We start from the raw sequence: 72,089 nt of genomic DNA, 5'->3' as shown, positions 1-72,089 counted from the left end.
TTCCATTGTCATCCACCTAAGCACAGCCAAACGGCTACAAAGGGAAGCTCATCGGCTAAGATACTTCCTATTTTAAGAATACTTCGTCCTAGTCCGGGGCTACAACAAAACTTGACCTAACGAATTTTTCATTGCACTGAACTACAGTTTAGAGCAGTAAACTCTATTCAACAATCAAAAGGTTTAGGTTGTTTTTTTATTGTTCTTTCTATGGGCCTAGTTCGCCACGGCAAGCGAGAGCATCGTCCACAGGCTCAGAAGACGTCCCCAGTTTCAACAAAAATGAGCGGTGAACACACGCACCTGGTAACCCACTCGTCATCCACCATGTGCTGGTAGGCGAGGTCACGTGACACAGCGTACCTCTTCTCGTCGGGTACGCTCACAGATAAGCCGAGCCAGATGCGCTCCCTCTGGCCTGTGGCACTGCTGACGACCAGGACGAGTGCGACATCGGATACGGACAGTTTAACCCAGGAGTCGTATAGAACATGTAGTGGAGGGCTAGCGTCCCTAGCGGCAAGTCGTAGCCGAACAGCCTGCGGAGAAAAGACGCGTGATTAGCCCTTTAAGCCGCTGCGTACAAAGTTTTGTACAAAAGGAAACACACAGCTTATTCTGAGTGTGTGTGGCACCAAGCAGTGATTTGTACGTTTCAGGTTGATTTTGCATCCTTCATGTCGCAAATGGTTTGTTATGCAGTAAGCGAAGGAAATAAATATTTACCCAAACAGTGACTCAGCCCGACGTCCTAAGTTTTTACGCAGACACATTTTGCCAAAAGTAATTATATCAGTTTCTTTTTTCGCAGTTTTGGGAACAATGTACAGCCCCCGTAGAAAGGATACAACCTGAGGGCTTGCTTCTAAGCTGTTTCGCGGGGCTTAAAAGGATTTCGAGATGTAACGTCCACTGGTGTGAATGAATGTCAAGGAAATCTAAATATTGGAAATTAATCCGGACCTATCCCACTGCAACGTCTCTCATACGTGCAACCCACTCATAATACCAAAATTGTAAGGCGTAGTACCAATGTTGTAAGACTAAGCAGCAACCGAAGACGATGTCTCTGTCAACTGCGGAAGGACAGAGAACACAAGTCGAAGTCTGACCCGTAATGCGTGACGGTGAAAATGAGGTGGTCGCTGAAATACGTGACATCGATAGAACGCTTTCATCGAGTCTACATGCTGGTGCACACCCGTCTGTCGCCGGCAAATGATACATGAACGAGGAAATTCAAAAGGGAACGGCATTAATGTCGTTATAGTTGCCAGAGATTGAGTACTTGGATCTATGATTATCATTTCCAACGAGCTGCTCAAGCTAGGAAGCAAACCATAAAGGATCCTTTCTTATGATTACTCTGTGTGAAACCAACCTTGATTTGAGGAGCTAAGAGCACCATATCTCACGGCATTGTTTGCTTTTTGTATTATGTCAGTTTCCATCACTCCTTTTTTTGACACCTTCTGCCTGCGCCAGGGCAGTAAATAAGCTGTGAAGAGTGATCAGCGTCATCATCAGCATGACTACGCCCACTGCAGGCAAAGGCCTCTCCCAACTCTCTCCAAGTGACCCTGTCCTTAGCCAGCTGCGCCCACCTTATGCCCGCGAACTTCTTAGTCACATCCGCCCTCCTAACTTTATGCGGCCCCCAGTATTCTTGCCGTCACTTGGAATCCACTCTGTTACCTTTAAGGACCAGCGGAAATCTTCCCTTCGCATTACATGCCCTGCCCAAGCCCATTTACATAACTGGCAACTTATTTTTACCTTACTTTTTCTGTGCTGTCTCCTCCTCAATGCCTAGATACGGAGAATTTAACCTCTCAGAAAGAAAGAACAAATATTAAATATAAAGGCAAGCCCGCTCCATCTACATTGAATTGAACGCCAATCAGACAAAAAATGTAAATCGTAAATTGTGGGGTTTAACTTCCCGAAGCGACATATATCCTATCAGGAACGCTGTAATGGAGGCCTGAGAATTAATTTAGACCACCTGGGATTCTTTACCGTGAGCTGACCTCGCACAGCACACGATGGCTTTGCATTTGGCCTCCATCGAAATGTGGCTGCCGCGGCCGGGATCGACTCTGTCGACTTGGGATCAGTAGCCGAACGTCAAACAAAATCAAAGCGATTGAGTGTTCGAAAGGAACAGTCGAACCTCGTTATAACGAAAAATTGATAACGAAACAATGGGTATAACGAAGGAATGACGATTCCCCTTTCTTTTTGACGAGGTTCAACTTTAATGAAAAACAATTAGTACAACTATAAATAAACGAAAGGGGCGAGGTTGTTGGGAGACCCCAAAGAGCAAACACTCGTGACTTACTGAATAAGGAAGCAAGTTTTAAAACGTAAAAAAAATGGGATGATGAAGGACCAATAAAAATTAGTCCAAAGCAGTGACCCTTAGGAATTAAAATATACCGTTCGGCTCACTGTCCAGCGCTGAAGCCTATGCACACGACGACCATTCTGGAGTTTCGCGTTGATGAAAATACAGCCACCGCACGCTGGCATCGAACTCGCCAACTTACGCTGAGAACCCGACGCTGAAGTCGATGAGGCATCGCGGCGGGTCTTCCGGAGCCAAAAAACACAACGATATCTCTACATTCCCAAAGTGTGTTCACTCCTTGGTAATAAAGGCCGGTCTACCTAAACACTCTTTAGCACCAATTGGACACTTTTCCATGCCCTCCGGACACCCTATGGAAGCTTTTAAACATTTTCTGACACTCTATGACATTTCTCGAACAGTCTTTAGACACTCTCAGACCCTCTTTCGACACTTGTAGGCACTCTTGTAGGATTACCTGAACCTCTTTGACTCTGCTTCATACTTTTGGATAGTCTTCAGCACGTTTTGGTGAGTCCGCAGATGTGACCAGTTTTTGTCATCTAAGATCCCCACGCAATATTTAAAAAAATGCATACTGTGGAGAATGGGCAAAATGGACACCACAATCAACTATCTTCATTACGCCTTGCCTGTTGAAGCTTTTTTTTTTCGAAAGGCAATACACACTAGCTCAACTGCCTATGTGACCTTGCAAGTCTCTTGTGTTATTTTTTGCCCCACGTGCTACGGCCTACGCCGTTTATATCGCAGGAAATCCTCTCTGTAATTATACCTTCCATTCACACGGCCAGAGTCTCACCGGAAGTAAGGATTGTCCTCGGACGGCTGATCCCCGGGCGTGAACCCTAGGCGCAGGCATCCGCCCCCGTTGTAAGCCATTGCCGTGCACACCGTGGAAGTTGCAAAGCCTTTAGCGCATGGCCACGTGCCCTGGTCCCGAGGCTGCAGCTGCTGCTTGCACAGGTTGAACCAGGGTAATCCTGACACCACCTGCGCAGTACCCACGTGGCAGCCTTGCAGAGCTGTCTTCCAACGCTACCTGCACCGCCACTAGGGCAGAGGGTATACAAGCAATTGGGTGTGATGAGACCCCGTCTTTTATGGCTCATTGTGCGAGAGCTCTTTATTATATGAAATCTTAAATCCTTTGCTTGTACTAGCGGAAATGGTTCAGCGTAAGTTAAGGAAAACACAGCGAGCCATGGAAAGGAAAACGATAGGTGTAACGTTAAGAGACCGGAAGCGGGCAGAGTGGGTGAGGGAACAAACGCGTGTTAATGACATCCCAGTTGAAGTCAATAGGAAGAAATGGGCTTGGGCAGGGCATGTACTGTGGAGGCAAGATAACCGCTGGTCTTTAAGGGTAACGGAGTGGATTCCAAGAGAGGGCAAGCGTAGCAGGAGGCGGCAGAAAGATGGGTGGGCGGATGAGATTAAGAAGTTTGTGGGGATATGGTATGTTAATTAGAGAGACATTGGAGAGGTCTTTGCCCTGCAGTGGGCGTAATCAGGCAAATGATGATGCTCTGTTTTTGCTGCTGCTGTTATTAAATTTGTTAAACTTTAGTTAAATGTGAACTCTCATGTTCACCTTTATTGATGATTGCGCCATATTAAGAGAAATAACCAGCGTTAACGATATTGCTTTACTTCTATTAGACCTTATCACTACAGGGAACTGGCGTGCAAGGAATGATTAATGCACCTAAATATTTAAAAATGCAAACTCATGCGTGCATTTAGAAAAACTTCCGCCCCACCTCCCTGCTATAAATAGATACCATTATGTTTGAATTAGTTTCGTCAAATAACTACATCGGCGTTCACCTTAGCCCTAACGTTAACTGGTCACTTCATACGGTGCATATAATTAAAAACGCTAATCGCATGCTGGGCTACTTACGTCATCATCATCATCGCCGTCGTCAGCCTGACTACATTCACTGCAGAGCAAAGGCCACTCCCACGTCTCTACAATTAACCCTTTCCTTTCCCAGCGGCATCCACCCTTTGCCTGCAAACTTCCTAATCTCGTCCGCCCGCCTAGCATTCTGCCGCCCCCTGCTACGCTTACTTTCTCTTGGAATCCATTCTGTTACCCTTAAGGACCAGCGGTTATCATGCCTTCACATTACATGCACTGCCCAAGCCCATTTCTTCCTCTTGATTTCGACTAGGATGACATTAACCCGCGTTTGTTCCCTCACCCACTCTGCCCGCTTCCAGTCTCTTAACGTTATACCTATGATTTTTCTTTCCACGGCTCGCTGCGTTGTCATTAACTTAACTGAACTCTTTCCGTTAGCCTCCACGTTTCTGCCCCGTAGGTGAGTACCGCTAAAATACAGCTGTTGCACACCTTCCTCTTGAGGGATATTGGTAAACTGCCACTTATGATCTGGGAGAACCTGCCATATGCGCTCCACCCCATTCTTATCCTTCTAGTTATTTCCCTCTCATGATCCGGATCAGCCGTCAGTACCTGCCCTAAGTAGACGTATTCCTTTAACACTTCCAGTCGCTCACTGCCGATTACTGCTGCTGCTTTTAAGCAGCTGCAATCACATTAACGTCACGGGTAGCGTCTCGTGAATTCTTTTTGCTCGCAGAGTTAGCAGGCGTGCGCAGAGGGCGTCACTAGGCGGAGGGGGCGGGGGGGGGGGGGGGGATTTGTGCTAAATGGGGTGCAGAAGTTCGCCATGCGTAGGCGACGTCGTCGACGAATACGACGTGCGCCAAACCTGCCATATACAACTTTCGTTGTATGTATAGATAGATGGAACCCTACTAAAAAAAAAAACTGTATGATGCAAAAAACCGCATACAGGCTTTGTCATACAAATGCACAATTTGAATGATGTTGGATGGCATTTGTATGACAAATTCATAATTTTGTAAAAACGATGACATTTGTAAAGCTCTAGGATAACTGTATGGTATTTGTATGACAATTAATAGGAGGTTATTGCATCATGAAGCTGTTTTCACTAGGGAATATCTTTGTTGTTCAACATATTGGAGGCGGGGGGCTTTAGATTTCCCACCTTGAGGACGGCTAGGAATCCTTAGATCCCAGCGGCGTCTTCGACCAGTCGGACGATCCATAGTTGAGCCGCTGGGTCAGAGGTGAGTAGTACGGCCTCCCTTTTTTCAGGCGTCCTAATATTACGGCCTTCAGGTGGCGCCTGTGGCATCCCCATATAATAAGGATGAGATCAGCCCTGTCCTTAAAAGACTTCAAAAAATTCCCCAGCTTCTTTCACCGTTTCCAAAGTGAAAAAACTTACGGCATTACATCTGGTTTCTCTAACGACGGTCCTACTCCGTGAGAGGTGTCACTCAGTCGCCGAAGTTATTTGTTAAAGTAGTATTCTCTCCCTGCCATATTATTCCTACGGTAACAGCATTTAGTAAATGTAACGACAAATAAAAAGGCTGCATAATATTTCTTTTTTACTTCCTGAAACCATTGAAAAGCTCAGAACTGCATGTCTATTGGACTCCTCCAGTGACTGTCTATTCATTTTAGATCCTAATCTTGGTTCGTTCCTCAAGCACTAAGAAATCCCCCGATATCCCAACATTCATTGCTCTGTCGGTCAACCGGGAGCTGTGAATCAAACCGACGCTACTTCTTTTCATGTTTGTCAGAGAAACGTTGCTACGCTATGTATATGACATTAGGGATTAATTGTGACCGCCTTTCCGTTAGTCTGCTGAAGTTTGCATCAAGTGCTCATGAAGCAACAACCCAAATTATGTTACGCAACAGGGGAAAGCTAAAAAGAGATTCGTCAAGCGCTCAAATTTCCCATCCACTTTTCGCATGTACACCAGCATATCGCGTCTTGCAGAATATTTCAAACAGAAATATCGACTGCCAACTTCGAAGCTTACTGACACTGGTTTTCTGCAAACTTCGTCTTGCCTTGGAACACGGGAGAGTTTTGCAACCTCCGCCTCAAGGCACTGGATCCTGAACTGCGCCTTCGTCTTCCACGTAACTTAGAACGTCGCGACGCAACACTGTTATGCCGCTTATGGATCGGTGTTGCATTTACTAATTACTATGCTTTCCGGATGGGGATGGCCGACAGCCCTGCCTGTGAGAGCTGTGGTTGTGAGGAGACCATCGCTCATCTTCTCTGTGAGTGCCCTGCATTTGCGAGTGCAAGACATGCACTGTGTTGTGCCCTGGACCGCCTCGATCCTCGCCCATTAACAGAGCAAAAGATCCTCGGTCCGTGGCCACAGCAGTCGACTGCCCTCAAGGCATACAAGGCACTCTGCCTACTTGAGAGCGACTGGATTGAGTGACAAATTGTGACAGAGTTGTGCGTGTGTGTGTTATGCCTTTTTTTCCCTTCTCTCTTCCTCCTTTTAGTCCCCTAATCTCTCTTCCCCAGTGCAGGGTAGCCAACCGGAACCACTTTATGGTTAACATCACTGCCTTTCCCTCCTCCTCTTTATCTATCTATCTATCGTATTGCCTTCACTCTTGTAGACCCAACCAGCGGCAAATATTCCAGCGGAAATGCCGTGTTTACGAGCAACTTCAACAGCCTTAAACAAAATCATGGGCGCTTTCGTTTTCCAAGCATACAAAGTGCATCACCTAAGACTTTACGCAATTTTTAAAAATAGTCTTTCTGAGTTAGAAGAGTGTTTTTTTTCGGCTTACAATTGTTAGCGCTGTAGAAAATCAGAATACAGCTAAGTGCTATGTTGCAGGCTGGTTAACTAATATTGAGTAATTAAAATTTTAACTATTACTGTTAGGAGGGACACTTAAGCTCCGCCTTAAGACTATAAAAGCGACATCGTTAATGAGTCAGTGCTCATATATGCGGAAATAGTCATTCTTAACTTTACATTCATATTCGCGTTTCTTGAATGAGCGCGGCGGTTAGGCAAGCCTCGCCTCATTAAACAGCTGTGCTTCCTACGTCCTGCTACGTTTGTCCGTGACAATATCTTGGGTCCATATGGGACCCCTGTCATATATTAAATCAGATATTCTATTATTGAAGTGAAGAGGAGTTGGGCGAGCTTATGGGCGGTGCCCTCATTGCAGGGCTCCACTGGCTTGAGCTGCCCTGCGGGCCTGTTGTATTAAGGCCCGTTGGTCCACCAGGTCATCGCTGGTCAGCAGCGCCTCCCACCGTTGCAAAGACGTGTTTTCCGTCTGCAGAATGTTTGGTTTGTCCCCACATCCCCACGAAATATTGAAGAGTGTAGGGCGGGCCAGGCTCCAGAGACAGATGTCGGAGTATAATGTTAAGTGTATGAGATGTAGTCAATGCAGGTTTGGAAATGTGTTCGCCCGTATCTGCCGCCAAGAGACGGCAACTAAGGTGTATAATTTCCTATGAGGTGGAGGGAAGCGTCTCGTATGAAGACACAAACTCGAGGCATTCGTTATACCTACAAGGTAGAGGGGTGAAAGCGTGCACGGCTTGTGGCCCCGCTCGGTATCTAGTGAAGTGGTGTGTGTGTGTGTGTGTGTGTGTGTGTGTGTGTGTGTGTGTGTGTGTGTGTGTGTGTGTGTGTGTGTGTGTGTGTGTGTGTGTGTGTGTGTGTGTGTGTGTGTGTGTGTGTGTGTGTGTGTGTGTGTGTGTGTGTGTGTGTGTGTGTGCGCGCGCGCGTGTGTGCGTGTGCGTGTGTGTGTGCGTGTGTGCGTGCATGCGTGCGTGCGTGCATGCGTGCGTGCGTGCATGCGTGCGTGCGTGCGTGTGTGCGTGTGCGTGTGTGTTATAGTAACGCGTATTTGAAATGTTTTGTTTATGGGGTTTAGCGTCCCGAAGCGAGTCTTGCTATGAGGGACGCCGTAGTGAAGGGCTCCGGAAATTTCGACCACCTGGGGTTCTTAACGTGCACTGACCACAGTACACAGGCCTCTAGAATTTCGCCTTCATCGATTGATGACCGATAATCGTAATCAATAATGCGAATTGCTACTTGGTAATTAAATGCGGTTTAGGATTTGTAATTGATTGGTGATTTGTAATTGATAACTGTGAATTCGAAAAGCGTCTCGCGGCGACCGCTCGGAGGAGCAGGCTGGTGACGTGTGTGGAAAAAGAAAAAAAAGGAAAATAAAAGGAGGAGAAGGCGCCATCGCGTCTACTTTTTAGGCGAACTCAAGCGCCCTTGATACCATCGGCGCTATTTTTTCTCAAAACAAAAGGAAGAGCAAAAAGTTGTTGACAGGTGTCACCACATTAACCAATAGGATGGAAGCATATCGAGCCTTAAATGTGCAATTATACAACTTCAGGTTAGGTAAAAAGCCGCACAGTAATTAAACTTTTAACTAAAGGCAGGAGTGATGGCTGAAGTACATTTAATTATACCTTCATTTGCGTGTTTCTGGGTAGAAAACTGACTTATAAAAGATTCTTCCCTGCAACAGTATGGCGGTCGAATTTAATGGGTACGCAAAGCCAAGCGTATGTGTGGCATACTTACCTGGTGCCGGGGCATCCTTGGTCAGGATGGAAGAGCCTCCAGGGTGAGATGTGGTCATTGCACTGCGGCCACGTTGACCCCTGCCACTTCCTCTAATGAGGCAGATGGGGCATGTAATTTTTGGTATTGGGGGACTGCGTACGCGCATCCCCCGTCAGTAAAATCAAAAATGAGAAACAGTTACCCGATGTCACCTTTAGGCTTACAACGCCACAGTACTTCGTCAGGCCTGGTTGCAGCTGATCGGTAAGCCAGCATCTTGCAAGTGCCTTTTCGTTTGTGGATGCGTTTGACCTGCAGAAGCATGTATTAATAACCAGATTAGGCCACTGTGAAGGACAGTCCTCAAAATAAGCTGTGCCGCTGATGAGCGAATTTGTGTAGCTAACATCTACAGTCAAAGCAGTGCATCGGCAACCTGCAAATTACAGGTCCCCATGGTCTGAGGGACGCCGCACAGGTAGTGGAAAATCGACTCCGGATACGCGCGCGTTGAAAAAACACAGGCGGCGTCAGTTAATAATAATAATAATTAGTTTGGGGGAAAGGAAATGGCGAAGTATCTCTCTCATATATCGTTGGACACCTGAACCGCGCCGTAAGGGAAGGGATAAAAGAGGGAGTGAAAGAAGAAAGGAAGAGAGGTGCCGTAGTGGGGGGCTCCGGAATAATTTCGACCACCTGACGCTACAGCCGGTATCGAACCCGCAAGCATCGCCAATCTTTAGGGATGGCGAAATGGCGAGGGCTGAGCGGGCCAGTCCCTTGATAATTTCTGATGGAGGAGAACTCAGGCCATGGGAACGGGCATATACATCTAAAAATGAAAATGGGGGAGAACATGCGACGCTGAGCTCTGTCCCGTGCCAGTCTGTGTGTCGTGAAATATAGCTCTAAATGCATACAGGCAACTGGAGCAAAATTTAAAATACAGTAGTGCAAGCCTGTTTCACCAGTTTAATTCCTCGTGTCATTAATACAGGCTTTGAAACAGAAAGACTCTTCGAAGAAAAACGTTGCTAAATTGCGAAGTCCGAAGGGCATTCGAAGGTCATACGAACGCACGGACTGAAACTAGAGTTTTGCATTGAGTAGAGCTGTCGCTCTAAAAAACGAATGCACGGCTCAAGCGCCTGATCCAGCTCGTGAGACCGCCTAAGACATGGTGTTCATTCTTCCGTCAGCTTGAGACCGCCATGCAATGTGAGAGGAAACCACAAGCGCTTTCGTTCGTTCAAAAACTGCCCCTACATAAATGCAGTCACATTCGTCGCTTCGCAATGAGACGCCTTTGGAGTCGCCCCGATGTGACGAGCGCTGGCTCACGTCTTTACACCAGCTGCCCGGAGTAAAGAAAGGTTTGCCCATGTCATGTGGTATGTCTGTCACAAAATTCGGCGCTTCTTCGAAAAAACCCGGCGCTGCGCGTAAGCAATCGCGCCGGCGCGCGGTAAAATAAAACAAAAAAACAGCGGGCAAGGAACCCCGGGGGTTGCGTAACTTTCCACCACGGTGGAAGAACACCGTGCTTTCCACTCAGCTCGCCGGCGCGGCGCCGCGGGAGGCAGGGCCGCGCGCGGCGTCTATTTTTCTCGAATGTCGGAGAAGTTTTAGCTCGTTGTCGACGGAAAGGGGGTAACCTTGTGCGCGCCAAAATGATACCCTCTTCCTTCGCTCCTGCGCCGATGGCTCAGCGTGCCGCGAATGACCTAGATTGTTCTAGAAGGTGGTTTCCGCGCTCGACCAATGGGGTCGCGCGCCCGGCGCAAGAAGGAGAAGAGTTTCTGAGGTCAGTAGTTCCTGCCTACAGCGCGGGTGTTCCCATGCGAGCAGACACAAGCCACACGCTCACTGACAAGCGTTGAAACAAACTTGAGAGACGCCAGCGAACGGCACAGCGGACACAAGCACAACTCTAAACCACACGCCATTCGTGCTTAGGGCGTCAGCGACTGACTTTGGGTGTGCTGCCTTTTCTAATACTCGCCGCAGCTAGAACTCTCTGCTCCCTCTCTCGGCTATTTAGCCCATATTTGGTGTGTGTGCTACGTTTCTGCTAAGTCGCCCGTAATGTCATTATTTTTATGTCTCCTTTCAAAGTCACTTGCGGACGCGGGGTGCTTTGTCAGCTTAGCCTTCAATCAGCAGCTCCAGTCGATAAAAATTTGCAGCGTAGCTATACGCAAAATCTTTCTATACTTATTCGTTCGGCAATCATTTCTTTTAAATAGAAACTTAGACATTGAGTGCCAGTATTTCTTGCGCGTCACTGTACCGAAGTGAGGCTATATGGGCGGCTGGGCTACCAGGCCCGGCTGCGCGTTTGCGTTGATCAGCAGCATCGTTTTTGTAGCGATAGCTACACTACTTTTTGGTTTGAATAACGCGCTACACACTAACAAAACGACACCGGAACGAAGGACACAGGACCAGTGCGCACTAACAACTAAAATTTATTCTGGCACGAGGGTACATAAATACATTCCACGAACGTGCTGAAACAATCAATTCATTGCCAACGGCTGTGTCGCACGCTTCTTCGTTTTTTGATTAGATGCACCTCCTCACTTGATAACAACACCGAGGGTGTGCTTACGCACTCTTCTCCGGCCTCCAATATCTCAAAGGCTTCTTTTATTTCCCTTTCTTTCTTTTCCTTTGCCCTACCTAAAATTGCTGTCTGATCAAAGTACGGTGAACATTTGCGCAATGGGGGGCGAGATTTCCTTAGGCGAAAAACAAGAGCTGCTTCAGCGAGCGGCAGACACGGTAAACGCATACGCCCGACACTGTGGACTTGCATGCTCCCCTGAAAAATCCGAGGTGCTCAGAGTCTACAGAAAAGGGTATGACCTGCAAAACTCCATAGATATCTACATAGGGGCAACGAAGGTTCCAGAAGTATCGAAAGTTAGGATCCTCGGCATGTGGGTCCAAAGCAACCGTCGTATTGATCACACGATCAGACAGCTAGCAAATACCACAGCACAGATCACCAGGATGATTGCAAGAATGTGCTCTCGGACTGCCGGTCAGCACTTCGACGGAGAAATTCCTTAAACTGGGCATAAACAACACAGTACAAGAACATATCGAGGCCCACCTTATCGCGCAGAAAACAAGACTGCTGCTGTCCGCAACAGGCAGAAACACGCTGCGGTTGCTGGGCATGAGGGACGCTTTGAAAGAAATCAATAGCACAGCGAGCGTTCCAAATGAAATCAGGAGGATCATTGAGATCAGTCCGATTCCAAAAAACATGCATCCAGATATACATAAGGCGAGAAGAAAGGCAAGATCTGAATTCCATGAAAGAAGCTTCGCCGGGTCAAAAGACGTATTATATGTTGACGCAACAACATACAGACACCGATATGGCTCGGTAGCCAGCGTGGTGGATCACCAGCTCAGGGAAATCAACTGCGCTTCGATAAAAACCAACAACATACTCGAGGCTGAGGAAGCAGCAATTGCACTCGCCATCACCCAGCAGAGTGACGAGCCCCATGCACACATCATTACAGACTCGCAAGAGGCGTGCAGAAGATACAGCAGTGGACGCATATCCACTGCAGCCATTCACATACTCAAGGCGAGGACAATCACTTTTACGAGATGCTTCATCACGTGGACACCAGGCCATGAGGCTGTCAAAGGGAACCAATGTGCGGACGCCAATGCCCGAGCATACGCCAACCGGGAGGCGCGCACCGAAGGGGAACTGGACGCAGTCACTAGACGGTATGGAGCCATCTTAGAACACCAACGAGCCCTCCGGAGGACCTACCCGCCTCCCCACAAAGACCTTAGTAAACAGCAGTCGGTTGCCTGGAGACAACTACAGACTAATACATACCCCAATCTGAGTTTACTCAGCAAAATCTATCCATCCACTTATGAAAACAAATACCCGCTATGCGGTGAACACGCAACGCTTTACCACGTTACATGGGCCTGTCAGAAAATGCAGGCAGCGCCGATAAACAACACACCTACATCGGAGCAGTGGGAGGCTGCGCTGTCCAGCTCGAAGCCTGAAGAGCAGCTCAAGCTGATCGACAGGGCTCGCAAGACTGCAAAGGCCGCTGGGGCCCTGGACTGAGGGCTCCACCTACGCTGCGAGAAATAACCCTTATACAATAAAGTTTTTCATTCATTCATTCATTTCCAGGATTCGTTATTTTTCCTAAGTTATTACTGTGCTCTTTCAACCTGGTGTTTAGACATCTGCCTGATTGACCTATGTAGCTCATGCCACATGACAGGGGAATTTTGTACACTATACCGGTGGCACATTCTGCGAACTTTTCTTGGTGTGCGATACCACAAGTGTTAGTCAATTTTTTCTTCGACTTATTCCTTTCTTGACAAAGGCTCACTAATTTTCTGGGTGCGGTAAACACCACGGGAACACCATATCTGTCTGCTACTTTCTTTAAGCCGTGCGAAACGTTATGTACATAAGGGATGACCACAACACCAGCACCCTGCTCTGCATGCTTTTTCTGTGGCATTTTTCTCTTCAGTAGCTTTTGTACATTGTTTTCAGCCACTGACGTAATTAGCGCGTCAGGGTGCCCACTCGTCCTTAGCCTACCAATCTGCCACTTGATGCTATGCTCTACCTGATGGGAACATGACTTCTTAAGACACTGCGCCAAACTGTTACTTGCTACACTTCTTTTCACCAATTTAGAGTGCGCGGAATGATAACTTAAGAAGCTTTTTCCCGTTTTCGTCAGGTACGTCCAACACGTGTGCTTACCACCTTCTTTAATCTTCATGTCCAAGAATCTAATCACAGAGTTCTGTGGCAGCTCGAACGTGAATTCCAGCCCTGCGAAAACCTCTCGGAAAACATCTAATGTGCTGCTTACTGACAATCGGTTCGCAATCGCAAAAGGGAAACAAAGCAGAAAATCATCAATAAAACGAAAAGCCTTTAGTAATTCAAACTGTGCCAATCTTGATTTCAAGGCCCGGTTTCTCTTTGCCATGTAGATATCCGAAATGACCGGAACAATGCACGACCCAATGCTAATACTACTTTTTTGAACATACAATCATGGCTGTGCGCTGTCATCATGGCTGCGCGCTGAGCCGTGGCACCACCGCTCCGCCAGCTGTGCGCATGCGCGGAATGACGTCATAGCCCGCAACTGGTGTGCGTGCCGCGCGCCTCGCCGCTGCGCCGATGGCGGAGCAGACGCCGCCACCTCGTCAGTTGTGCGCGTGCGCGGAGTGACGTCACATCACGCAGCTGGTGTGCGCGCCTACATTACGGAAGCATTTCGAGCCTTCAGAGTGGCGGAGCCGTGGCGGCGCCGTGGCCACCAATGCACCATGGCGCGGCGCGCCGGCGAAATAGAGTGGGGGAAGAGTGTAGATGAAGAGAGGGGGTAGAGAGTGAATCCAGGTCCAGGGAAGAAGATGAAGAAGGAACGCCCAGCGAAACGTAACGGCGAAAGAACGACTTTGCGATTCGACTGATCGAGTTCCACTCGGCCACCTGTAGCTATCGCGTCACTCCAAGTTTAACCAGAGCTAAACCACAACCATTTTTCAATGTCTGTGACCACAAAAGTGTTCTCGTCATCAAATGGTGAGTACGTGTCATATAATAGAATTCAAGTAACACTTGTTGCTGGGCTAGTTGGTGCATAGTTCTATGTACAAACGTTAGCGCAAAATAAGACACATTCACAAGAAAGGTGCACAAGACCACCTTGTCCACCTTTCTTGTGAATGTGTCTTATTTTGCGCTAACGTTTTTACATAGATATAATAGAATCTCAGCATTTTTTCATATACGGTATCTTTTTCTCAGAAGACAGAGTGATGCTGCGCAGGAATGTGCAGTACATCACAGCGACAGTTTAAGATAACAGTTGCGTATACAATCCAGAGAGCCCAACCGTTAATGCATTTGCGGCCGTCCTAGCGTTTAGTAGCGGGAGCTACACTAGGCTACCAGTCTAGCATTTCGCGCTACATGCGAGAGGCCAGTTGTGAGCACGCGCCGTTACCATGACAACCGAAGAGGAGTAATGGGTGCGCCGCGCGTTTTCCGGTACATGGGAGAGGAAAATTGTGCCCATGCGCCGTTACAATGGCAGCCGGAGAGGAGAGGAGGTGCGCTGCGCGCTTCGTCACCGCCGCGGCCGCGCGCCCGCTCCACCGTCGAAGGTGAATGTGAGGTCACGCGGATGAGCAGTTGTGCGCATGCGCCGATACTATCGTAACCAGAGAGACCCCACAGCTGGCCGCATGCGTCATCACCGCCTCGCCGCACCCCGCTCTATCACCCGAACCGCGCGTCGTCGCATGTGCAGCATTGCGTATAAAAGGCGGAGATGTAATCGACGGCTGTATCGCAACGCTTGATATGGATGCGCAGAAGGAGAATTCAGCCGCTGCTAAACGGCGGTATGGACAAGAGAACAATAACGCTTTCGATCCTGAAGTTGTCGCCTAACAGTTGGCTACTCAACAAACAGAGAATGAGCGTCAGAAGGCGAAGAGAGCAGCGGAGACGCTCGAACAGAGAGAGGAACGCCTTGCCAAACGGAGACGCCAAACTGCCGAGCGTAATAGACGCCGCATAGCCGCCAAGATGGAGCCTGTGGAAGGCGTCAGTCAACGGGGACGAACCGAAGAGGATGTGAAGGCCCGTCGTGTGACTGATCACACCACTCGGGTTTCCGAAAGTGCATCTGCGACCCGGACATATTTGAAGCAGACTTTGTGAACAATCCGTTTGGACACATGTGTGTGCGACCGACTGCGGCACCAAAAGGGCTTGACACCAGTGAGCAATCCAAGGTATGACACTTTGCGTTTGGCATTACCAGAACAACAAGCTCAGCCGGGGAAACGTGCCTCCCGCTACGTATATCCCGGCATAGCGGAGCTAAGCCACTGGCAATTTTTTTCAGTTAACGAATTTGGTTTATTAACGCGACAGCGTTAAGGAGCTCGTGTCGCAGAAAAGCCGGTGTCGTCGGCGTCTTTGGCCGTGAGCGAGAAATGGCGCATCTCGGTCGACACCTCAACCGCGCCGTAAGGGAAGAGATTTTAACGTGACATGGTTAAAGATGGATTGATTGATTGATTCATTGATTGCTGTTTCCTTCCCTTACGGCGCGATCCGGGTGTCCAGCGAGAAATGTGAGACAGGCGCCATTTCCTTTCCTTAAAAGCAATCGTTCGATTCATTTTCCTTCCCTTACGGCCCGGTTCGGGTGTCCGCCGAGATATCTGAGACAGGCGCCTTTTCTTTAAACTTCCAACGGGCCACGCGTCGCGCCGAACGGGCGATGGCGTTCCGTGTACTCCTCCGCAACGCTGCGACACGCTGTCGCGTCTTATACCCCTGTCACGCGGGCACTTGTAAGGCCTTAGAAATTAAGGTCCTTTGCCCCATATGCGCGTGACGCGCATCTACACGGCAAAGCGTCGAGACCTTTGCGATAAAGGCCCGTAGCAATAAAGGCGGCCGTCAGCGGCCTTAAAGTTGCTTAAAGGAGCAACCCAGACGGCAGCGCCCACTAGCGAGCTCAAAGAATAAAAAAATGACGCAATTTTTAGTTTTGAAACTGTAAAAAAATATCTAATTTATCTTATTCAATGGTTAATTTTGCGTTACAGTGCACTTAACCGTAGAGGAGGCTATGACTAAAGACATCCACACTGCTAAGAAAGGACTTGAACGCTTTTCAGCAGCCGCATCGACACGCACGTGCTTGCGCATCTCGCTTTGCTGTTTTTTCTTCGTTTGCTCTTTGTTGAGTGCGTGTTTTGAGTTTGCTTGTGTGCACAAAGACAAAAGCAACAAAGCACGCTTCTCGAACACGACGCGGAGCCGAACGGAAAAGTGCGCCTACCGTGGTCGGACCGAGAACGATGAAAAAAAAGAGAAACTTTGCTTCAAAATATCCGTTTCTCACTGTCAGAACGCTCGTTTATTATCGTGATAGCTACTTTTTCCAACATAAACGAAAGCTGAAGTGCTACCGTCTGCTTCAATTTCATAATGTTACTAGCGCCGCTGCACACACAGCGGTGACTTTTGGCATTCACGGAGGCCGCGTTCTAGCTCCTTTGGATTTGCCGTGTAGCAGCGTCGCTGCTCCTTTTCGGTTTTCCTCCTTTAGTGCAATAAGACAACTTTACGGCAAAGGCCGAGAAGAAGTCCCGTGTGACAGGGGTATTACTCTTAAAGACGAAGCTTCAGCGTCCTCCAATTTTTTGAGCTCACATCCAGCGTACTGTGCTAGCAATTCAATGAAAAAAGCCAAGAAACCTTCATGCCTCCTGTATAGCTTTTTTAGCAGCACATAATTTTTTATGCGTGGTTACTCGGCATGCCATGTGCCATGCATGGCACATGGCATGGCATGCAGGATTTAACGTCCCCCCGGGCCACGAAAGACGCCGTACTGAGCCCTCTGGATTAATCTTGACCACCTGAGGTTCCTTACCGTGCACTGAAATCTCACGGTTCATGTGCACTTCTTCGTTCCACCTTCATCGAACGGTGTAGCCACAAGGGTGGGTTCTCCAGCTCTAATCGCATTTTTTTTTTGCATTTCGGTGTTCCCTAGGCCGCATATGATGTCCGAGCTGTGGCTCTGGCGTTCGGCTGCTGATACAAAGGGCACGGGTTCGATTCCAGCTGCGGCGGCAGTATTTAGACGGAGGATAAATGCGTAAACAACCGTGTTCTTTGTGATGCAAACCCACACTGCAAACGGAAAAACACTCAGAAAGGAGTTAATGGCTCATCACCTAGCGCACGCCCGAAATGGTGTTTCACTGACTCCTCATGTAAGGAGCATTTTGCTATACTCTCACGTACAAAGAAGTATATTTGGTGTTCCCTGAGGAATAAAACTTTTACTCCTCTCCGGAAGGGGGTTCTTTTTGGAGTAAATGTTCTGATCATCAAGGAGTATTAGTGCTCCTTTTAGTGCCTGCTTTACTCTCACATACGAATACGCATCTTTAGTGTTCAAATGAGTACGAATTTCACTCCTCTTAGGACATGGGTTCTTTTTGGAGTAAATGCTTTGATCATCAAGGCGTATTAATGCTCCTTTTAGTGCCTGCCTTACAATCAGGTACAGAGAGGTATCGATCGTTGGTGCCCAGACGAGTATATTTCATTTGATGACGAAGGCCGTTTTAAATGCAGTACTCCTATGGAAGCCTTGTTTTAGAGCTTTGTGTTACACAATAAATGCGGCAATGAAATTACAGTGACTGATTTCAAATATTTTTATGGAGTACAAAATATTCGATCCAAGTGTCCCGGAGCTTGCTTTCGATGTTTGCAGAAAACCAGCGTCATATCCCCAGTAGAGAATAAGAGGAATGTCTTGATTCACGCTCTCTTTGAGTAATCAGTTTGAAATACCCAAAAGAATGAAAATAGGGATGTCACACTTGCAAGCAAGCAGATCACGTTTAAATGCTTTCCTGTCAACATACAGGCATGTCATGCTATCTCTGTTTAAAAGGCACGACGTCAAAGGAGCCTTCTTCTGAAAGAAAGATTAAGAAAAAATAAGCGCATGAAGGCAATTACACCTCTAAGCTTGAAGTATGAGGTGCTTCAGGTGCTGTTTAAGTCAACCTCACACAAGAAATTCAGAGTACAATTTTCGATAAGTTAGATATTGTTAAAGTTTAAACGTTTTTCATGGCAGGATTAGCTGGTAGGGCATAGTAGCTAATCTAGAACCTAGTACATATCTGTACCCTGTCGGATGACAGCGGCTACCAGGGTGTCACGAGTTGCAGAGAGCCGCTAGCGCAGCCGTTAAAGGTGCACTAAAAAGGAATCTGAACTCGTCTTTTTACCGCGGGAACTCTATCTACACATTCCGGGCATTCTTAGAGACTTCTAATTATGTCCTGTGTGGCTGATTGGCCTAATTAAATTGAATTAAGCGTCCCGGCTCCCGCCTTTTTTATTTTTTTAACTCGACGCGGTAGGTAGGAGGAGTCAGTGAACGCGTCAGCCAGTCCAGCAGCAGCTTGCCGCTCTGCCATCGGCGAAGTGATACGTAAATAAAAAAGTCCTCGTGTATTTTTATTTCCGTGGGCATAATTTGCGGCTATAGGCCTCGTGCGCTACAGTTTTCGTCGTACATGTGGCGCCATCTGGGGGCACATCGGGAAAAAAGCGGCTGTCCCGATCGGACGTCGCCACTGCCGCCGACACTGTGCTCCTTTGACCTCTAAAGTCCCATTCTGACCTCATCGTGGCTCTTCGCAAGAACAAGCTGGAAATTCCTACTAAAACACACACCTCTGTTAACTGTTGCCTTCATGACCATCTCGCACCTGAATTCATGTATAGTGCTTTTCAGTTGGGCTCCGCATTTGACATGTTTTTTTTCCGAGACTGCGAAGTAACAGCACGCCCTATCGTTTGAATCCAGCACAGGGGAAACAGAACCGCGGAGCTGGTGGACCCAGATAGAGCTTTTAGAGTCAGTGCTATGCACGCATGCCTGACTCGACGCCTCAGGGCGAGTCTTCAGGCATGACCCGTGTTGATGAGCGAACGCCACGTCTGTCCGGCCTGCAGAAACACCTTCCTGTGACGGTTTCCTGCTGCTCTCAGCCTTTGCTTCTGGTCAGTCTATACAGCCGTAGACGAATGCCACAGGGAGCACAGCCCATGGCAGCAGTGCGTTCTTGCTTGCTTGCCAGGCGTTCGATATGGCTTTCCCCAAGAACCAAGAGAAAATGCCCTTTAAAGCAACTTAAGCAAGTCGATCTACTGTTGCCTTTATGAGTGTCATAAGAGCTGCAAAAATACCGCCGGGAAGCAGTAAAAGATTACGTTTTATCGTTTACCCTGGAAATCATACGAGAGCAAAACGACACAGCACTGCCGAGAACAGTACGGCATGCAGAATGAACAGGCCAGCGTAGAGAGAAAAGCGATAAAAGCTTGTCAGGTGAGATCTGTGTGCACACAATACACAAAAAGTAAACAAATCTGCGCCACACGCGCGAGCGTCAGGTAGTGTCCGAGAACAAACTGCGCAAACAAGTACCACAGGCCGTATTTACAAGGCATAAAAAGTACTGTATATATAAAGCTGCTTGCACGAAGCCTCGTGCCACTAATTAATTAATAACGAAAGCGGCACACTGCAAGCGGCCTGGGTGCTGCACCCGGCCGCATATCATCCGAAGTAGCGCAAGCACGAACCGTTCAGGTGACTTCGCGCACTACCTGGCGATGAGCAAGCGAGATGTCAAGCCCGCCTGCTCGATGCATGCACAGAGCGCTCGAAATCGACACAGGGTAAAAAAATTGACCGTGGTTTAGCTGTGGTTAAACCTGGAGTGACGCGATAGCTACAGCTGGCCGAGTGGAACTTGCTCAGTTGAACTGTAAAGTCAGTCTTTCGCCGCTCCGTTTCGCTGGGCGTTCCTTCATCTTCGTCCCACTTGACACGGCACATGCGCACAGCTGTTGCAGCTCGGTTTCGCCGGCGCGCGTGCCGCTGGCAGCAGCAGCTGCTCGGCATCCACATTCTCACAGCCGGTTTTTCGCTTCCTCCGTCGCCGCCGGAGCCGACGGAGGGGGACGAATTTGGACCGGTTTCCCCCCCCCCCCGCCCCCAAATCGGGCGGCCGGTGCCGCTGGGCCCTGCTCTACGTTTCCGTCGAGCGGCGGCGACGGAACCGAGACCTACCCTCAACTCTGCGAACTCGCGTGTATGTAGCTCCACTCCCGAAGAACATGCACTCGGACTCACAAAAGGGACGACGAAAGGCGCGAGTGGACTATCTGCGCCGCACACACCGACAGGCACGAAATGCTGTATACGTCGACGCAGCCACGTACCCCGATTCAACAAACGCGGTGGCGGTCGTCTTGGACACCAATTTCAAGGAAATCGCCAGCGCCTTCCTACGAAACTGCTCTCCCACAGTAGAAACTGCTGCAATTGCCCTCGCCATCCAGCACGGCGATGCCACGGGAAATCAGTTAAAAATTATTACCGGCTCCCAGTCCGCGTGTCGCCTCTTCCTCTCTGGCAGACTTCCACACTCCGTCGCTCCCATTCTGACTGCCCCACAAGTTCAAAATTCCACATGCAAGCACCAAATCACTTGGACTCCTGGGCACGAGGGAAACGAGGCCGCGGACAGTCTAGCTCGAGGATATACTAACCGAGCGACTAACCTCCCCGACCTCACCCCTCTCCCCTCTACGTAGGGCGAGCGCCTCCTCCTTCTCCGAACACAGACAAGTCTATCCCCACCACACCGTAAGCTAACGGCGGCAGAGGCGAGGGAATGGCGACAACTACAGACGAACACCTTTCCTAACCTACACAAGTACCACATCATCTTCCCCGACAGATATGACAGCATCTGCCCCTGGTGTGGCGGAATTCCAACAACATATCATGTAACATGGGGCTGCTCCGGTCCCAAGCCCCCCGAACTAGACAAACATCACTCCGAGGAACAGTGGGAGTCTGCCCTGCTCAGCTCTTGACTTGGCGACGCAGCGAAAGCTAATATCCCAAGCAAGAGCAACTGCGGTGGACATTGGGGTCCTGAAATAAGGACTCCACCCAAAATTTGTATTTTCGCCTCTCTATCCTACCTTTTTGGTATAAATGTTTTCTACTACTACTACTACCCCCCAAATCGGGCGGCCGGTGCCGCTGGGCCCTGCTCTACGTTTCCGTCGAGCGGCGGCGACGGAGCCCCGTCCCACAAAAAACGTGCCAGTCACAGCGCGAGCTCGCCTCACGTGACCCTCGGCTTGCTTGCTGCGAGCGAGAGATGGCGCTGGCGAGCGTCGCGGCTTCGGCCGGTGCGTGGTTGCGCGGGCTCCCAGGACTCGGCCAAGCAAGCCATCGCCACAGGCCGGGCTGCCAGCGTCATGTCCTCCGGGACATGAACGTTTGAGTGCAGTGGGGCCGTGCGGGGCCCAAGGACCTGCGCGTCCTTAACTCCCCTGTGTCTAATAAATTTTCCACCACCACCGGGCACAAAAAAAAAAGCCCCCCCCCCCTTTTTTTTCTTTTCTCCGTCGTTAGATGCACGTGTCTTGCGCCCCGAAAAGCGCCCGCTGCCAAGGAACAGAAAGCGAATGATGGTTTTATTTCATTTGGCAATATACGAGGCGTTCCAGGTAAACGAGCCTCCGATGAGTTGTGTTTGCATTGGGCGCGGGATATACGATAAGCGAATTTGCGTCTGTTGCGCTCAAGTAGCAGCACTGTTGTGTATTTAGATTTCTCGCGCTATCTTTTATTAGAGCTTGAAGAAAAAATGACTCGCACGGTACCTTGCTGCGAACAAGAAGTTAATATTTAAAAAGCTAGCTACTCAGTCTAAACTAATTTATCGACTGTGCCGTGCGAAAAAGAAAGGCAGGGTTTAATCATTGTTATAGCAAAGGTCGAGCGAAAGCATTTTGGCAATGGCCCGGACCAGATTTGGAGGTCGTCATCGTGTTGAGCACGCTCACTTACTCAAGCAGCACAGGTCATCGGCCAAATATTGCTACAGGATGGTCCATCCTGGTCCTTTGCAGGGCCGGGCTGGTATGGTGGCGCCAGCAGCGACCACATCGCCAGCGCCGCCTCGTGGCACTCGCCGCGTTAACCGGACGCTCAGTCACGGCCGGTCTCTCGAAGGGAGAGCGCGCGCGCGCCCCTCTCGAGACTGGCCGTGGTGGCCCTGCGCCTTCCTCCATGCTCGATGCGTTCGCACCAGCCCGGCCGCATAGCAGACGAGCACTGACCGCGATGCCATTCTGAGCCAACGCCTGCTTCTCTGCGGATTTCAAAGCATTGAAAGCCTTGACGCCACCACTGCTGCATTTCGTTTCAATTGCTTTCAGGTTGGGCTGATCACGGATTCCGAGCAGCCATGATTGTGATGCTGTCCCGACGGCACTGCAATATCTGGCAGCGCAGTTGAGCTTATTGAGATTAATTAAGTACATTTACAGTTTGAGAAACAAGGCTCTGACCCAAATAATGAAATCAGCTATGTAATTTACATCCACTGTGACATCGACTATGTGAATGGTCGGCTAGAAATGCCAAAAACGCAAACTTACTACACATATATATCAGATGATAGTGCTCTACATCCTGCAGGATCAACACTTCTTTACTTTGTGTATTCCTCTCAGAGAAGCATAGCTCTAAGCATACAAAAAGACGATGGGTTTCTTGCTAAGTATCTTCCACAGGACTTTCATTTCAGGAATTTCATGAAGACACCAATTACTTGAATTATTTTGGTCGTATTGCTCTTTTGGTAAATACTTAACTATAGAAAGGCCACCGCGGTGGCTCAGTGGTTATGGTGCTCAGCTGCTGACCTAAATACGCAAGTGCTAGCGTACCCAAAGAGCTACGGCGCTGCGTGCGTTACGCTGTCCGCTCCGAAGTATAGTTTTAGCTGACCGTGCCGTAGCGTCCCTCGGGCGCACGTGGCGCCATCTAGTGACAAGAAGTCAAACCACATCAACGCTCGGTTGAAGAAAATTTCATCCGTGATTACTGATAACTACTGTGAGTGCATTGGGAGCCTTTTTTGTTCCAAGAAGAAAAACTATGCAAACCGAAGAAAATGCAAGATCTGGCTAAAAGTTAGAAAACTGCTTCGCCAGGTGTCGCTGCTACGAGGAAAACACACTGAATATAGTTAGGCCTAGGAGCTTGAAGATCGCCAAATTATCTGAAAAACAGGGGCTAGTTATCGCTTATACCACTACGTGTGGGCAAGATTAGGCGAAATAAAAGCGAACCGCTACCATTTGAGCGAGCTATTGCGTCGAAGAATCCAGCGGCGACATGTATTTATTCCGAAGCGGGCGAGCAGGGCGCCGCCATCTTGTCAAAGTTAGCGTACGCAAGCCACCCAAGCGCCGCAACGCAAACTCCGCTGGCTACCGTACGCAAGGCTACCGTACGCAAGACGCAAGGCTTGCGCTTGCGTTCTGCGCATGCGCACTACCGTCCCCGCAAACTCTTCGCGTACGCTAACTCTTTGCGTACGCTCAGCTAAAACTGTCTATCGTGTTCGATCCTGGTTGCGGCGGTCGCATTTCGGTGAAGGCAAAATTCTAGAGGCCCGCGTACTGCGCGATGTCAGTGCACGTTAAAGAACTCCAAGTGGTTGCAATTATCTGGAACCTCCTACAATGGCGCCCCTTATAGTCTTCGTTGCATTGTGACGATAAACCTAATTAAAATCAAAAGATTAATTCCCGAAATTAAGGGTTTAGTGATGTGAAATCCAAGAAATATATATATAGAGAAATTTGAACCACTCTCTATTTTTCTTTTTATTCGTCTAGAACAGGATTTGAGATCTCATAAATGCAACAAATAAAGATACAAAATTTTAAACCACTGAAGGAAATAAAATGATGCAAATAAATACGCAAAAGCTTAGGTGAAACAATGTGAAAAACGACATAAGCACTCTCAGAAGTACGACATCATACCACTGCATACACACACGCACGAAAAAAAAACTAGAAACAAAATTGACACGCTGAGCCACAGATGAGCATAACAAACGAAGACTTAAACTTCAGATGCTAGCTCCAAGAACTTCACCGTAGACCATTTCCTGTGACTGACTGAACGCATTCCTTCGCTCTACATAAAGACATAAAGCAGCTCCTACCTATGATGTCACGTTCGAAACACCCCAGTCAATGTAAACCCTTTCCCAGTTCACTCTAATGAATTTAATTCCACAGTGCACTCATTTCCAGCATACCCTCTGTGCATGAGCTAGCATGCACGATGTCCAAGAAAAGCGTTTATATATATTTGGTACCTTGACTGCAGTGTGTTTATAGCTGTTATGACATTGGGTAAACACAGCAGTAGGTAGAGCACCCATAATTATCCAAGTTTGTTTTCGCCTTCGGACGAAACACCTCGCCGCTCGCCTCGCTCACTGCAAACTGCACCAGAGAGCTGTGTTGGCTGCGTCCGCCTTTCGCCACCGCTGTTAACCAGGTGGCGCCACTCGCGCGCGCCAAACTGCAGCGCACGGAGCCCATACGGCTACAATGTTGGGCCAATTACTTGTGCTGCTTGGGTTATGGTTGCACGCTCAATATGGTTGGACGCTCAGTTATGGTTGGTCCAAATCGGCCGAGGTCAAAATTCGGGGCTGGCCCGGGTCAAGTTTAGAGACTGTCATCGTATCGTGCACATTGAAATTAGCCTGAAAATAGATTTTGGTCCAAATCAATGAAGGTCAAATTTCGGGTGTGGGATGGGCAACATTTCGGAAACGACCCGGGTCTAATCTGGAGACACCATCGCATTGTCCATGGTCAAAATATGCTTGCCATCCGACTTAAAGCTGTTGCTATGAGAGCAGAAAGTTGGGCTAGTTGGTTGCTATGCATACTGAAGAAGTTGGCGCGGAAAAACGAGGACAAGCGAGACAAACGTCTTTGTTTGTATCGCTTGTCCTCGTTTTTCCGCGCCAACTTCTTCAGTCTGTTGCTATGAGATCGCTAAGTGCGAAGGTCACTTCAATGTCATATACGCACACCGGACTGAAACTCAAGTTTTGCCTTGAATAGATTCTGCAGAGTAGGCCACACGACCCTCAGCAGTACTGAACCCAATTTACGCGCCCAGGACGCTCCTTCAATTGTTAAAAACGTGGCTACATTTAGCTGGACACCTGTTCTATTTACATGAAGGGAGAGAGAGAAACGTAGGGCAAAAATTCATACCTTTACTCAACAAAACTTTGGCTAGTTCGAGCACATACAATAAACACACGACTGTACAAACAAGCATTTGCGATAGACATGGTTGTACACACAGAGGCATATCAGAATGAAATGTATTAAAACGAACAGGAATGAAAGCAAAACGATCCGGTATGGTATGCTCCTACTAGCAAGACGAATTTATCTCTTTCAGGCACTCATTGATTTCTTCTATCAAGAAAAATCTGAAAATTTGCATGAGTATATTAGCCGATACTGGTAAAATATTCTGCAAAATGTTTTGCTAGCCTAATTCTCGAACGTTAGTATAAAGACCAGTCTAGCCAGCCCCTGACAAACCATTCCTGTATTAATAGCAGAATTCATTACCCCCTACATTTATTCGATTTCGTTCATATTGGCCAGAATAATGTGACTGCAGTGCGCGCAGCGCTTTAATAGTAGCTTTCTATATTCGTATAAATATGTTTTGGTGCTGTACGAGTGGTGTTTCTCTGTAAAAACTGTGGAGTTGCGCAAAGTTATTCAACTAACTTCAAACTTTTGCCATCGCTTGCGAAATCGCATTGTTTTTTCTGCGATAACAGTCAAGCAAAGCAACGCAAGCAGACGACAGACGACTTTCACCACACCTTTGGCATCTCCTTCGGACCCCGCCGCCGCTTTTTTTCCACGCGCGAGAAAGAAAGAAAAAAGGCACTGGCGTAGAGTCACGTGGGAGAAGCGAGCGCCCGGCGCAACTGGTTTGCCGGTGTTCGGCGCCTATTTCGATTAGAACACCGCGCCGCTCCGTTGCTGCCGCGCCGTAGAGGAGGCAACACCTTCTCGACTTTACAAGGCCTGGTCACGTCCTCCTCTCCCCGGCAGTCTACGTCACGCTAGTGGTCCTGTTCTCCGACGGGCCAACACCGTCTTCGACGAGCGCCCCCGCACATTCCGAACATTCCGGAGCGACAGGTTCCAGCCAAAAAAAAAAAAAAAATTTTGAGCAAGTCCAAGCTTTTCAGTCGTCCCTGTCTACTCTGTCGGTTAGGTTTGGTGCTGCATCTCTCTTCGCTGACGTTATTTTCGGGGTTTTTCTTGCCGTGCTCAAGGGTGCTTGCATTCGTGTGCATACGTTTGTGTGTGTGTGTATGTGTACGTGCAAAATATTGAAGTGTGACAGCATCACCAGTGCTTGAAACAAGAATGTGGCGTTAAGCAGACGCAAACGCTTCACGTGGCGCAACATGGGACGGTGTTGTGTCCCTGGATGTCGCGGAAACTATGACACTGGTCCCAAGGTGCGTGTTTTCGCGTTTCCCAAGGATGCAAGTCGAAGAGAGTCGTGGATTAGAGCCATCCCACGGAAGGATTTCACACCCAGCGTACATTCTAAGGTGAGTAACTGAAGTTTATGCCGTATCCTGCATGTCCCGCGTGCTCGATCAATAGGTCAGAAAAATCTTAAATAATGTTTGATGAGAAAATACTGGTAGTTTTATTGCAATTTGGCTAGGGCAGGGCAAGAATAATGAACAGAAATATGCAGTACTGAGCTGAACTGCTTAATACTAGGCTAATTATGAAATAGTGTGTCCATATACCGACAATAAGCGACTACATATTTTTCATACATTGCGCAGGTTTGTGAACTTCACTTTCAAGAGAATGACCTCATCAGGAAGCTATCACACTTCGATGCAGCATCAGGAAAGACTCTGACAGTTGAGATTGAGAGGGTTCATCTAGTGTCCGATGCAGTACCATCTATTTTTCCGAACTGCCCTGCTTACTTGAGCACGAACCACACTCGACGCGAATCTCCAGCCTCGAAAAGAGCTCGAATGGAAGACGAGGCCTTGGGCAAAGCCATCAAGAGCTCGATGGAGACAAAGAAAGACGAAGAGCAAAGAATTGCGATAGCATCATTTCAAGACCTCAAACACAAACTTTCTGGTATTGGCAACAGTGATTTCTGGACCATCAGTGTCAACAGTCGCTGTGTGATGTTTCTACGCATCGAGGAAAATCCTTCACCACATGTTAGATTTTCCGTCACCGTATTTGCTGACCTCTCACTTTCAGTGTCAGCAGGCGTGATCAAGCTGAATTCCTTACCCTGTGGAGGGGCAATTCCAGAAGCCGTGCGTGACACTAGTACGTTGTCGGTACTGCTTGAGCAGCTAGAAAAGCACATGACTGAAACATCAGAAGAAACTACTGCATCTAAAACTACGACAGTGTTGCAGCATATCGGCTCCTTGCTGAATGAACTAACCGAAGAGAGTGACGCAACGAAAGAACTAAGTGCCTTGATTCGGTTGCTACATGAGCAAATCACTCTCACTCTCGCTGGACCCATTCGTCGCTACAGTGCTGATACTTTAGTTTTTTCCAGCATTCTGCACTCAACTTCTCCCCATGCTTATAACTTCGCGAGATCAGCGTCAATGTTGACATTGCCTCATCCTTCTACTTTGCGCCGCGTTTGCTCGAAACATGGAGGTGACCCAATGAAAGAACAAAACGAAGCCCACTTTCTGTCCTACATCCGCGAAAGAGTGAAGTTCATGGAGTCGCACGAAAAGACAATGACTCTAATGATTGATGAAATCCACATCAAGCCATACTTTTATTATAAAGGAGGCAGCATAGTAGGATCGTCAGCGAATTCACAAGAAGCAGCCACAACTGCCCACGTTTTCATGATACAGTCGCTCCTGTCAGCTAACAAGGACGTTATTCATTTTCTTCCAGTGGCTAAAATGAACTCTGAAATCCTGCATGATTATTGCAAGAGGATAATATTAGAAATGGAATCATTGGGCCTTAAGGTGATAGCTGTAATCACCGACAACAACTCACTAAATCGAAAGATGATGTCGCTTTTCTCTGAGAACCGAGAAGTAAGCATTGTGTATCCCCACCCAGCCGACAAAAGCCGCCCCCTTTTTTATGTCGTTGACACTGTGCACGTACTTAAATGCATCCGGAACAATTGGATAAATCAGAAGAACCAAGGAACATGTTTATACTTTCCTGAAATGAGTCTTTCTGGAGTACTGCCCGATGGGCCTCCCAGAATGAAAGCTGCATCATTTGGTGCCGTGCGGCAGCTATATGCATTGGAAAAGACATCGCTTCTAAAGCTCGGCTACAAGTTAAATTCCAAAGCCGTTTATCCAACTCCCATGGAGAGACAGAATGTAAAGTTGGCGTTAGACGTCATTAACCCATTTGTCTCAAACGCACTTGAAATGCGGGGCGAGGCTCTGAAAATTATGAATTCCAGCTCAACAGCTCTCTTCATTAACATCATAGCAACATGGTGGAAAATAGTGAACGTAAAGATACCTTCCAAAGGTCGCCGTCTGAATGACCCCCTTCAATATCCAATCAGTTCAATCTCTGATCAACAGATAATATTCTTGAATGGTATCGTAGACTGGCTGGACGCTTGGCGCAGTGTTAATATGACCAGTGGCTGCATGACAAAAGAAACCCACTCTGCTTTGAGACTGACGTGCTACTCGCTTATTGAGCTTTCGCGGTACTGCCTAGAGGAACTAAAATTGAAGTATGTTCTGCTAGGAAAGTTCCAAACGGACACCCTTGAAGACCGTTTCGGTCGCTACCGGCAGCTTGCTGGGGCGCAGTACCATGTTTCTGTGCGGCAGCTTTTGGAGTCCGAAAAAAAAATTCGATTACAAAAGCTGCTGATGCTTGCCGAGCCAGACAACAACAGCGAGAGCGACGAAGAAATGCCACCGCACAACTTTTCAGTGTTGATTTCCGAGGAAGAAATCTCAAGCCCAAAGCATGACATGGAAGTTGTTACCTACATAGCTGGCTACTGTGCCTATGCAGCCCTAAAGAAACTTCCCTGTGCATTTTGCCGCAGCGCACTCATTCTGGAAGATATGAATATAGAAGTTGAATCTTGCAAAATGATTGCAAACCTCTCCAGAGGCGGGTTGAAGTTCCCACAGCCATGCACTGTGCACATGGTGCTGGTTACGACGCTTGTTGTTGAAAAGCTCACCACGGGCGAAAATGGAAACGCATTCCTTGCATCTAGCAACCAACATGCAATTGTTAGCTCCACTGCCATTTCATTTCTGCGAGATGTTGCCTTGGAAACCTGCGAGAATGGTCACACACCAGAGACACTCGTGCGGCATGTAGTGCGTGCCGCAACAAACGTTGCTTTGAACAACTTTTGCAGAATGCGAAATGATCAAATTCAAAGTGCCGCGCAAAAAAAAGCTGCGGACAGAAAAATGAAGACGTTAAGCAAGAAATGAAATAGGTCGCTTCCAACCCTTCCTGTCAATAAACCCATTTGTACAAATGCATTTGCGACTTTTTCAGAACGCTGCTAACAAGTCTAAAAAGCCGCCTTAGATCGTTGCGGTGCATGCCTCAATGGAGCGAAAAAAAAAATACCCGAGTGCATTAGTCAAACTCGCTAAATATTTACCGAATGCAAAAACCTTGCAACAGACGCGCACCTGGGTGTCATTCTAACAAGCAGCCACGACAGATTCAACGCGAACGACAAGCGACCGAAAGCAGCGGCCGGGGTGCCGGGGACCACTGGCGTGACGTCACGGTCCCCATGGAAGGGCCTTGAATAGTCCAGAGGGTGTTGGAGGAGGCCGGCTGTGAGAATGTGGCCTAACGTGGCTGGTCACGTGACCAACCACGTGGCGGTGGCGGCGTCGCCACCTTCACGTGCCACCGCAACGCTGAAGTCTCGAAATGCTACCGCAATGTGACTATCGCTACAAGACTAGCCCTAAAAGAATGAAACACGCCTCCAACCTGAGCCTGCACATATCCTGTAGGTGTCCGAGGGCACTGCTGCACTGAAAGGTTCTTCGCACACATCATACACAGGCTTGGCGTTGCAGAATATACGACCGCGCACCAAACCGTTGTTTTTAAAAAACGCGTCAACATTTCGAGTCGTCCGGAAGCTATGACATCACGCGCTGAAGAACTTAAGCCGGTCATGCCTGCTTTTCTTTCCGGAGACTGAGCTCAAGCATGACCCGGCCGTCGTTCGGACCGACCGAGCGAGAAAGCAAAAGAGCAGTGGTGGTGATCGACCCTGCTGGTGGATACCGGCGAAGCTCTCTCAGCAATATTCTACATATGCGTGTTCCGGCGCCTGAGGGCAGACCTTCAGATACGACCCGTGTTACTGAGGGACTGCGTGGGCTGCCCGCGCCGCGAAAGTTTTTTTTTGCAACGCCTTCGCAGTGACTGTTTGGGTGCCGAATAAACTCCTGAAACGAAGCGCCGCCAGCAGAAGCGCTCGCTCCAGGAGACGCACCCAAGGAGTCGGCGGAGAAAAAAAAAATGTTGGTGGTTTAGCTCTGGTTAAACTTGGAGTGACGCGATAGCTACAGCTAGCTGGCCGAGTGGAACTTGCTCGGTTGAATTGCAGTCAGTCTTTCGCCGCTCCGTTTCGTTGGGCGTTCCTTCTTCATCTTCGTCCCACTTGACACGGCGCATGCGCACAGCTGTTGCAGCTCTGTTTCGCCTCCGCACCACGTGACTGGTCACGTGCCGCCGCCACGGTCACGTGTAACCGCCAAGCTGAAGGCTCAAATGCTACTGTAATGTAGCTATCGCTACAAAAGCACGCCCGGCCGAGAACGAGGTTATTTTGCAACACAAACACGGTGCAAGCCAGTGTGCATGCGACGCAGAGCACAAAAGTGGCCGAAAGAAGAATGTCTCGCACGACAGCAGACAGCCGCTTTCTGCGCGCGCCGCGCGTGAGGTGGCGCCACTTGTTCTGGAGCAGAGGCGCCACCACACCAGTTTATTCACTGAAAGCTAAAAACACAATAAAAGCGAAAGCGAAGCTGTCACTGGACCGGACTGGCTGAACGGCACTCCACGCGTTGGTTGACTCCGCCTACCTACCGCGTTCAGTTCAAAATAAGGCAGGAGTCGGGACGTTTAATTCGATTTAATTGGGGCAATCGGCCGCACAGGACAATAATTCGAAGTTTCTAAGATTGCCCGGAACGTGTAGATAGAGTTCCCGCAGTAAAAAGACGAGTTCATATTCCTCTGTAGTGCACCTTAAGGCAATATGGCGACTGGAAAGCAGCGTCTATCGGGAACCTTTCCCCCATAAAGCATAAAACTGACAGAAATAAAATTTTCTTACTGAAGCACTTGCGCATTCCCATCGCCTTTGGCTGCTTTTTAGCGCTATATTTTTTTTACTTGTGAAAATGTTTCTCACTCGTCCGCTTTGCACACATGCAGTGGAAGCTTGCATGCAATTTCCTCGAGGTAGAACCAGCAGCCGCGTATTGAGGGCGTCGTCATTCTGTGTGCAGGGCAAATGCAAGGCAAGGGTGACTAATACAGCAGGAGGAGGGAAACATTATTGTAATTTCTTCGTCATTGTTAGGAATAGAAAGCCACAACCTGACCCCTCCCTCCCACCCCCACCTGTCTCCTGTTCTGCTCTGCCCTCACATTCCTGGCCAGAGTTCAAAAGAAAACATTCGACACAGGTCTGCCTGGTTGTGAAAGGAATTTTTTCAGAAAAAACGCCAACTAAAAAAACGAGAAAAAACAGCGTTCCGGAAACTACTCGGTTCCTTCATCAGGTGTAACCGCCGGCCAGTTGCTGCTAGCCTTTTTTTCAGCCGTCGGTTATTCATCCACCCGGTCACTGACTTGGCACGTAGATGTGAGAGGAGGGGGGGGGGGGGGGTTCTGGGGAGCGGTTAACATTGCCCCGCGTCTGCTGAATATTCCATGACTCAAGAGTCTTCTGCGCGGGCGCGGCTCAGTGTCCAGCACAATAGTTCCCCCACGTCAGTCTTGTCAACTCGCGCTCCGTTCCCTGTTCATTTGTTTGACATCCGCTACGTGCTAGCTACTGCATTTTTTCGGCGAAGTGCTTGGTTTCGCCACTGTGGGGCGCCAAGCACTTCGAGCTCGGGATCTTGTATACCTCGTATTCTTTTTCTTTCGCTGCCTTCCCGAGATCGGCAGTTTAAACCGGAACTGTAGAAGCGTAGCAGACTGGGCGAGTTGGTGCTCCATGGTAACAACACAATTTCAAACAGCGCTAGACAACAGGACCAGAAAGAGGAGGAGACAAACACGTTTGCCTCCACGAGTTTCGCATAAACGGAAGGTGTTTGGAAACTGGAAGCGAAGAGAAAACTTCTTTCCACATTTTTTTCAAATGCGAAGAGCTTACAAGATACTACATTTTGGAACTGGAGGTATCCCGAACGAGAAAGGCAGCGCTCACCCCATGTCTGACCCCACCCCATGTCCGCTGCCGAAAGTCCACCGACCCGGAAAATTTAACAATTTAAGCAATCTTCTTGGGTGCTAAGGCATCGCCATGTTGTGTGCTATGATTACAAAGAATAAAATCGCTTGCTGCTTACCGATTAACCGATGAGGACGTGATCTAACTAATGGAATATTTGTAACGGGCTCGATGAGTAGATTTTTGGTTTTAGTGGGGTTTAACGTCCCAAAGCGACTCAGGCTTTGAGGGACGCCGTAGTGAAAGGCTCCGGAAACTTTGACCACCTGGGGTTCTTTAACGTGCCCTGACGTCACACAGCTAGCACACGGGCCTCTAGAATTTCGCCTTCATAGAAATTCTGCCGCCGCGGCCGGGATCGAATCCGCGTCTTTTGGGTCAGCGCCGTAAGTACTGAGCCACCACGGCGGGCCTCGACGAGTAGAACATGTTAGACGCCAATATCGCCTAATTAAGTTAATATTTAGTTATGGTTAGGCGGTAGGCGCCCGCTCGCCGTGAGGTATGGAAAAGTAGCCTAATCACGTGGTAACACATCGCATGGACGATAGATTGCGCTACCAAACCCCTAACGCTCGTTACTTCAACGTCTTCCAGACGGTGGCGGTATCATTTTTTTCTTTCCCACTGGTGTGTTGCCCCGCCGCGGTGGCTCAGTGGTTAGGGCGCTCGACTACTGATCCGGAGTTCCCGGGTTCGAACCCGACCGCGGCGGCTGCGTTTTTATAAAGGAAAAACGCTAAGGCGCCCGTGTGCTGTGCGATGTCAGTGCACGTTAAAGATCCCCAGGTGGTCGAAATTATTCCGGAGCCCTCCACTACGGCACCTCTCTCTTCCTTTCTTCTTTCACTCCCTCCTTTACCCTTCCCTTACGGCGTGGTTCAGGTGTCCAACGATATATGAGACAGATACTGCGCCATTTCCATTCGACCAAAAACCAATTATTATTATTATTATTATTATTATTTCCACTGGTGCGTTATGTTCACATTCTCACAAAGGACAATCAGATTCGCCGAAAGAACCTCTGTGAGAAAGAACATGTGACGTCAGTTTACGTGACGTCAGTTTAACGGAAGAGCAGGAAGTGTTCTTTTCTCTGAGTCATGGTTGTAATATAAGATGCTTCCTTAGCTGTACTACAGTGTCGTTTCAAATAGAGTGCCTAGATACGCGCACCCCCATCCGCCGCTCCGTGGAGGGTGGGGACAACCGCGTCGTCTGCTACGGCGTCTGACATCTTTGTGCCCACTCTTTGATCGCACTTCGGGAGCGCGCATGGGGCCGAACGCTCTTCCTTGAAAATAAGCTCTTTTGCTCACGGAGCGACACGTATCAATATAAATAGAAAGCGGATGGCTCAAATGATAAAATTTTATACTTTTGGCGAAGTCAAAGACCTCTGTGGCTGCCTATCATAAGGCAGTTATTCTTCGGGAGCGCGCACACAAAAACGATGCTAATGTCCAGGTACTTTGAATGTATTTGTGACATTAAATATTATATCACATCTTGCGAAGTCTTTTCATGTAAAGTAGGCATTTTATCAGGCCCTGAAAATAATAATTGTCGTTATAGGAAAAGAAAGGCGCCGTAACTGTCGCTCCCTTTTAGGAGGACATCTCAACCACGCCGTGAGCGAAGCAGTAGACTATAGGGAGAGAGAGAGAAGTGCCGTAGTGAAGGGTTTCGGAATAATTTCGACCACCTGGGGATATTTAACGTTAACTGATATCGTACAGTGCACAGCCGCATTTTGCGTTTTGCCTCCATCGAAACGTTGCCGCCGCAGTCGGGTCGGAACCCGGGTACTCCTGTTTAGCAGTCGGGCGCCTTAACCACTGAGCCACTGCAGTGGGACGGCGTTGAGCAGCATTTTCTTAACCTGCAAAGAAAGTTCACTGGAAGCGTAGTCGTTAAAAACTCCCGATGAAACGAACAAATATCCAGCCTATTTCTCTTACTTTTGCAAAAAGTTCGCGTCTCGTTAAGTGAATATTTATTTTTCTGTTACAGCAAATCACTTATGTGGAAATCACTTAAAGGAACACTGAAGAGGACTCTATCATTTTTTTCTTGTTAGCAAAATCTGATACTTCGGCATTTCATGGCTTTGTTGCCGCTTGTCTGGGCGCGAAAGATGCATTTATTTCAAAGAAATTTGGATTCGAAGTTGAGAAAGTTTTTCCCGCCGCTCTGATTCAAACTCGAGAACTCTTATGACGACACGGAGAACTCTTATGACGTCACAGAACGGAGTGACGTGATACGTGACGTAAACGCAGACTCCGTGATTTCTGACGGCTAGCGGTGCGGTGCGCAACCTTCCTTTGCCAGCCTCAGAGATTCGTGGCCCCCATGAAGTAAGGAAAATTCCTCCAAGGTGCCGCCTCTTGTCCTAGGAAGTCATCACGCTTGTACTTGCGAGATTGGCCTGTGGCGGCGACACCTGTATTTTGGTTCTTGATATTTTCTACATTACAAGAGCTTTGTCTTCAGTAAGAGTGGCGTTTTTGTGATCAGGAGCTGCTATTCTATCGATACAAGCCAACTTCAATTTCTCCTCAGTGTCCCTTTAACGAATGCACAAAAGGTATAGTGTAGTAATAAGAAAGCTTTGCGACGCCACTACATCAATTTATTAGAACAATATGCGGAAAATATCCGAATGCTATAGAAAAAAGTTCTATAGTTGACTCCAGAACACGTTTTGCTTCCGTTGCCATTGACCTTTTTTTTTTTCAGGCTGACGCAGGTGAAGGCGTAACCTAATTCAGGCACATATGTAGAGATGAGAAGCTTCTGAGCGGTTACATTGTACTTGACAAGCCCCCACATTGAACTTCACCATTTTACTCAAGTACGTTACAACAGCCTGCAAAGGAGGTTGTAGAGTGAGAAGGCTCTCAGTCTATTCCCTGATCTTGAAAAGTTCCTCGCACGACTTTAGCATACTCATTACTTGAGCACTGGGGTAATGTAGGCTGCCGCCGTTCCGGATGTATTCCTTTAGCCTTGTAAGGTATGAATGCTGACTGCCTGTCGAACCTAGCAGAGCAGCTTTGTACTGCTCGCAACTGTTTATCTCTTTGATAATGTCTTTCACGAGGAATCCGCGAATATGAAACAGCATGCTACATTCTGTAGTTGTCAGCTTTTCATGAAGAGTATCTCGAAGTCTTCTATTTCATATCGGTCTGGCTCAGCTAGCTCGTGCTTGCCATGAGTTAGAAGATCGACCAGATACTCCGAATCACCGACAACATAGCTGGTTGTCCTCGGCGTTTTGCCACTTGTCACATTTCACGTTTACAGTCCACGGAAGCCTTCTTTTCGGATCTCTCAGAAATGCAAACGTTCTCCAGCTATTTCAAGAGTGATATGTGCACACAGGCACGCAACACCCCGGCATGTCTTCCTCGTCTTGCGGCCAAGAAAAATTGCAGTCGACGGGAAACAGGCCGCCGCACGTGCAACTGACGCAGGCGGGACAGGGAGTGGGGACCAATACAGCACGCGCCCTCGCTGAGGCGGCACTGATCGTTTGTAACAAGAAAATTCAAACAGCGCTAGACAACAGGACCAGACAGAGGAGGACACAAACACGGCACTGAACTTACAACTTATTTATTTTAAGAAGTCAATTTATATGAATGAAATTGGGCACACATGCACACGGTCATACATCGATGATGAGATAAAAAATCCAAAATGTCAACACACACACGTGATGTAACTGCCTTCCAATCTACCCTTATGCTGGTACGGTGTATGTTGGCATTTTGGAATTTTTATCTCATCATCGATGTATGACCGTGCGCGTTTGTGCCCAGTTTTGTACGAATAAATTGACTTCTTACTTCAAATAAATCAGTTGTAAGTTCAGCCACGGCCGGACTCGAGCCGCAGCGGCGCGCGTTAATGCGCGCCGCTGCCGAGTCCGGCCGTGGTTCAGCGCAGTGCTTGTCTCCTCCTCTTTCTGGTCCTGTTTGAATTTTCTTGTTACCATGGGACACCAGCTCGCCCAATCTGCAGTCCTTCTACTGATCCTTTCAAAGGATGTCTCCACCTTCCACGGAGCGGCGGAGGGGGGCGCGCGCATCGAGGCACCCTAGTTTCAAACGATGTCACTGCCACTGCGGTCGCTATTTTTGCAAGCCATGCAGATTTCACTACATATTTTTTTACATTAAGTAGTCTACTGACTATTTTGGAGGTTTTCAAGATTATTTAGCCTGATTTTTGAGGATTTTTGAAGCTCTTTTGGCGAAACTCAGAATCAAGGTGGTTAGCGAAACTGAGGATCAAGGTGGCAACACTGATCCTACGCTTTTTCCCGCGATCAGTTGGTTTCAGGCATTCCTGTGCGTGCATTTTTTACGATAAAAACTGGTGTGTCGGGTTGTGCCAGCCGCAATGGGAAAAATATTCTGTCTCATCATACTTGAAAGCGGATTAAGACGGAAGCTCAAGCTTAATAATGGAACTTACGACGAGCTAATGGCAGGCCTGGCTGGTATCGTCGAAGTCGACTCCGATAACACCGAGGTAATCACTTTTGCACGCCTTTTGTTTGCATGTGCAATGTCAGCGCATGTTAAAGAACTCCAGGTGCTCGAATAATCCGGAGCCCTCCGCTGCGGCGTCCCTCATAGCCGGAGTCGCACTGAGACGTTAAAACTCGTAAACCATCCTTTGTTTGTATTCCCCGTGCACGTGCTGTTGAACTCTCGTGACAGGGCAGGGACTTGGGAACTTTTTTTTTTTGAGTAGTGACCGAAGCATCGACTTTTGTTACTTAGTCATCTGTTTATTCTATGCGTTATTTATGCATTTAATTTTATATTTATATTTTTCATTCGCACTGTTATGCTAGGGTTATGCAACTCCGCTGCACGCCACCTTGTTTATTGTCAAAATTACGGATAGTCTTGGCTTGGCTTGGCTTTTCTTTTTCTTCTATTTCTATTTTTTCGTTAGAAATCGCTTAAGGTCTTTTTTTTTTGCGCTGTCATGTCAAACAGGCAATTTTTAAGTGTTTTCTTTCTTTTTCGTCGACGTCTTCGAAAATTCCGCTTATTTCGTGGCGCCATTTTTTTTTTTACTTCGAGTGCACTTTGCCTTTTCGTTAATGTGGAAACTTATTCCCCTTAAGTGCACTTAACTTGTGCGCTTTACTGCTGTATTAACCAGTTTTTTGCTGGGTACAACACGAAAGAAAGAAAGAAGCCATTTCTTTCTTTTTAGGTGTGGATTTAGTAGTGCTTTTAAGCAACTGATTTGTTACAAAAAGTGATGAGAAAGATTGCTTGTTGGCAGACAATGATAGCCCTGCACTTATTTTCATGCCCTGCATGGGCAAGAAAGTAAAGGGACTCATTTTTGCGACATATTTGACCTGCAGCAAAAGGTGCCCTATGTAATAGGCCTAACATTACGTTTAGGGGGACATATTTTGTGAGTTGTAAGAAGATAGCTACACACTGCAGCCACCAATGTTTCTATAACCTAAATATACACGGGCCCTGCATAACGCTCTTATGTCCCATGAATGCTCTGCCATGCATATATAGGGCACTGAGTGAATTCTCTGGTAGTAGTCTTGTATTCTTTCTGTTACAGGTTCAAATGTATGACACTGATTTGGATGACCTTGTGGACCTTCTGCCAGGCGACACGGTGCCAAACAAGGCAAAGATATATGTCAGTCAGAAAACTGCCACAAATTTGCGCACTCCAGATGATAATGCTCTGCCTCAGTCTACGTAAGTAATGATCCATCACAGATTGCCTCTATGAATGTTTTTGATGAAGGAGGTTGTACTGGTTGAGGTTTGTGCATGGATGTTGTCTTCAGGCGAAAATTTCTGATGGTAATACTCATGTAGCTTTGGAATAATTTTTCACATGTATCTGGTGGCAATAAACTTGTGGGAGTACTCATTCAAGACCATGTAAACCTCAAAGGCAAATTTACAATTGTCAAGTTGTTTTGCTGGGTGGCAATAAACTTGTGGGAGTACTCATTCAAGACCATGTAAACCTCAAAGGCAAATTTACAGTTGTAAAGTTGTTTTGCTGGGATATATGTATACCCATGGTACTCCCTCAAAAGTGTCTTCATGTAGCATCTTTCCTATAGTGCAGCTTTGTAGTTAATGAGTAATTTAGTCATAGTTTTGCTTCTGACCTTTATTCTGCAAAGTGGTTCTCTTGATGTCAGCCTAACAGAGGGACCATTTCTTTCAGTATCCCAGTACCCTTGAATAATACTAGTTTTTTTGTTGAGACGTGTGTCCATGAAAACACTGATTTTTTTCTCCAGCTCTTCCTTTCAAGTACAGTACTGCAGGAGCTGCATTTGTGGCCAGGAATCTAGTTTGCTTATCGATTCGATGGGCTGGGGAGCATCCTGTTTTCACTGTGTTTATCTTGATCTTTCTTTGTCAAATAAATGAGAGCGAATGCGATCTTCCTGCATTAAATTTCTCTCCCAAGGTGGTGGGCTTGCCCCTTGTCCCCCTCCCCTAAAATTCACCCTTGTATGTGGTGCGAGAATTACAGAAAAATCTGCTTCTATGCCATGTGACTGCTCACTTCCTCACCTCTCATGCCCTTTCTTCGAGTTTCGTCTATCATCTTTCGCAGAAGTTTCGTAATGTTTGTGATTTTAGTGAGTGCATGGTGATACGATGATGCAGTGATCAGTACCACTTAATATTTTTGCAGCTAAGGAGGTCTGGGAGGAATTCCACTATTGCTTACAAGCTTGTGCAAACAAATTAAAAGACCCATAGAAAAGAACTTTTTGGATGCTTTTTAGCAGCGAGTAAAGAAGTTGTCTTTGTAAGGGACACCAGCTTTACAACATACAGTAGTTCGCAACTGAACAGTAATCCGCATTTAATCTTTGGGAGTGTGGTCGCAAGCTTTATTTTATGTCACGCAACTTCAGAACGATCCTTGATTCCCCCCCCCCCCCCCCAAGGAAAGAAATGCATGACAAAACAGTCATGGTGCCCGATATGGTAGCTTCCTCCGGTCTTTGTGAATGCAAGGGCACAGCCTGTATAACATTTTTAGAATGTACGGAACTAGCCTGTACATCTGCTGCTCCGAGTTCCAATTCCCATGGTGCATTAGGGGCAGGCAGTTCTCAAGCAGTTTGTCTTTGCACTGCCCACTTGTAGAGACATAGAAACTGGTAGAAAGTTTGGCTCAGTGCAATTGCCATTATTCTGCGTTCCAGCTTTTTATGTTCTTTTTTCTGAATACCGCATCACCTTGCATGCTTACATTAAAGGACTGAGGGCAATACGATCCAATTCTTAATCTTAGTAAAAATCATTCCTCTGGTTTTCTTTGGATATCTTGATGTTTGCCCAACAGCAACAATGCACTTGTGGTTGAGAAAATTGCATTCAAAGATTTTCCCGCCTCTTGATTGTAACTCTTGACTTCTATGCTAAAAAGGACTCCGTGGTCACCGTTTTGAAGGGAATGGCAGGGCAGTCCGTTTTTCATTTTATACAGAGAAGTCAACACTGCAAAAGCTAGCGTGACTGTTCGCACAAGCTTCATTTTTTTCGCACAGGCTTCAGGGTCTCATTTTTTGGCGACCTTCTCTGACTCTAAAAAAGTTCTCTTTTGATCAAAGTAGACTCTTCATTGATATGATGAAGTAGTTTATCGATGTAGGCCAGCTTCAGTTTATGCTCTGTGTGTTTTCAGTAAAGGCCACACTTCATGCACCAGTTGTCAGGTGACAGCAGTGGCATATTTGTATGCAACAGTAGAATGAGGATGAAAAACTAGGTGTAATAAAGAAATGAACGCACATAGTCTTTTGTGCATCACAGTATAGTTGGCGCTTTCATGCATCTTGGTTAATGGAATCCTATTCAAGGTCTAGAGACTACACAGAAATTGCATCATGTGCCGTGCTACGATAGCACCGCACTCTCATTCATGTGCTTCATGAATAGCGAAGTTGATGCTGCTTTCATAAGCATTATATCTTAGCAAACTTGTGTTCAGATGTTGTGGCGTTGGTGAAATGTTTTTCTGGATACTTTTCCAGATTTCAGATTCTTGAAATGGCGCCTGTGGCAATGCTTGAGCTTTTCAAGCAAGAGAGCGAGCAGCCTAATGTCACTCTATCCAGGTAAGCTTTTGTAAGGTACTTACACTCAGATACAATTCAAGAATGCAGCGGCAAAAGCCCCTAAAAGGAGACACTCCAGCCAATGGCATCGACCGATTGTCGTGATGTCATAGCTAATCCCATTTCATGGAGGCATCTGCCAGACACCTTCAATGTCATGCTAGGGGATTAACCGCAACGTCATGACAGTTGGCCCCAGCGAGAGAAGGGTATTTGTTGCATTCCTGAATTGTATTCGAGTATAGTGAGGCCTAAGCACTAAAACTGAGGTAAGGCTTGTGTTGTGGCCTTTCCTCTTGTAAACTTCTTTTTCTCTTTATCACTTATGCCGTCGCGGTGGCTCAGTGTTTATGGCACTCGGCTGCTGACCCAAAAGACACTGGTTTGATCCCGGTCGCGGTGGTTGAATTTCAATGCAAGTGAAATCCTAGATGCCCGTGTACTGTGCGATGTCAGTGCACGTTTCTTAGAACCCCAGGTGGTCGAAATTTCCGGATCCATCCACTACAGCATCCCTCATAGCCTGAGTCGCTTTGGGACGTTAAGCCCGCATAAATCATAAATCTGAATCACTTATGGCGTGACATTAAAGGACCCCTGAAAAGGTTTTTGTCATATTGGACTGGATTTCTTTAGGCAAGGAGGCCAGTATAGAAACAACATTTTCTCACGAAAATTACTTTTGCGTGTGCTTTATTAAAGGGACTATGCAATGAATAAAAGGTCACTTGCAAATATTTTCAATGCTTAGAAATGACGTTAAGAAGCATTCACACCAAGTATGAGTCTTCGGAACTGAACCGGCAATTTATTATGAATTTTTAAAAACCGCGTTTTTTAAAATTCACGGGCCGATTGGTGTGCTCGTAGTGACCAATTTTGAAACTAAAATCGTGAAAAAAGACGTCACCGTACCCATGACGTCGCCAGGCTACCACACTCTCTCATTCGCTGGAGCCACGGCAGCCACGACGTCACGGGCACACTTTCGGTAGCCGTGAAAACCGTCTGCTCGTGCCGCCGCGCGACCTTCTCGGACAAGCGCGAGCCAGGGCATTGACTTCGCACGTATGGTTTCAATTTTCCTCTGCCGCCTCCTTCTGTCGGGAGTTCCGGAGCCACTCGCAGTGGCTCGCCGAGTCGCTACTGTCATCGCTGGCGTTCAGCCGGTACGGCTTCAACGCATAGGGCTCAATGCCCATCGCAGCCGTAAGAGTGAGCAGTCGCGCCTCGAGGTCCGGGTCCATTACTGCTAACTACAACAGACGACAAGCAAAGAAGCCCGACGTGCGCCGCAATCACGCCCCCCGACGCTGCTGCTGGGGTGCTAGGAGCGACAACCGGAAGTTGCAATAGGAACGTCAGCAGATGACGTTCAGGGCCCAGTCCCCAGTCCCAGAGCTGTTTTCTTTATTTTTGTCTGGTGCATCGCGTGTACGAGTTGAGGGGAGAGAGGAGGAGCGCAATTTTTAATTGTCTATATCTTCGTTGTTATTGATGCTAGTTTAAAAATTCTTGCGTTGGGGTGACGAGTGATGAAATGCCTATCTCTCGTCTGCTTTACGTATTCTCAGTTAATTTATTGCACAGTCTTTTTAAGAGGCCTATAAAGGATTAAAATTGAGGTCTTCTCATGCCATGGCTTTCCTCATCTCATGCACCCTGGTAACAGTGGCTGTGTTCTGTGCAAAGAACACCATGTTGTTCCACAACTTCAGTGTTGTTAACTAATGGCTCTAAGAGGACAAATACTGAATCACCTCAATGCAAACTGACTCTTGCCGACTGCTGCAATGTCCTGCATTTTTAAGAGCGAGTGTGCACGCAGAAGTGGGCCTTCAGCCATTCAGACACACGTCTTGTTGCGACATTCAATTCCACATCATCCTAGAAAAGCGCAGTTGACCTGTCTAGGCAGTTGTATAAAAAGTGCAGCCAATGATACTGCTAGGGTGACTTGATGTGTGCCAGTAAAGTTGCAACGGCAGCAGAAGAATTAATTGATGGGCTAGTTCGTTTTCAGCCATTATATGGCTTTGCAACCAATGTGTTTCGCCCTCTGACTGGATATCAGCAATGGCTTGAGGGGTTGCTTTAGCTGCATGCTTTTCGAAAATGCATGTATATTAACACGATGCAGCCATAATTTGTCGGGCCACAGAGTCGAGGGTAATTACATTTTCGAAATAATAATAATAACTGACATGACTTGGTGGACTTGTCAAGCACGCCAGGAACGCGACTCAAGGTTACAGTTGGCAGAAGTCACGGGGTAGCAGTATTGCGTGCAGGCCTGGTTAAATCTGACCCTTTTCAATGGGCCAGTAAAAAGTGCCGCAGAGTGAGTTACTCCAAAATGAACACCGAAACGCTGCAACCTCAGGTTAGCCATTAAAACATTCATTCTGCACCGCAGAGGTAGAAAAACTGTTCCCGAATTACTGTTAACATGCCACTGGTTTTTGTAGCATGCAATATGCTGATATTTGTCAATGGAAAAACATTTTTCTGCCTACCTACAGCGGCTCAAGCTCGGCAGTGTCAGAAGATGCATCATCTGGCGAAATTTCACTGGACGCACCTGATGCAGGAGACCAGACAAACGACTGTACTATGGAAGCTTCAGAACAGGCAATGTGAGCTATTGCTTTGGTTTATTGGCTTCATTGATTTGGTTTCTAAAATCTTGGTAACGATATGCTGTTCGTATTTTGCTGTTTTGGATGTTTAAAGGGACACTGAGGAACAAACCAGTCAAGGGTCAAATCAGTGTAGACCCGTACTGATTGATTGCCGCGTTCAGCTGACCAAGATACTGCTTCTACTGCAAATGAAGGTTTTGTTAGATAGAAAACGGCAGTAAATGAAGGATAGGTGTTGCTACTGTCGGCCGTTTCTGCAAGTGAACTGCGGTTCATGGTGATCTTGCCATTCCCATTTGGAATTGAATGGGGGGGGGGAATTTTGAGATTAAGTTTCCTTATCAATAGGATATGTCTTGTGCTGGACAAATGTCAACAAATCAGAAAGAGCTACAGAATTGATTTTTACAAAGAACAAATATAGGGTGGGGTTTTCAGTGTCCCTTAATGTGGATAACAGGAAGGAGTGTACACATCAGCTGTGCATGAGATGCACTTCTATGCAGTATAAGCTCGTTAATTCGAACTCGGTTAAACGAACTGACGCCCGGATCCGGGCACAGCCCTGTGTATTTCAATGGGGAAAAACTCCCGATAATTTGAACAAGTCTGCGTCCGCTACGGTTAATTAGAACTAGGAGCCCCAGACTGACACCACTCCTAGTAGATTGAAGTTGACCCATAGCGAGTACAATGTGCTGCAAATTTACCAGAGATGTAAAACAAAATGGAAAAGAAAAAAAGCCGAGCGTACGAGGCTGGTGGAGCCCGCACTCCAGTGTATATCGAAGCAGGTTTTCGCGGCCAGAGCACTCACCCGCGCCGCCGATGCTTCGGCACAAGCCGTTCCAAGTTTTCGTTGTGCCGCGATTGCAAGGTTGCGATCACATGGTGTACATAACACAGTATGGTGGTTCAAGCGCTGCTGTCATGCTTTTTATTGATGCCGTGAGCTATGTGACAGCAGTGTGGAGATGTTGAAGCCCTTGAGTGACGCCGATATAATTGAGGCAGCATGCTTTTAGCAGATGCCACAGGGCTGACGGGCGATGAGCATAGCCGACAGTGATGAGTCCGACTGCGGCGATGAGCCTATGCCACCGCCAAGTGCATGTAGTGCATGTGAAGTAGCGTCGGCGCTCGATGTTGCAGCACACTACTTCTCTGCCAGTGAGAACTCTGACGTTGCGCTGGAGCTCCTGGGCAAGCTGCAAATGATGCTGATGGAATCTTGGCAGAAGAAATGCAAACAAATGAACATCATTGATTACTTTTAATTTTGACCACCCTTCCCCGTAAATAAGCATGTTTTGGAGCATAAATAGCGTCTTATATTCCAGCACTCGCTGCTCATGCAAATGCATTCCAGTACTTGTTTTTGGCGCATAACTGGCCGATCAATTTATTTCATTTGCCATTAGGACCGCATGAATTTAACTTTCAGAATCGCCCACCACGAACGTGTAGTAATGCCTAGTTCGCAATAACGAGTCTAGACGTGACTGCTTTGGATTCTGCCGTGCGGTGGGGTGCAATGACCTTTCATTCTAGCTTAATTCTAGCTTCGCTTAATTCGAACAATTTTCCAGTCCCTTTTGAGTTCGAATTAATGAGCTTTTACTGTATTAGCTTGTGTTACCTGCTGCCTGCTGGACGAAGGTTATCGCTCAGTGTTTGCGGGCTAAAGCACTGGAAAGGATTATGACAAACTCAGAGAAGACAAGAAGTGGACTTACTCCTCCTTTCACTGACCCTTTCTGCTCCACTAGTTAAAAATTTTGTTTTAGATCGGCAGTTCTACTTCACGACCAAAGCTGCCAAAGCCAATTTATCGCTTAAACCTTGATTTTGAATAAATAAGTAAAATAAACATATCCACAACTGAGATTCGAACCCGCGGCAACACGCACTTTGCTATTGCTGCAGCCAATCACACCTCGTGTTAAACTGCAACACACTCTCAAGCTGTGCAGTGCACATTATTGTCTTCATCAACTTCCATCTGCGGGATGCACAGATCAGATCAGCTTAATCTGAGTCTAATATTGGCCAGACGTGCTGACACCCCAGCAAAGCAAAACCATAAGCCAATCATGCTAAACACATGCTTTTGTAGGTCTACTTGGTTTAACTGCATTAAACCATACCTTTTTTTTTTGTCAACAGGTGCCGTCACTTTATAGTGATTGCTTTGCATTTTGTAGTATGAATTTTTTTTACAGTCCAATCATCATTCTCCAGGTTTTTTGTGCCTCTCAGTGAGCAAATTTCTAGTGAAAATAAAAAGTTATTGGAGGTGTCGAGCATACTTTGAAACCATTTGAAAATTTGCAATTTTTAAAAAAGCTTCTTGTGTTGGAAGAGCTCATTTTTCTGCTGCATAGCATTGTCAGTATGGTAGCGCATCAGAATATGTATAGCTAAGACGTGCTAACTAGTAGGCTGGTTAACTAAGATTGATTAGCTAATGTTTAATTATTACTGATAGTCTCCTTAGTTTTTAGAGGCTTGTAGCAATCCATAAGTGTTACCAATATCAGTTCTTAGAACTTCGAAAACACAGTTACCCTTGACTGTGTGGTCCAACAGATTTTGGCTGTTTCAACGAGTTACGTGCACTGGAGAGGTTATGTAAGCTTTTCAAAAGTGCATGTATTTTGGAACCTTTATGTCAAATGCCTTTAGCTTGAAAGGATCTTAAGTGCCCACCATAACTAGTGCTACTTTAACGATATTTTGTACCTAGCCATGCTAAACCACCTGCTATTTTTTTTTTTTTTCAGGGAAGATGAACAGCAAGCAGATGAAACTACTAGCACAGTGGTTGCCAAGGTCGAGTCTGGAGGAAGTGAAAATCCAGTCACGTAAGTGTGCTACAGCCGCAATTGCCTGTATTGCATAATGCGTTCTTTTCCTACTTGGGCGAACGTTATGATGACCCTTTTTATCCAGTGTATCGCCAATGTTAGCTCTGCCATTTAAAAAGTTGGCAGTCATGAGCAAGATTATCCATGTTGCCCTATATCGGCAGCACTGTACTGCTTGATAGACTAGTTTTGGTATTAGTCCTGCAATCTTGGAAGTGTGCTGGCATACAGGCAACCTCTTGTTGTCAGTTACAATGGCCTGCCAACATTAGCTACACTGACATACTTTGGTTGACATCGTCCAGTCAGTTACAGCAGATGACCAATACTAGATAAATGTTGGCATGCCACTACACAGCCACTTCATGATTGCACTGATGTTACAGTATTTATGAGCAGTTGACACAGATTCAGCTTGGTGGTCGGTAGGCTGATGCATTAGCATTAAAAATTAATGTTTTGAGAGAGAGAAAATTTTCAATCTCAATAGCCATTGAAATGGTTTAGTTTCTCATGCCAAGCTTGTGTGATGCCACGATGATTTTTTTTTTTAAGCAAAAAGGCCATCAATGATGGGGGAAGGTGTGATGAATGATGTAGTAGAGATTAAATGAATGGAAATGAATGGCAGATTTCATCAAATCTGCCACGGTGATTACTTTAGATTTTGTGCAAATAACAAGAATATTTGCATAAATATAAACTGCTGAAATACACTTATTTGGAGTCATAGCAGGTTTTTTGCTGATATTAAGAAGCCTGTTGCTTTGTTTTGAAAGACATTGGTTTTGTACAATCTGCTGTTGCACTCTTGTAGCTCTCCGGCAACTCTGATACCGCTGGCATTTCTGTCTTCTATGATGGAGACTATAAATATAAAGTTAATGTACCTTAAACTAGACCGATATATTTTTAAAATTATTGTGACACTAATATTTTAATGTTTGCAATAAAGTTTAGGAGAATGTTTGTTCATGGTTTTGTACTGTGAACATATCGTGCACAAAAGTACGCATTGGCACCTCTCGAAGGAATACTAGCAACCCTGGGATACGCTCGAAGGCCCTCGGAATTTCAATTGACTTCCGTACTGCTCCGTTGACTCGATAGACTACAAGGGCCATTCAAACTGCCTGTGTAGCAGCGCTCAATGGCCTTTGAGTCAACAAACTACCGGTTCGAGGGACATTGAAATGCCCGTGAGATAGGGGTATTAAAAAATTTGAGGTTTTCTTTTTTTTCGAACACAGCTCTAAACGGCCCGTTCGTGGGTTGAGCCGCATCGCTTTCACCGCCTTCAGTGTAGCCAAGCGAGCGAGAGTACCACCGCTCGCTCATAGGTGGCGCCAGAGTCGTACACGCTGTGCTCACCGTCGTCCATCACCACTGCATGAGCAGAGGCAGGGACGAAACTTTCAGCCTGGGTGAGCACCGTTAAACAGCTTTTCGCTGTTAAACTAGCTGCCAGCGAATCTCACCATCCATGGACTGATCAGACACACACGGAAGGATAATTCAGCATGACTAGGAGCAGGGTAGGCATTAATGAGAGGAAATTTGCACGTTTAGGCCACTGGCCAGTAAGGACAAGTAACCAGTCAGTGGCTTATTCATGTGGTCTCGACAATACTGAGTTGCTGAGCATGAATGCTTTGCACTAACGCACTTTGCTGCTTAGGCAAAAACAAATTGAAATTTTCGCTAAACCTCGGTGCAGATGGCATGCATTTGACTCCGGCTGGTAGAGCAGTGCAATGCGAAAGCTTCTTGTTTCTGCATAATTGCACATTTGGGAAGTGTTCCTAATCGAACACAACTAGTCCACTGAACACCATGTTGGCCATTATGGTTAGTCACCTCCTAAACTGGTGTCGTCTCGTTTATCGCCGACCTCAAGCATAAGCATGCATGCTTAGATAATGTATTGAAATTTATTGGACCGGTATGAAAGTAGAACGTTAGGTGGATGGATGAGATCAGGAAGTTTGCAGGCATAGGTTGGGTGCAGCTGGCACAGCACAGCACTAATTGGAGAGACATGGGAGAGGCCTTTGCACTGCAGTGGGTGTAGTCAGGCTGATGATGATGAAAGCATTCTTTTTCTTTTTTTTTATTCTTCATTTTTTTTTTCATTCACCCCTCAAAGGCCCCATAAAAGGGGTATTACATGAGGTGTGGGCATCAGAAACAGCGGTAACGGTGATAAGTGATTTTCGGTGTCTGTCTTGAATTCGCCTTGATCGGCTAGCAATGCAACATGAGTGGGAAGTCATTCCAGTCCAGGGCTGTGCACAGAAAAAAATGACAGTTCATTTAATGAACAGTTGCAAGAGGTTGCTCGGAAAGAGCAAACTGGGTCTTGCAAGTCCACCGGTGGCAGCACCTGTCATTGCGGGCAGCCGCGCCACAGCGCCAGGACCAGGATGAAGATTCCCAGGGACCTATGAATGTAATGTCGAGTATGATTAATTCTATGTGTATATGCATTGACCCTTTAATGCTATCGCGTCATACCCTTAAAGCAAAGCTTAAGTGACCCCTTCAGTTTTATTGTGCCAGCACGAAGTCCCACACTCACTGATTGAGCCAATCTTTCAAAACCTGCTTGACCTTGAAAACTGAACCTCGACCCAGAACCAATGGGAAAACCGAAATGCTAGGGCGCCAAACTTCCATTCGGCCTAACCACACTAAATCGTTTATCTCTCTTTTTTTAGCGCCTCATCTAATCTATGCTGGCCTTTGACGTAATAGCCATCGCTCGCCTGTTGAACCTGAAACCTGAACAGCTAGGCGAAGAAATCCAATTATATATTATTTTGCAGTCATAGCCGAATACCACATGGTGATTCATGCATACTAATGTTTTGCACATCCTTGCAAAGAAGAAAACACGCAAGCAAAAATTTGCTGTCAGTACTCCTTTAATGCATGCAGCACCAGACCAAGCTAGCAAGGGAGAACGTTCTCATCATATCCAGTGTCATGAAACACTGTACTAATCTCAGGCATGTCTCCTTCTCTTTTCTTTGGTCTTCACTTTTCATCACGACAGTTTTCAAGATTTTATGCATTATTGCTCTCTCGCCCTACACTAGATGTATCTTTAAAGGGTGACTCCAAGGTTTTGTCCTGCACCACTTGCTCTGCGCAGTAGTGGGCATCTCTCTCACAGCACGCATCGTCCTTCAACTCAGCTGTGCCGGCGGCTTGTCAGAAGTCCGCAGCAGCTTTTTGAATCTCACAAGGCAACTTTCAAATGGTAAAGCAGTGAAGCTGCATAGAGGGCCATGGTCCTGGCATTGCTCTTCCAAGAGTACAAGTGGCTTCGCTGCATAGGGTTTGCCAAACTGCTGTACAGAGTAACTGCACTGGTGCCAAGCGAACTCATTTACAGACATATGATGCAGCATTGAGACATGTATCTGAAGAACCAACTTTAGACAGCAGGAAATGCTGCTCATGCAGCTCTTTGGCCAGTATGGATTTCAATACTTCTACTGGGCCCAGGCACAGCAGAAATGTACGGAAACCGGCAGTTTCTACCAATCGTGTTCTTCTATTCCTCTTTGCTTCCTCTGAAAGGAGCTCGAAAAAAGCTACCGGGAGCACCTAAGTCTGCTTACATGTAGCGTTCCTGTATATGCTCCTGCAGGGAGTAGAGTTGCTCCAAGGTCCGCCATTTTGTTCCAAGCTCTGCTGTTTAGAAGCACCCCTCCTCATCTCTGTGGGGGCTTCACAATACCCCCTCAGTCGAATAACAAAGCAGACCTCCAGCCCCATCCACCTCCCAGTGGGAGCTTCACAATACCCCCTAAGTGGGATAACAAAGGAGACTGTGCTCAAGATGGGGGACCGCTCATGTGTTGGGCATGAGCAGACAGGTTTCAGCGTGAGGCTCTGCGAATAGTGTTACTAGCGAATAGTACCCGAGCATATATAGGAACACTACTTACATGCTCTGAATGCAAAAGTATTATGCACTGGTGCTGTTTCCGTTGGTGCGGTTGTGTAACTTAGTTCGCATTGGCCACTGAACCACACACAATTCGTGGATTGATGCCCCTGTATGCAGAATTGGTTCGCTACTTAACACTCACAGTTGGTGGCGAGTCCTCATACTACTACCAGCACAGTGGCGCAGCGGTTAAAAGCGATGCGCCACTGCACTGGCTGGTGGCTGTTCCTGGCACAGCCACCCGTAGGGATTGCGCAACCCCGGTTGCTCTTCCCGAGCTTCCTGCCATTGGTTGCAGCTTGTGCGGTGATCCTCTAAACTTACCCGAGTTACCGAGTAATTCGGGTAAGCTCTGGTAAGTCTCCACACACTCTGTACACACTTTCTGTGCACAGTTTCGATGGACGCCACGCATAAGCCAAGTAATGCTTACACATTAAAAAGCCTGTAGCTGCTTCTCGTAGTCTATCATTGACCTCGCTGTGTTCAGGCCCAGTTCCTGAGAACCTGCGGCATCTCCCTCATGCAGACAAAGGTACTACATCTGTCCAGTCGGGTAATATGCGTCCAGGGATACAAATGATGAAACACCAGCATGGTGCCACTCGTCAGACTGGGAAGGAAAGGGTTCATTTGTGTGCTGTGGTGGGCGCAGCTCAAGCCTGCCTTCAATGCAGCGCCGTGTCTGGCTGCAGCATTCAAAGGCGTGATATCCAGTATGGCCAGTAATAGCTTTTCCAAAGCCCTTTGCCTGGTGTATCACATATTATTGTTGCAAGCTTAACATTGATGTGGCTGCCTTTCATACCCCATCGAAGTGAAGTGGCAGACTCCTTCAAGGACCACAGCACAAAAGGGTTGGAGACGAAGGGGTTTTCCTGCACCAGTGTAAGCGCCGACCATAAATGGTGCAGGTGTCTCAATGTTGGTGGTACAATGTAGAATAGGCCAGAAAGGGGTCTGGTGGCTACTATGTAAAAGCACTGCATCAATATTTGCATGAAGCACGACATTTTGTGCCGTATGTACATGCTCAGGTGCTTGCTTAATCTCCCGCGAGACCAAAATGTGCAAAAAAGTTCACTGTGTCCCGGCTGATTTTAATGCAAGAGCATTAAGGAACTCGTGTCACAGAAAATCCTGCATCGTCAACGTCATTGACCGTGAGCGAAAGATGCCTAGAGAAGCAACTTAGGAGGCAGGTGAGCCCCCTTGGCCACATGACCTTGAGGCGTCATCACAGCCTGCCCACTGGATTGCGAGCAAAATGCCCACCTTGGCAGGTGCCATTTAAATTAATGATTGGTCACTTGGGAGGAGCAACCTGGGTCGCACAAGGCTTACCGGCGGCAGCATCTGCTGTCCCAGCGCAGTGGCACGTCGCGTAACTGCCACGCCACCGCGCCAGGAGTGTTGTGAGAACTCCCAGGGATATGTGAATGTAAAGCAGAGAATGACAACCTCTGCATAGATGGGGATTAATTCATTACGTTATCGCGTCATACCCTTAAGGTGGAGTTTAAGCGTTGCTCCAATCTTTTTCTTTCAGTTCCCAAAGTGATCCTTGCGTCATCTTTGGGAACGTGATCAGCCCTTCAGAGGCAGCGAAAATACAGGACCTTCTTAATGGAGGTGAGTGTGAGGCTATGTTTACTCCTGACTCTATTCTAACCAAATATCTGGCTGGCATGTGATTCAAGTTGGACACACTTTCATGTGCAGAAGAGCATACCAGTGCAACCTGCAGATGCGTGAGTCACTAGTGAGGCAGACAGAGAATACAAATAGTTGGGTCACATTACTTCTTACAAGGCTAAAATGCCTGCTGCAGTTAATGGGGATCCATAGTAGAAGGAGAGGCAGGATCACTTTTCAAAGTGCGCACCTGAACGACAGGAGGAAGGAGAGTGTAAATTTGTTGACCAATGTTGCGACAAGTCCTCGTCTAGGCATTTAAGGCGACAAATCTTGTCAAACTGCCATGCAGTAGACAGTGGACTACGATGTTCCCTCGCATTGTTTAACCCTGGGATGCCCCTGCTACATGAAGTGTAAAAATGCGAACAATTTTCATTTCTGCTTGTACAATTACATGAATTGTTGACACATTTGCAAAAACTGCCTTTTCCAGCATACTTTTCAAAGTAGTGCCAAACTCTCAGGAGGCCAGACGTGCAGGAGGCATGGTGAGAGAAGATATTCATGCAAAAGCGAACCCTAACGGCACAGCAGCCTAAAACATCTGGTTGAAAGTAATGATGCTTTGGAAGTTGATGGTGCAGTTTTGAATTTTGCTTTCGATATATACTGTATGTACCTGCATTTTAATGCATAGTTTTATTATTGTTCTTAGACATTCAGGGATCATCATATTTACTTGAATTTATGTATACTGTTGTCATCTATTTCATAATAAGTAGTGAATGGTAACGAGTAATAATTGCCTCTCTCTAAATAGCTCAGATTGTTTGCACTACTGGAGTCAAGGGTATGTAAGGGGTATGGAAGTTAAGTCAAGGGTATGGAAGTTTGTAACTTTTATGCAACGTTTTCAATGCCTGGATGCTTCAGGGTAAAGTTCGTACTCTGTGCTGTTAAATTGTACTGGAGAAATCAAGTCTGGGTTGCTCTCCTACCACCTATCGTTAACGCTGTTGTGATTACCTGTGTTTTACATGTCTCTTGCACCACCACTAAAACCGTGTTTGTTGCTTTGGCTACAGCCCCGCTGAGCGGCACCTTGAGGGGCGAGCAAGAGGTAGACAGGGCAGAATCCAGTGTGCACCAGGAGACAACGGGCAATCCTGAGCCCATTCAAGATGTCAAGGATGCTACTGGTGAGGCTTTTCACTTTCTTTACTGAGATACAAGGGGGTCCTTTTCATGCGTTATCAACTTTGAAAATGTTCACAATATAAAGGGCCACCCCTAGTGCAACCACGTGTTGCAGCAATTCTTTACTTAACTATATATACTCGCGTCTGACCCGCACCAAAATTTGAAGAAAAAGAAACGCGCTTAAAATGTGGGGTGCGGGTTATCTGCGAATTTTTTCTTTGGGGGAGGGGGAGTTATATGCAGGGGCGGATTATACGAGAGTAAATACGGTAATTTTTTTTTATGGCACACCTTCCACTGCAAATCACATGTAGCTCTGTTGCACGGTAAGGGTGCAGGCTGGGTGAGGGGGGTAACTTGCAGCATGATGGAAGTTGGGAAGTTTGGTGTTGTACAGCCTTAGCGGGAAATGGCGCATGTCATGATCATGTGCGCCAGTAAGCGTCAAGCCAGTGTGTGGTCCTGGATCAGTGCTCTTGCCTCAGTGCATGGACGAAAGTGGGAACCAGGGCATTTCCATGGAGTGTCGTGCTCAAGGGCTGGAGCATTGGCATCAGGCATGTTAAGCATATGCTCACTGTAAACAACAAATGACTTGCAAAGTCTAAAAAAAAAAATCTCCACACTGCTCGCATGCAGCCCAGCTCTCTCTGAGCTTAGTGCATGATGTGACATAGCATGAATGTTATTAGTTTTTTTCTGTCTTTGCACCTATCAGCAGTCAAACCTCTCACTGTTTCCAAGTCTTTGTTGGTCCTTTCTTCATTCCTACTGCTCCAGAGACCGTGTCCTCGCTGGCAGTCCGCAGTGCTTGCGATGCTGTCCCCAGTGACTGCACTTTTTTTTCTTCTTGTTTCTCGCCAGCATGACTGCTAGCCAAGGCGTGCAGTTTTGCCGCGCTTGTTCATCCTGCTCTCTCTGCCTTTACATTCCCAATGGCACCTGTCTTGTTTGTGGCAGTGTTGGAGTTTACCTGCAGTTTACCTGCAGGTGCCAGCTGCCATCTTTCTACTGCAACATGGTAGCGGTGGGAATGGCGTTATAACAAGATGAAAGGAAAGGGCTCAGAATTTTAAAAGACACAAGAGATGGAAGGTAGCATTTGTTCGGCGCAGATCTTGGCCCACGACTTGTTGCAGAAATCTGGAAGTCAGATTTCCTGCACAGAAGAAAACCCTTATTGTGGCTGCCGGTCTGATTTTGAGGGCAGAAATTAGGTGCAACGCTGGAGACTTCTGAAGTCAGCGATATTCAGTAAGCCTTCCCTGTACGCTTCCAAGTTGTGCTGCCATCGCGATTGAGGGGGGACACAGCATCAGAGTGAAATTTTTTTATTTTTGATGTAAAGCATTGAAATCTGGCATGCTTATTCGGAAATCTACCAAATGCTTAAATACGATATCTCACAGAACTATGCTAGTTCTTTTGGCATTATAAATTTCTATGCTCATCATTGCTATATACTAAACTTGCAGAAAGCTTGGCGTGATAACAAAACGGGATAGAAACCTGCAGTCACACTTTTAAGTTTTATCCAAAGGAATAGTTAATGCAGTGACATTCTCCAAATATTTTTGGCAGCCCAATTTTTTTCTACACAGATTGTTAGATCCATGTTTGTATAATCATCATTTCTAATTAGTGACAGTGAGAATATGAGAAAATTATTCAGAAATACAGGAGCGTCATTGCATAAAGACTTCATTAAGAAACATAATGCAACAAACCGCATAAAAATTTGTAAAGCCATTGTCATGCTGTGTTTTGTGCAGGCAGGGCAATCAGGTCAAAAACTCTTTAGAGAAAACTGGCATTTTCACAGAAATTTCAGCCAGTTTTGTTGCTAGTATGTCTAGTATCGCAAAGACATCTTCCAAAGTCACTTCTGGGCTTTTTTTTGGCCGAACATTTTTCTTATGTGATTAAAAAGGCCTTATGACACCAAATCTCATGTTTCATAAAGTGCGATTTTTTTTTTTCAAGATTTTTGCCATTTGAACCCCTCGTCCCTCCTTATGGAATTAAGCACAGCTCTCCCACGCCACAGGTTGGCAAGTCCAGCACACCTGCAACATGTAGATTCTGCGACAGGGAGATGAATCACAGCTGTGCCTACATGCATGCGGGGTATAAGGCTGGCAATAGAAGTCTCCAGTGCTGCATAACCCCAAAACAAAGGGTTTTTGCTTTGCAAGGAAGCTGACTTCCACATTTCTGTAACCCATCTATTATGTACATGATATAACAACAGTGAAAGTTAACTTGCCGCCTTCAGAAAGGGTCTTCAGGAATTCTCTAAAAGCATGTTTCAGTTCTTCGAAAAGAGGGCTTGAGAGGCAAGTAGCATTTTATGTGCCCATGCTTTGCTTCTAATTTCAACGAAAGCTTCAAAACTCCTTTTAATAGTACAACAGCATTTATGTGAGTTTTGGTAGTGGGTGTTCTTCTTAGGGAATACTCTTGTTTTGTTCTTTGTGAATATACGGTGTAGTGCATAGTATGGCACCGTGTTTGGTGCTGGTGTACTAAGAATTAAAGTGCTTTGCGATTGTGCTGCTTTCTGCAGTTTGCACTTCATAAACTATGCTCATATTAGTTAATTCATTGATGCTTCAGCATAAAATGGTGTCATTTACTTAATTTCTAATGGGAAGGCCACTTTGTGACGCATAGCTGGCTGTCGGGCCAGGGAAGGGAAATGAGGTACCCATTTAGACATATATAGTGTGAAGGAAACCAACAATCTCATTGAAACCAAGGAAAGCATAGGGGAATTTTTTTTTAAATTTGTGGTGTTTACCAATGGGAAATTAGTAGTGTAGCCATTTTGTGGCTGAAAATAAATTGGTAAGAGAGTAGAAGAAAAAAACGTCCATTGTCGCCAGTGGGATCTGAACCCACAACCTTCGTGTACCACCTACAGCGTTTTACCAACTGAGTTGTGTTGGCCACGGCTGTCCAGTCTTCTACTTTCGGGGGTATTTATGTTCCATATAACTAACCTTGAGAGTATTCACCAGCGCCGCCCCCTTCTTGCAGAACATCCTGTCGTATTGTAAGCGTCATGTTGAACGTGACCAAACAGTGCTGCCTATGGCATCAGGATTTCCAGAACCCAAGCCCTCGTTAAACTACTGCGCAGCAAGAGAAGGGAAATTAGAGGCTCATATTGACACACATATTAGGCCAACTAACATTGAACCCAAGGCTGTCAGCTTTTTTCAATGGCAAATTCTAATAGTCAGTCTGGAACAACTTTTCTTGTTCTACGATGGAAGATGCAGGTTTCTCTGGTTGCTTTGGAGCAGGTCGCTTTGTGGTGGCACTCTCTTGAGATCCACTGAGCGGTGGTGAATATTAGTGGAACAGCGTGGATATGGAACCGTCACTTGCAGAATGGCCTAGCCAAGTTTGCCTGTTTTTAGTGCAGTTAAAACATAGCTGGATAACCCTGGAAATTTGTTCACGTTGCTGAAAGGGCGTCGTCAGCTCGAGTACATATGCTTATGATTTCCTTCGATTCGGATAGCGGTTGACGTAGATCACAGAGCTAAAGCAGCAGTGTTCACAAAATGTACGTACCCTACAAGGCATTTATTTCAAAAATATTTTCAAAACTGCCTCACAAACAGTAGAAAACAGGCTACTCTGACACCACAGTGCTGGACCATTCAACTGAAGAAGTATGAATATGTGTGTGGCCACGTGTTATATCCATTTGTTAAAGAGGTTAAAGGGGAGACACAAAAATTTTCGCACTGTATTTTTTCTTTTGAATGATTTTTGTAAGACTTCAGTAAGCGTGAATCACCGTGTGAAACATACCTACACTCCATACGTAACTTATAGTCCAATTTCTTCTTCCATGCAGTTTCGGTTTCAGCAATCGAAAGACGACACAAGTGAGCACCAGATCCTGCGAGGCATACAAAAAACTTCAGTGTAAAAGCTCTTTGTTTACTTGCTGCCCTTGAATTTCAAACGAGCGGTTATATATTTGTTTTTGCGGACTTCGTGAAATCTTGTTCTCACCTCTGACGTCGCAGCCATCGTCTGGCGACTGAAGCTACAAAGGAAAATTATTTAATTTACTAATTGCGTATTGGACGCTCACAAATTCCACATGGTGATAAATATTCACTGATGTACACACCATTTGAAAGTGAAAGTACACTCCCGAAATTTTGGTGTCTCCATTCGTTGTGTTTTAGTTGTCGTTGGCCATAAGGCCTGGCAGAATGGAGTGCACCACACAAGTCAATTGCATGATATGACTGCTGTGTGTATTCACAAGCGCAGCTGAAGGTGAAAACATAGTGAGCATATTGTCAAACCCATCTTTTGGAGCTGGTTGACACAACATCCTCCGTCGGCCTGCCCGCCAGGGCGCGTCTGTTTATTTGCATGGTCCATGAGAATCTGGTCACTCTGTGGCAGGTTCTGTCGCCATGGTGTGAATTTTTCGCTGCACTCCAAATCAACCTGTGGAATTCGGAACGACACTGCTGTGAATGCTTGGTTCAGTTCTGGCAAGGTGATAAACGGAAGTCTTCGTGTTTATGCAAAAGTTTCCAGTGCAGTGAGAAAGAATTTCTAGAAAGATAGAAAAATTTGTGGAGTTAAACTCATCAGCTCAGTGCATTAATCAGCGAAAGCTGTTGTAGCTGTGGTTTAGCCATTCAGCCTTGCATTTGGCCACAAAATCTACATTGTCAGCCGTAAGGGAAAGCTGAGCCATCCTAATGCAAATCAGCAAAATCTGATCTGACCACCCATTGCCTCTCACCCCCCCCCTCTCTCCTACCTTGCACCTTCCATCTTCCTCTGGCCCCCAGAGTGTGGAAGGGGGAGGGGGAGGGGGCATTTTTCTCTCCACTTTGCCATCTGCCAACAATAGCAGGTGGTGGAGTTTCATTGAATTTGAACTTAAATGCAACTGATTTAAGTTAAATCGAAATAATTTACTGTATAAGAACCTGTATATTATAAGAGCCTGTGAATTCGCTGTGTAGGAAGAGTAACCTGAGCCGCACAAGGCCCACCACTGAGAGCACTTGCCTTCAAAGGGCAGTGGCACATGACTTAACCTCAGCCACTTTGGGCCGTTAAACCCTCACAAATCACATGACTTAACCGGTGCACCACTATGCCAGGAGGGGTATGAGGACTCCCAGGAATCTATGAATGTTAAGTAGAGAATGGCCTTCTGCATATGTGGCAATTCATCCACTATGCTATCGCATCATACCCTTAAGGCGGAGCTTAGGTGTCACCTCCAATTGTTTTTTAGCAGTGCATGCATCTCAAATTTTGCGAAAGTCCTTCTAGTTGTTAATCTAAAATCTCAACCCTGAGTGACATTTGTGTCAAATCTGCAGAAGGAAAAGAGCAGCTGTGCGTCATAAATTGCCTTCAGTGTGTTAAGTTGTGCTTTAATGCAATGGAATTGGTAGCAGTTTAGAAGCTGAGCAGCATGTGGTGTGTTAACCATTATAATCAGTCTTTTATTGCTTATATCAGCACTTTGAGGCTACAACAACATAGGTGATGGCTGCAATATCAACGAGCGTTTGGTGTGCGTCTCACTGTTTGGTGTGCAGAGCCTTCACTTGCTGAAATGCTTGTTTCAGCGATCGAGCAATGGATGATCAATCTCTTGTTAGAGATCCGACAACAGCAACGGGATTGTATGCACCAGGTGCAGCAGATAAGACATCGTATGCTGCTGCTTTTGGAGAGAACACCGCACTCGGAGGCTGCAGGTGCTCAGGCCTCAACTTCGGCAGCAGGAATCGTAGTCCTCCCCACCCTCCCGGCCCATACCTTAGACGAGCTCGATGCAGCTGAAGCTGCTATGGAAGATCGCAACGTGGCTGACGCTTTGGTAAATTTTATTGCTTTTTTTTTTTGCTTGTCGCAGTGGCTGCAGTCACTGGCAGCGATGCATGCATGTCAATATACTGCATGCTTGGCATAGTTCAGGTATTAGCAGATCAGTCTTAGGGCCAAGGGCAGTGGCATGTTGGGGTTGTTAAGGATGTTTTTGATATCAACGGTTAACTGCTGAAAGTGGGTGTGTGAATGTAAGAGCCATGAAGGAATGAAACTGGGCTTTTAAGGAGGCTACCGTAACATCTGTTAGTGCAACATTTTACCGAAAGGGAGGAGGAAAACATTGAAGGACCAAAAAAAGGTGATGACTGAGCTGGTGGTTACTGACCTTGGGCAACCCGCGTACCTCCCACTGTTCAGGTGACATGTCCGGTGTCTGTATTGGGGATCTTCCCTTTCAGCATAGCCTGGGATGCCAGGCTGTACCGAAGGGGAAGATCCCTGATACAGGCACTGTTTGAACGATGAAGTGCCGAATGCAGACTAAGCACTTTTAAAATGTGTTAAGGATTGGAAGTTGCACCGAGGGAGGAGGTGCACTTGTTGGGAACGCACCTGTTCTTCTTCAGTCCTTGCTGTTGTTAGTAATGCTTCTGAAGAGATTTGATAAAGCCATTTTAATGTAGTTGACGAAGCTCTCCGATTCATTACTAATTTGTACCCTGCATTTATTGGTTGTTCATTTAATGGAACTGTTGGGCTCTGATCTATGCTAAGGTAGCTAATACCGTGAAGGCCATGGTAATGTAATTTTCTGCTTTGGCTTGCAGCCGAGCGACAAATTTTATTAGAATGGTCTTTTATTTTCTTTTGAAGCTCAGCTGTTTAGCTCACATGTAGTGAAAAGTTCTCGCATACCGGGATGTGTGAGCACAAATCGTTTTATTTTATTAATGGTGCGGAATGAAGGCTGGCAGTTTGCAATTCCTTGACACTTATTCTATGCTGAATGCCACGTTGTTCAGATGAGCCAGGTTTGTCCTCTTCTTGTTTCAGTTTTCCTCATTTTATGCCTTCCAATTCTTCAACTTCTCAAGGCCAATTACTTGTGTATGGCATTCTCACTATGCAGCATGTAGCTTGACTTACTTGTCTTAGGATGTAGAAAATAGGCCTTCCTTTTATGGTTCAAGTTTGCCAAATAATGAGTGACTGATCTGGGCCAGTATATTGTAATAATTCTGAAACTCATATCATTCCATTTTTGTATTTCTTTCCCTTCATTATTGGCTGAGCCTGCATCGTACTCTTCGTTATTGACTTAAGGGGGGAAGCTGGTCTTAGAAAAAAAATTTTTATTAATGAAGTCACAATTATGAAATCTTCAGGGAACATGTATTTTTGCTTGCTGATTCCAAATATGGAATTTAATTTAATGTACAACAAGTCCTTGTGGACTTGACGTAATATGTTATGTAACTTTTTGTGGAGAGCTTTAACGAAATTTTGCTGCAGGGAACTTGCTAGAATGTATGCCGTCCGCTTGTCTTGACAACAAGCTATTCAATAAGGGTAAAATTATTATCCTGCCTATCACAGAAGTTGAGTTACAGGGTTTTGAATTTCGTACTTCACAAACGGGAAGAAAAATTTGTCTTCCTGTTTCTGAAGTGACAACTTCAAAATTCTGTACTCAGCTTCTATGAAAGGCAGGATCAGAATTTCAGCTTTATTGCATAGCTTAATGTCAAGAGAAACCAATGGCATGCATTTTAGAAAGTTCCCTGCAGCAGGATTTCTTGAAAGCTCTCCACAAAAAGTTACATAACATATTGTATAAGTGCTTAAGAAATTGCTGCACATGAAATTAAATTCCATATTTGGAATCAGCACGTAAAAATACCTGTTCTCTGAAGATTTCGTAATTGTGACTTCATTAATAAAAATTTTTTTCTAAAACCCTCTTCCCCCCTTAAGCCTTGTAATGGTGGGAGTGCAGAGACTTCAGACAGTGACAAGGCAGGAAATACGAAAATGGAACGCAATCAGTGCAGCTCTGTTTTGTTATGCTGCCCTGTAGTTTGAACAGTGTTCAGCACAGATCTTTTCTAGTTCTTGCATCATGGAAGAACTGCATGACATTGCGGGTGTTTTGTTTTTGTCAGCTGTTGAGATGTAGTCGCCGTGCTCTTATGACAGCTTTTGTGCTTAACAAGAATTTAAGGGGGGAGCCTGGTCTTGAAAACAAAATTTTACTAATGTAGTAATAATTATGAAATGCTGATTCTAAATGCTGATTCTGAATATGTAATTTAATTTCATGTAAAACAATTTTTTGAGCACTTATGTAATTTTTATGCAATTATTTTTGCGAAGAGCTTGGAAGAAAATTTGCTGCAGAAAACTTGCTGATATGTATGCTTTTAGGTTCTCTTGATACCAAGGAATGCAATAAGGGTAAAATTATCATCCTGGCTATCATAGAACTTGAGTTATAGGGTATTGAAGCTGCCACTTCAAAAACGAGAATACACACTTTTATTTGCATTTCTGAAGCGACAACTTTGAAACCCTATAAATTAAGTTCTATGATAGGCAGGAAGACAATTTTAACCTTATTGCATTCCTTAGTATCAAGAGAACCCAATGACATACATATCAGCAACTTTTCTGCAGCAAATTTTTTCAATACTATTCACAAGATACATGCATAAAAATTACATAAGTGCTCAAGGAATTGTTTTACATGAAATTAAATGACATTTAGAATCGGCACACAAAACTACATGTTCGCTGACGGTTTCTTAACTGTGACTTCATTAATAAAATTTTTTTTGTGAAGATCAGGCTCCCCACTTAAGTGAGAAAAGAAAGCCAACCAATTCTGCTATCTCCGTGGACTTCGAGGACTTGTTCTATTCAGCATCCCAACAGAGGTTGTTGAGAATGTGCGTGACCTCATCGAAAGCCGAGGTGCAGTTTCTCTCCAAAAGACTTTGGGTCTATCTGTAAACTCATTCTTGGAACTTGTTACCTTTCATACACTATTTTCATACACAGGTTTTAGGGTCGTCCTGTCTACTCCTCCTTCTGTGAACGTGTCCTTTTCTGCTGATATTTCCGTGGTCGTGCGCCAACTGGCCTATCAAGCTACGCTTCTTCAATTTGGAGCCTACTCCATTCGTTCATCAGCTGTGATTGCGGACGAGTTGCAGCTTGGCTTTTTAAGCCCTCGTATGGTCAACCGCTGGGTCACTGAACGTAAACTGTGTGTGTAAGAGGGGGATTGGTTCCCATAACACGGTTAACATTCCCCCACGTCTGTTGAACCACATTGACCCCGGATAGTGACCCGGCGGCTGACTGTACGAGGGCTTAAAAAGCCAAGTTGCAACTCACCCGCAGTTGCGCCTGATGAAGGAACCGAGTAGATTCCGAAACGTCACGTTATCTCATTTTTGTTTGGCGTTCTTTTCTTACTTAAATTCCTTTCCCAACCAGACAGACCTTTCTCGAATGTTTTGTTTTGAGTCTAATAAGAAATCAACAGTTCTTGTGCATTTCTCCTTTGTTTTCAGCGGAGGCGCCTTCTCCAACTGAGTGGAATGACCATGAGAGAAGTTGGGAGCCGTGTGATGACTGCCATAATGGGTAACAAAGTGCAACAGCAGTTTAGCTTACACGGAAGGAAGGGAAAGAGGGCATTCCTCAACATGAAGCTGTGTACGGTGGCGACAGGTATGTTTAATTTACAATTGCAGTGCCTCATAATGCTTGCCTGCATGTATTGCTGACATGCGGCAGCAAATTTTTTCTTTTTTTTTAACACTTGTATCTACTGCAGCGCTCAAAACACGAAGACATGGACCGACAGGAAGGCAGCACACCTATGCTGACTGCATATAATTTACAGAAAGACCTTGTTAATTTGAAGTCATTAGTACCATGAAAAAAATATTTGAACTAATCAGGTTTTCGAATTAACCAAGCACAGCAACAAACAAACGTGACCCAGTGAAAAAATATTGTTGCGAAAACGCGCTATCTTTATTAGACGAATGTTTGCGATTGCCTTATACAGTAGAGGTCAAACCTAGCGGCACCGGAATGCGATCGGTCTGTGTAATAAACGTTGTAGAAGGAAGGGAACAAGACCTCTGTATTGTTTTCCTAGAATTTTTAACTCGATCATTGGCTAATTGCTCAGATATTGTGGTTTTGCCACGGTCGAATTTATGAAAGTGTGCGCAGTATACGATCGCTGGCGAGTATTCGGGAATTTTCGACTATTCGGAAATTCTCAAATACGAATCGAATATCAAACATATTCGGTTCGTATTCAAAATTTCGAATGTTCGCACACCACTAATTATGACACAAATTCTGAATGCGACCCCAGGAGCTGCATGCATCTTGTAATCGGCTTGCTAGAAGCATCGCATCACTGAAAACCAAGAAATCTTTTTCCTTGCCTCATCAACGAACGCACGTGGTCAGATGTGTTCGGGCTGTGCCGCTGGTGTTTAGCATCGTTCACTTTGACGGGATCCCGCAATTTTGTAGTAGCAGGGGGGCTAGCCAATCGCAGCAAGAGAACACGAACATGCTGAACACCAGCCCTGAAGGTCAGGTGCACGTTTTTCAGGCGAGCTTGAAAAAAAACACACAGGACAACGAGTGCGAATGTGCCTTAGCTGATAGCACGTCTTGGCGCTCTGCTTAGTTCACCGGGCACCCGTGCCCCCCCCCCCCCCCCCCCAAGATAAACAAACCAAGTGGTGGTGTTACCAGGGGCCTGGCACCATCTTGCCAGGCTGCCAAGGTCTGTCAGTTTTCGCAAGTGTTAAAAGAACACGGACAAAGATTGAACAGACATGGACGAGCGCTTGTCCATGTCTGTTTCCTCTTTGTCGGTGTTCTTTTAGCGTTTGCGAAAAATGACAAACCTTCACCAACTAGCCCCATCCACCACTCTCCTGCCAAGGTCTGTGCTGCACCCCCTAACCCCCTTGGCAGGAGCTCTCCTCAAAAGATAAGTGAACAAGTGGTGATGTTATCAGTGGCCCCCAGCATCTTGGCGCCCTGGCTAGGACTGCGCGAAAACTGAGGAACCGACTACAAAAAGTTAGACTGAAAAAAAAAAGTACATTCTTGACGATGAAAGTGGTTTAGGAGAGTGGGTTCATTACATGAGTATATACAGTATATCATGCAGAAGTTCTTTTCCACTGGCGCATACACATACAGTAGAATCTCGATGATACGAATTCCAAGGGAGCATGCAAAATATTCGTATCATCCCGAATTCGTATGATCCAAAACAAGCCAACTTCCACATGGGAATTAACCGAAAAATGAACCAAACTTTATTACGGCGAACTACTTGCGGCTGAAAAAGTCCGTAATGCTTGCCTGCACTTTTTTGCCGTTGATGTCGCGGACAAGCCCCGCCTGAAAGGCATAAAACCGTGCAGCTGTTTCGTCGCTCACGCTGCCGGCACTTACGGTGCGGCGCAGAACGTCCAGAGCGTTAAGAGTATCTGCCGTTGACGGCGGTTGATCACACTCGTCGTCAGCGTCACCATCGCTGTCAGGCTCATGTTCGCAGTTATCTGCTTCGCTGACCAAGTCTTCAATAGACGTCAGCCCACAGGTCGCGACGTTGTCGTCCGCGGTAACGAAGTCTCGGGCCGAAGCTTCAGTTTCCAGATTGTCCCAGCCATCAATCGTGAAGTCTTCACCTGGCTCTTGACAATCTCCCGCCGAAGCCGCATCAAGTCCGATGGCAAATCCGCACTTTCTGAAACAGTTCGAGATTGTGTCCGAAGTTACATTATCCCACGACATGGCTAGAAAGTGCAAAGCATCCAAGAGACTGATCCGCAAGTTTGCTTCTTTACGGTCAATTTTCGCCAGCAGACGCCTCACTAGAAGTCCTTTGAAATGATGTTTAACATTTCTAATTATCCCAGCATCCAGTGGCTGAAGATGGCTGGTAGTGTTCGCCGGCAGGAACCTGACTGTCACGTTGTTGAACGTAATTTCCTTTGGGTGGGCAGAGCACTGGTCCACGAAAAGCAAAATTTTCCGATTTCTTGACGCCATTTTCCGATCAAGGCTTGTCAAGAATTCGCGGAAAAAATCTCCAGTCATCCACGCCTTTCGGTTACCTTTGTAAAAGACAGGCAAACGCTCCGCCGATCGGAAACACCTCGGTTTCTTCGACTTACCGATGACGGTAAGCTGGAGTTTCTCGGATCCATCCGAGTTGCAGCAAAAGAGTACTGTTACTCTCTCCTTGCTTTTCTGGCCGCCCTGGCATGCCTGGCCTTTTACGCACAAACTCCTTTCCGGTTGAAGATTGAAAAAGAGGCCCGCCTCGTCGGCATTAAATATGTCGCGTGGCGCGTACTCCGAAATCAGCGCCGGCAGCGTGTTCAGCCACTCGTCCACAGCTGACTGGTCCACTTTCTTGCCTTCACCTGAGACGACCCGGTAGACAAGTCCGTGCCGCTCTTTAAACCGGTGCAGCCATCCCCCAGACGCTTGGAAATTTTCAATACCAAGCGAAAGCGCAATGGTGTCGGCTTTTTCACGCAGCACCTTGCCGTCCACGTTGACGCCGGCCGCTGTCACTTCGCGGAACCAAGTCAGCAGGACCTCTTCCAGCTTGACATGGGTCGCTGTTTTCGCCTGCTTCACGTTCACACCGAAGTGCTGCACATTCTTTAAGATAACTTCTCGCTGCCCAACAATGGTGCAGAGCGTCGACGGTGCCAAACCTAGCTCTTTTGCTAAGTCGACACGCTTCTTCTTAGGGTTTTCGTCAACCTTCTTCAGCACATCGAGCTTCTCCTTAAAAGAAAGGGCTTTACGCTTCCGCGACATGTCGGCAGCAGCGAACGCTTGCGTCCTTGTCACGTTTCGGCAGTTCACGTCACAGCGAAGCACAGAAAGAAGCGGCGAACGGAGAACTGCGGTCCCTGCGGCGGCAGCACTCCCGGGAACAGCCGGCGAGACAACTTTTCGATAGACCAATGTGCTGCCAGCAAATGGGTGACGTACACGACTGGGCACGTGCCTCGCCTTGGCCGTCCTTGGTTCGTATGGTTCGTGCTGGTCGGGTTGCTACGAAAGGGAGGTGGGGGTAGGGTGGCTAGTGGGGGGGAGGGGGAGAGAAGAGGCCGCGGGGCGCGGTGGGTACCCTCTCCCCCTGTGAGCGCCAGTGTTGCGCTGAGCCGCTCGGTGGCTCGGTTTGCGTGTTCGTACAACGTTCGTCGCGGCGGGGGGCGGGGGGTGGAGAGGACTCGCGGCGGCCGCGCCGGCCCGCTCGCATGCGCCACTGGTTTGCACGTTCGTATCAACCGCGGCGGGTTCAGAAACCGTTCGTATCACCCCGAATCTTAACGTATTCTATACAATGTAGTCTGTTCAAAGCATTCTTAAAATTTGTATCATCCCGAAATTCGTATCAGCCGTAATCGTATCATCGAGATTCTACTGTAGTACCTTTAGCTTGAATGGATCTCCTTCAGCAGTCGTTCATTGTTGCAGATGTGCCCGTGGTACTGTTCACATGTCATGTGCACATTCACTTCGAGCATTAGCATCGCTTTAAGTGTCGTCACTTGAAGCTGCATCTTCTGTTCAGAAAGCTTGTTCATCAAAGAAAACACCCTCTCCACTGGTACATTTGTTCCTGGCAAGCACATGCAGTACTCAGTAATGGTCCTCATGTTGTCGCAAGGCACATCATTCATCTCAAAAGTGCTGAAGAGCATCCACCCATCATTCCCCGACCAACTTCTTCTGGCTCTTCCATTCCTCTAGTTTTTCATTCGTGACATAACGTGAAACGTTACAGGCTTTGCCAAATAAAGCATTCTCATCAAGACAGATGGGACTGAACTTTGAAGTTATGAGCAGCTGGTTATGGCTTGTGTCTTCCGTTTTTTAGTCTGGGTTGGTGGAGCTAGGCAGAGTGGGTGTAGCCAGTGTAGCGAAGGTGGGACAAAACGCCGTCCCACAAGCATGCTAGGCTTAGCGAGTACCCATATTTGGTCGCCATGGAGATGACTTGGTTGACCTATTTCGCATCGACTTTAAAAAGAAGGGGCTGTTAATAACACTCTTTTGTTATAATTTTTACTCTTAAATTGTATGTCTGCAATCATAACAGTTTGTGATGAAGAAATAACGGCATAGTTTAAAATCTCTCTAAGAGTTTGCCGTTGTGGCGCTGCAATCGATAAACTCAAGCCTGGCCCCGCTGTGTAGAGGAGACCTCTATTCTAAAACTTACCTGCGCAGTCGTACGTAGCACTGGTTCACGCTATTTCCTTGAGGCCCCCAAGCCTTGGGGCCCCCTATTCTAAAACTCTATTGACTGGTTAAAGCAGCAGAGAAAGCCTGCACGAACAGATCACTGCAGAGGCCTGTTACAATGCATTGTGCTGCCATTCGTAAGCATGGCATCATCAGTCTGGCAGAGCTTTTAGATCGCACCAGTTGCGAAAACTCTGCTTCAAAAAGTGACTAGTTTCAGTAGCCACTGGGGGTCTTCCCTACCACTTCCATGCCGTGAGGGGTACTTTATGCTGGCTTGATGTTGATTTGATGCTTTAATCAGTCGACTTTGTAGCAGCCCTATTTTGTTCAGAATTTCAGTCATCCACCGGGCTCTTCACAACGCCTGTTACTTGAGACAAGTATGGGATGTGCTACTGACATGCTAGCCTGATCTCTTAAAAAAGTAAAATGATCTCTCTTGTGCACATGGATAACGTAAATATCTAATCAATAACGTGACATGCGACCAATGATTTCTGTCTTGTATGAATGCATCAAAGAAAATCATGCAATTATTCTCACTTCTCAAGGGTCACTAAGCTTGCATACTACACTGAAGGTAAGCAGAAAGAAAAAAAAAACAAGTAACCGTTACCTTGGCGACGAAAAACTCCCATCGTACACAGTGTGCCAGCCCCATACACTGCACAAAACATGCAGCAAATAGCACGGCGGGCAAGCGAGTTAGTTTATGGTGCCTGTGATCACGCCAGTTGCTAGGCCAGCAAGAAACTAGAAAAATTCATTTTAAAAATGTCCGCTAAGCTGAGATCTATAGCTTGACAGATGAGGAATACAATGCAATAAATATATATAGAATGTTTCGCCTAGGACATATTACGGTTTTTTAAAATTGGCTTTTTGAGTTAGAAGAGCACTCTTTTGGGTAAAGCATTTTCACCGGTGAAATACGTCACAATATAGCTAATATGTGCTAACTAGCAGTATGGTTAACGAATACTGAATAGTTAACTTTTAACTATTAGTGTTAGACTCCTTAATTATTGAGGAGCGTGTAGCCTACCATAATTAACATCTATGTCAGTTTTTAGAATTTGAAAGCGCGATTAGACTTGGTGCTGTGGCCCAACAAATTATGGCTGTATCGCACCAAAATACATGCACTTTCGAGAAGCTTGCAGGCAAAGCAACCTCTCCATTGCATGTAACTCGACGAAATAACCAAGATTTGTTGTGTCACCGCGCCGAATGTAACTGCATTTTCAAAATTCTAAAAACTGATATGGATATTATAGTGGGCTATGTGCCTCAGTAATTAAGGAGCGTGACAGTTCACTATTCAATATTAGCTAACACGCCTTAGCTTTATTCTATTGTACAACGCCGCTGATAATGCTGTCAAAAAAAGTGCTGTTCTAGCTCAAAAAGCCTATATTTAAAAATTATGTAAAGTCTGAGGAAAATCACCCTGTATATTTCTTCTATGTTATATTGCACAGTTCGTATTCCAGACTTGGGTTTTTTGCTCCCTTTAGCAAAACAGATTGCGTGCTCACACAATATACATGAAGATAATTGTGTGAAGCTACTGTCTGTGTTGTTAGGTAATAAAGATAGTTTTGTGACCTGCATCTTGGGCTTTTCATGGGGTGTTAGGTTTCTTTATCCTTCATAGTTTGGTTGTGTTTGTTTTTATTGTGATGTGTTTTTTTTTTGCATGTGCTGTGTATGTCCGTGCTAGCTAAGGAGAACATGACACATTGGCTCTCTGTTTATGTTTTTTCTTTCTGGTTATGGGCTGATTTGTATATGCAGGTGTGGCACAGCACGTGGCAGTAAATTAGTCGCAGTCAGTGCATGTGTTGCCATTCTGTTGGTCCATGCCTTCATTTGTTTTTTGCTGTGTGGTGAATACAAGCATGTGGAACCGACTAACCCAGCAATTTGTCTTGTTTCTTCAAAAACTTTCTCTAATGTGTGCTTGTTTTGCGCAGATGCAATTTGCAAGAAGCTAGGCGTGGATCTTGGCGAAGCGCTGGGCTTCATTCAAAGGTGGTTACCCGGGGCAATTGATCGAGGGGGCGGCAGGAAAAGGCGATTAACCGAGACGAGCTGAGAGCCCCTCAAGCCAGCCGCCTGGGCAACCACCCCGAATCGCAGCACTGGCTCACCCCCCTGCATGGAGCCCTGCACACTGACCTTCCCCTGCCCCGCTGCACAGTCCTTTCCATGCAAGGACCCCGGCCCTATGCACGGCCATAGTGTTTTAGCGTGCTGCCAATAAAGAATGTTTTACAGTGCAGCTGTTAATGCCTCGTTCGTAGGTTGAGTTAGGTTGGTGGTGGTGTAGGAGATCACGTGATCACCCCATGCACATGCCTCGCGATATCTTTCTGGTCCTCAGCTGGTGTTGGCCTTCCTATAACCACAAGGACACGCTAGCTCTTCTCCGTGATCGGGTGCCCCATCCACACAGGCTGTGCGTTGCGCATCACCCAACCTTTGTTGTCGTAGGGTGGGCCACAGAGTCATAAGATGCTGCCAAACGCCTCTTGGATGCTCTGTGCGTGTGTATGTGCAGAAGTTAAGAGAAGGCAGTAGCAGACGGCTGCATGACACCAAGTCAGTACCATGAAACTCTGTGCGGATTATGGTACTAGTAAAAGCTCGTTAATTCGAACTTCACGGGACCGGGAAAAAAGTTCGAATTATCCGATGTTCGAATTATCGAATGGCCTCGAAAAAACTGACAAGAACCATTTGCATTACGGTACATGTACGGTATTTACTCGCGTAACGAACCCAGTCGCATAATGAACCCACCCACTCCCATTCGTTAATGCTTCCCTCCGTTTCGCACCGTCACAGCCCACAACGCGTTTCTTGGCAGTGCGCCAAGATGCTGAGCAGCGACCTTTTGACCTTAGCTCTGTCATAGGGGGGAGCGAACTTGGCAGAGTGCCAGCGCTTGTTAGCCTTGTTTTCACTATGCTCGCCTTATCGTGCCATGGGCAATCGATTGGAGCGAACGCCGTCTACTGCCACTCAGTCATTGGAAGGCGCAATAGCTGCAAGCGCCTTAACGATGCTAAAAGCCGGCGTCATGATCGTGGCTGACCGCGTGGTTCCGTTGGCGACTGATATGGGTGGAAGGATGGACGACACTCGCAAAGGAAAAAAGTTTTTCGCACGTAATTTGTAGGGCCCGTCCGAAGTCATAGCCTTTCATGGACATTGGCTGGGGCCGTGCCGTCAATACTTATCCGTATTTCTGAATTAACGAGTATTTACCGTATTTACTCGCGTAATGAACCCACTTTTTTCCATAAAAGTATACTATGTGGCCAACTTGCCACTCTATCCCACATACTCTGGGCTTGCCCTCAGGACCCCCCTCCGCGAGGTTTGCAGCTCTCGAATCTAGACCCGTGGGAGGCCGCATTGCTCAGTTCCGACTCGGACACACACATCCGGGTTGTGACAAGAGTCCTAGAAATCGCCGAACGCCGCCGGTTCATGGCCACTTGATGGAGCTATAACCCCACACCAACTGCTACCTTGGTCGATGAGAATAAAGTTTATCCTCCTCCCTCCTCCAGAATAGTTGACATTAGTTTGGGGGGTCCAACAAATTTTTTTGGAAGGGTCGAGATTTCATATTCCGTCATCAACAAACACACGCGGTCAGACGCGTTCGTGCCGCTAGTGTTTAGCATCGTTGAGTTTGACGGGCTGTACACCTGCCCTGAAGGTCAGGCGCCCGTTTCTTACTGCGAGGTTAAAAACAGGTCAGTGACGAGTGTATAATGCAAATGTTTAAGCTTTAGCTTAGAGTGCACAACGTCTTCGCGCTCTGCCAAGTTCGCCGAGCGCGCCGCCCCCCTCCCTTTCCCCCACCTCTCTGTAGGAGCTCTCCTCAATATATATATATATATATATATATATATATATATATATATATATATATATATATATATATATATATATATATATCAATAAAAACAAATTATGTTATCGGCGGCGGCAAGAGCTTGGCGCGCTGCCAAGCTGCGCGCGCTCGTTTATTTACAAGTGAGGGGGAATAATTTTCAGAATTTGATCTACAACACAAAGCTTCGGTGTTTTCCGTTTCTTCTCACTATCCTCCTGATTTATATATACCCTTAAGGAAAAAAATAATCCTTGTGGGGAAATAAAAACGCACAACTATGCTGTCAGCGCAACAGAATGCTCAAAACGACTAATTATTGGCACATGTCACTAATTGACTGTAGAATACCTTTTCCGCAGCTTCGACATGCAAGCGCGTTCGGCTGAACGCATGTGCAAGTTCGTTTTCAAGGATGGTGACAATACTGTAAAATGATACTGACGGCCTTGTCTGCACTTGGGATCGCTCGAGACCACTTGGCAAACATTACCTGGCAGGGGAACGGAACAGAAATTTTTTTTTTCTTCTGTATCCCATGCCACACCCAGGCGCAAATCACAAACGCTCCGTCTTCTTTTTTGTTGTCGAAGGCATCTCGCCTTCGGATGAGAAAACGCTGCTACAGACACTCCAA

General features: G+C 46.6%; 1 protein-coding gene and 1 non-coding gene across 3 annotated transcripts; both read left to right on the top strand.

Moving 5' to 3' along the window:
- The first annotated feature begins 8,837 nt into the window (after positions 1 to 8,837).
- Positions 8,838 to 9,000, top strand: LOC144102869 (U1 spliceosomal RNA). Its single transcript, XR_013308248.1, has one exon. It is a non-coding gene; the product is annotated as a U1 spliceosomal RNA (small nuclear RNA).
- Positions 9,001 to 37,227: 28,227 nt separating this feature from the next.
- LOC144101451 (uncharacterized) lies at positions 37,228 to 69,825 on the top strand. Of its 2 annotated transcripts, none has more exons than XM_077634631.1 (10): positions 37,228 to 37,461; positions 38,536 to 38,678; positions 40,994 to 41,077; positions 43,600 to 43,713; positions 46,503 to 46,583; positions 52,094 to 52,176; positions 53,268 to 53,381; positions 59,013 to 59,266; positions 62,793 to 62,952; positions 69,519 to 69,825. In XM_077634631.1, exons 1-10 carry the CDS (start codon positions 37,330 to 37,332, stop codon positions 69,638 to 69,640), a joined length of 1,287 nt encoding a protein of 428 aa, XP_077490757.1. In that variant the 5' UTR covers positions 37,228 to 37,329; the 3' UTR covers positions 69,641 to 69,825. The 2 variants fall into 2 exon arrangements, with proteins under 2 accessions (XP_077490757.1, XP_077490758.1); XM_077634632.1 differs by lacking the exon at positions 69,519 to 69,825 and adding an exon at positions 63,059 to 63,174 and having other exon boundaries at positions 37,255 to 37,461.
- Positions 69,826 to 72,089: the final 2,264 nt, after the last annotated feature.

Source organism: Amblyomma americanum, chromosome 8, assembly GCF_052857255.1.
Source record: "Amblyomma americanum isolate KBUSLIRL-KWMA chromosome 8, ASM5285725v1, whole genome shotgun sequence".
Lineage (NCBI taxonomy): Eukaryota > Metazoa > Arthropoda > Arachnida > Ixodida > Ixodidae > Amblyomma > Amblyomma americanum.
The sequence above is the reverse complement of the archived record's forward strand: the minus strand, read 5'-3'. Positions and strand labels throughout refer to the sequence as shown.

Bases quoted from the DNA above. Each gene is read 5' to 3' on its own strand.
- LOC144101451 (XM_077634631.1), top strand. From the start codon at position 37,330: ATGGGAAAAATATTCTGTCTCATCATACTTGAAAGCGGATTAAGACGG. The intron at 37,462-38,535 runs GTAATCACTTTT...TTTCTGTTACAG, and splicing joins TCGACTCCGATAACACCGAG to GTTCAAATGTATGACACTGA. The intron at 38,679-40,993 runs GTAAGTAATGAT...ATACTTTTCCAG, and splicing joins AATGCTCTGCCTCAGTCTAC to ATTTCAGATTCTTGAAATGG.